General features: G+C 40.1%; 2 protein-coding genes across 3 annotated transcripts; one reads left to right on the top strand and one right to left on the bottom strand.

Moving 5' to 3' along the window:
- The first annotated feature begins 4,711 nt into the window (after positions 1–4,711).
- On the top strand, positions 4,712–23,620 carry SRSF12 (serine and arginine rich splicing factor 12). 2 transcript variants are annotated; one of them, XM_047760968.1, is made up of 6 exons: positions 4,994–5,079; positions 14,380–14,726; positions 15,146–15,214; positions 15,560–15,671; positions 15,837–15,978; positions 21,920–23,620. In XM_047760968.1, exons 5-6 carry the CDS (start codon positions 15,848–15,850, stop codon positions 22,287–22,289), a joined length of 501 nt encoding a protein of 166 aa, XP_047616924.1. In that variant the 5' UTR covers positions 4,994–5,079; positions 14,380–14,726; positions 15,146–15,214; positions 15,560–15,671; positions 15,837–15,847; the 3' UTR covers positions 22,290–23,620. The 2 variants fall into 2 exon arrangements, with proteins under 2 accessions (XP_047616916.1, XP_047616924.1); XM_047760960.1 differs by lacking the exons at positions 14,380–14,726; positions 15,146–15,214 and adding an exon at positions 14,149–14,253 and having other exon boundaries at positions 4,712–5,079; positions 15,568–15,671.
- Positions 23,621–39,049: 15,429 nt separating this feature from the next.
- PNRC1 (proline rich nuclear receptor coactivator 1) lies at positions 39,050–42,831 on the bottom strand. The gene is made up of 2 exons (XM_047760950.1): positions 42,146–42,831; positions 39,050–40,136 (listed from the first exon to the last, which is right to left on the bottom strand). Exons 1-2 carry the CDS (start codon positions 42,683–42,685, stop codon positions 39,693–39,695), a joined length of 984 nt encoding a protein of 327 aa, XP_047616906.1. The 5' UTR covers positions 42,686–42,831; the 3' UTR covers positions 39,050–39,692.
- Positions 42,832–65,040: the final 22,209 nt, after the last annotated feature.

Genomic DNA, 65,040 nt, shown 5'->3' with positions numbered 1-65,040 from the left:
AGAATAGGAAGCATAACTTCTATTTTCACCCCCAGTTCCTAGTATTATATTTAATATACATAGATCATCACTAAACATTTGTCAAATTAGGAAGAAACACCTCCAACATTTTCAAGACTCAGTGTCATTTTTGGGGATACGTAGTTAAAGAGGCCTTCTCTAAGCTGGCTTTTCTGAAAAAGTTAAATAATATTCATTATTATCATATAAATGACCTTTAAAATTATTTTCTATAGCTACCATGGAAGAAATCAAATTCATAAGAGAATAAGATCATTGATTCTCCAACTGGATTGTGTGGAATGATGTATTATAAACCAAAGTTCAGGTGCAGTAGAAGTATGTTTACAATACATTCTATTCAAATCACTGAATCACTTTTCACCCTCAAGGTCATGGGTACATTCTAAAGAGGGTAGACCAGAACAGCTCTCACCAGAAGAGAGCTAGCACCATCTGTTGGGGAGTGAGTTCGCAGCATAAGATGATATTCACTATCCGCTGACATCACTGCTCCAGAATTTATTTCTCCAAAGTACTTTTCATTATATAAATTTCAAGACACTCATACATACCAAAGTACAATTTAATTTTTAGTCAGGTCTATTTCTCCATTATGCAACCAAAACCAAAACTAGTTAATTAATCTGATTACAATATACTAGCTTTTCATGATTTGACTCTTCAATTACAGTCCTGATAATTAGACTATTTCGACTCATTTAAGAAATGGAAAAAAGGTGAGTAATATTATACAGCCATAGGCATTATAGGTTTTCTACAGAATAACAAATTCATGTTGCACAAAACAAAGGAGACTCACAGATACAGAGAACAAGTGGATGGTTGCCAGAAAGGAGGGTGGTGGAGGGGAGGGCAAAATAGGTGAAGGAGGTTAAGAGGTACAAACCTCCAGCAGTAAAATAGATAAGCCATGGGGATATAATATACAGCATAAGGATGGATAGTTACTAGACTTATTGTGTTGATCATTTCATAATGTATGTAAATGTCAAATCACTATGTAGTACACCTGAAGCTAATATTGTATGTGAACTATATTGCAATTAAAACACATTCATATTTATTCACAGTAAGAAACAAAAACATGTAACATTGTTTGCTCTTATAAACCAGCCTTGGTATCTCGATTATCCACAGTAATTAGGAATAAGGGTAGCCTGAGAGTTCCTGTTGTGGCGCAGCGGAAACGAATCTGACTAGTATCCAAGAGAATGAAGGTTTGATCCCTGGCCTCATGCGGTGGGTCGGGCATCTGATGTTGCCGTGAGCTGTGGTGTAGGTCACAGATGGGCTTGGATCCCATGTTGCTGTGGCTGTGGTGTAGGCTGGCGGCTGTAGCTCCGACTTGATCCCTAGCCTAGGAACTTCCATATGCCTTAGGTGCAGCCCTAGGAAAAAAAAGAAAAAAGAAAAAAAAAAAAAAGAGAGAGAGAGAGAGAAAAGAAAAAAGAAAAGAAATAGGGGTAGCTTTAAGTTTTAAACTTTACTGATAACCTAGAAATAGTAATTTTCTACTTTCAAACTCCTTTTCCCAAAAATCTACTGATGAACTGGAGAGGATTGTATTTTTCTTGTTTAGCATTTGGAATAGGTGCTCCAGAGTGACAGAAAGAGAAGAAACAGCCAGTTGAGTGTGTGCAGGTAGGTGGAAAATGAGGGGGAAGATCTTAAGCGTGTAGATTCTAAATGACAGCAAGTTAGTTACCAGCAATTTCCCCCAAGGCAGGGCTTAGGAGTAAAGTCTCAAACATTAAAAACAAATTCATATGTGCCTTTGTTTCAAACATAACTTAACAGACAGCTAATTTTAAAAACTTGTCCCTTAAGACAAGTTTTAACAAGTTGGATAAAGATTCTGAATTTTTCCTGCTATATTCTTTATGGAACTGTGCTTTTAATGAAAAAGTTTACAATCTGTTTCCTTTTGAAAAGTGAGCTGAGTTCCCTTCGTGGCCCAGCGGTTAATGAACTGACTAGGATCCATGAGGATGAGGGTTTGATCCCTGGCCTCGGTTGGTGGGTTAAAGATCCAGCGTTGCTGTGAACTGTGGTGTAGGGAGGCAGCTGTAGCTCCGATTTGACCCCTAGCCTGGGAACTTCCATATGCCGAGGGTGCGCTCCCCTCAAAAAGATGAAAAGTGAGCTAAAGTAATGATATTATCTAAATGAGAAATAGCCTTATCTATTTGGCTAAAATATTTTCTAAGTCTCTCTCTTGTAGGGAAAAAAAGAATTGGATTGTAACTTTTGTTTGTTTTTATGGAGATATAACTGACATATAACATTGTGTACATTTAAGTTATGTAACATGTTGATTTGATGCATTTATATATTGCAACATGATTGGTATTTACTAACACTTCCATCACATCACGTAATTATTTCTTTTTTGTGGTCAGGATAGAGTGTAATTTAAAAACTGCATAAGGAAGTGGAATGGACTGGGAGTTTGGGGTTAGTAGATGCAAACTATTACATTTAGAGTGGATAAGCAATGAGGTCCTACCGTACAGCACAGGGAACTATATCCAATCTCTTGAGATAAAACATGATGGAATATGAGAAAAATATGTATATATACATATGTATATGACTGGGTCGCTTTGCTGTACAGCAGAAATTGACACAACATTGTAAATCAACTATACTTAATAAAAAATTTAAAAACTATTAAATGAAAAGGAAGCAGTAGTTGCTTTAAAGAACAATAATACATTCAACTCTGTGGTACAACAAGTACTATAGTTATTAAACAATTGTCAGACTTTGCCAGTTGTATACTCCTTGGGAATTCTCTGACAATTTAGAGTGAACATTAATTCTCCCAACCCTGTAGGGTTCCATTTAATGCCTTACAGCAATGATTCATTAAAGCGATAGTTTTATTAAATGTACCTAGCTAATTTCTAGGACTTAGGGTAAATATATCACGAGCCTGGTGACAGGCAGGGTATTTAGTCTTGACCTAGCCTTTTCCCTGCTTCTTTAAGAATATCCAGAATGCCAAAGAAAAGGTAAAAGCGCATTGGTTACTCAACTGGTTTAAGGATCTGGTCCAGATGCTGGCCCAGCCTAGCCATGTGTAACTACTGTCTGTGCCTGATGATGGAGGAAGCAAGGAAGATCCTCCCTTAGTGCCTTCACAGGGACTGTGGCTGTGCCAATACCTTGGTTTCAGACTTTTGGCTTCCAGAACTGTGAGAGAATACATTTCTGTCATATTCAACCACTGAATTATGGTAATTTCTTTCAACAGCCCTACCAAACCACTATAGTTAGCCTTCTAAACTCTCCTACTATACACACAGCCTGCTCTCCAGCCACATTTTCCTGTTCGTCTCCAGCTTCATGCTCCTGTTTGCCTCTTTTCCTTTCCTGTATTGCCTCAAAGCCTTTGCACATGCTGTTCCAGTGTGTGAATTGCTCTTCCTTCTTCAAATAGCTCTCCAAGATTTCTTCAGGGAAAAGTTCAAGGACCCTCTAGCCCTGCTTGCCAGCCCCCATTAGGTCCCCTCTTGGCAGCATACAACTCATTTCATAGCCCTTAGCATAATTTGTACCTTTATTAGTGTGATAATCAGATTCTGCTTCTCTACCAAATTGTAAGCTTCATGAGAACAAGAACATCCCTCTCCCCTCTTACAGCCCCAGTCTAGTCCTGAGCTTGCTATGCCATAGCAATCACTTTTTGGATGAATGGCCACTGTTCCAGAGGCATCTCCAGACCCTGGCAGACTCTCACAGTCTTTGAGACAGCTGCGGGCTAGGTAGGATGATCATATTATTTACCCTCCAAAATCCACCACTTCTGAGAATGAAAAGGGGGCGATTAATGATTACAAGTCACCTGGTTACAGTCCTACAGGTAAGGAGTTGTCCAGATCAAAAGAACAAATGTGAAGGCAGGAGGATAACTAGAAAGGGATGCAACTAGAAAGGGACGTGCTACATTTTGGAAAGAGAGGGAGAGGATCATTTAAATTTGCTTAATTGCCTCTGCAATTTTCTTTGCTTTCTTCTACACCATTATTGTCTGGCCTTCTCTCAAGAATGTAAACCCTTATAGCACAAGTGGATTAAGGATCCAGCATTGTCCCTGCACCATCTTGGGTCGCTGCTGTGGCTTGGGTTTGATTCCTGGTCTGGGAATTTCCAGACGCCAGGAAGAGCTAAAAAAAAAAAAAAAAAGCCCTATGAGGTCTGGGACTTGACCTCTTGTTTGTTGCTCTGTCTCACACTTAGAAAATTCCCTGTTGCATAGCAGGTGCTCAATAAACATCTAAATGAACGTACCCACAGCTGAATGCTGTATCCTAAACGAATAATGGATGAAGAATCAAAACAAACCGAAAACCAAAAAAAAAAAAAAAAAAAAAATCCTTACAGTTAGAAAGCCTATGAGTTTCAACACTAATACGGGGCAAGAGGCGGAACTGCCAAGGTCTTGGGCTAAGGTTGCAAGAATGAAGGCCCCAGTGGCCCCTAGGCTGTTGCGCAGTTGAACCGAGCCTTCACTTCACAATCCACCCACTCTCGACACCCTCTCTCTGGATGATAGCCCCGGGCCCTCCGCCTCAGCCCCTAGGACCCCTGTAGTCTCTGCCCAGCTCGGACGCTCTGACCCCAGCCTCCCGCTTCCGAGAATCCCATTCGAACTGGGACCTCCGTCCCACCCCTTCCGCAATCTCCTCCGCCAGGCATCCCCAGCCGCCCCCATCTCAGGTTGCCGAGAATCCCAGGACCCCGCGTTTCCCCTTCCCCGGATCTCCTCGGCCCCGCCCCCGGCCCCGCCCCCTCCCTCGCGTGGTCCACGGACGACTCGCGCGGCACCGCGCTCCCCCTGCGCCCGCCTCTGCGGCTGCGCGCTGGTGGGGCCGAAGCTGAGGGGAGGGGGTCGTGCTGGGGGCGGGCGGAGCTGCTGTGGCGGCGGCGGGAGACGGAGTGAGCCCGGTGGCTGCGGGCAGACCCGGAGGGAACGGAGGTAGTGGTCATGTCTCGCTACACGAGGCCTCCCAACACGTCCCTGTTCGTCAGGAACGTCGCGGACGCCACCAGGTGAGCAGCGGAGGGGCCGCAGGTTGGGCGCGGGGGAGGGGCGGGTACCGGCCGCGGCGCGGAGCCTGGCAGCGGCTTGGCAAATCTGCCCCGCAGCTCTCCGCCGGCCAGGCCGAGGCTCCCGGCGGAAGAGCTCTTCCTGGGGCCAGTGGAAGCGCTCGCGCTACTCGGGGCCTGGGCGGGACTGGCGCCTCCGCCCTCCAGGCTGGCGTTCCGCCCCGGCGCAGCACCGCGTCCCGGCCCCTCGGGCCGGCCGGTGCCCATCCCCTCTGCGAGGACCGCCGGGGTGCTGGCTGCCCCTTGCCTGGGAACCCGGCTTCCTCCCCGCCTCGGGCTCCGCGTGTTTTCCTCAGGCGGGTGCCTGCATCTCAGTCCCTTTGTCGCCGTACCGGGATAAAGCCGCGGGTCTTACCGCCTAGATGGGAAGGAATTGGGGATGGTGAGGACGTGTTACAGAATAATGCGCACCTTGGGCCTTGCGATTCCCTTTCCCAGTAGTAAGTGGTCTTGTCTACTTACAGGTGGTGCTGGTTAAATTTTATATGTTGCACAATTTTATAGTATGTACAAAAGGATACTATATAACTTCAGTGATTGAGGTTTATATGGTTTTCTTTAAAGTTCTGAGTGCAATATAAACATCCATCATAATGGTTTGGATAGACTTCTCTGGTCAATTCTGATGCTCTCAGCACCACCCCCCCGCCCTTGGAGAATTCATTCGATGTGGTACCTAAATGTAGATCTTAAGAAATGACTTCATATAGCAGTGTCTTCCTCCCTCACTAGGAGCCAGAAGGAATGCGGGGGGCATTGGGGTAAGGGGCATTAATAGACATTTTCATATCACTGGGTTTATACTTAATTTACTCCCCAGGCCCCCCTGACCCCAGTCATTATATATATGCAAGATTATTTTATTATACACAAGGGAAAGCTAAAACTCAGTTTTAGTGATTTAACCCGGGGTTTCACGGCTAGAAATATATTGGAGCCCTTGAATCCAGAGCTATCAGGAGTAATCATCATGATTTACCTTTGAGAAGTGAATGTTAACGGTTTAAAAATTTGAGCCCTGCTATTACATGTGTCACAACTATAGACTGTGAGTTAATATACCTTAATTAACCTCCAAAAGATGCCTCTGCTTATATTTCTTCTCTCAACCTGTTTATCAATACATTACATTACAAAACAGGCAAAATTTATAACTTGGGTAAAGTTAAAAAAAAAAATTCCCACCGTTAAAAAGACTACTAGAGGAGTTCCCGTCGTGGCTCAGTGGTTAACTAATCCGACTAGGAACCATGAGGTTGCGGGTTCGATCCCTGGCCTTGCTCAGTGGGTTAAGGATCCGGCGTTGCCATGAGCTATGGTGTAGGTTGCAGCTGCGGCTCCGATCCCGCTTTGCTGTGGCTGTGGCTACAGTTCTGATTGGACCACTAGCCTGGGAACCTTCATATGCTGCAGGAGCGCCCTAGAAAAGGCAAAAAGACAAAAAAAAAAGATACTACTAGAATATTGAATAAACTCAAGCCTCTCCAATGTGTCTACAACAAAGAATGAAAGGTTTCCAATTCTAATGTGCCACGGGGGCCAGCCAGGTAATATGAATAAATTGTCAAGTTATGGCATGATAGGATGGTGTGGACTGTGGCAAATAGAAAAGAACCGGTGCCATCTCAAGGGGACAAGGGCTGCTACCAAGTTTCAGCTGGTAACTACTAGGTAGGCACTTGAACTTGTTGCCACATCTTAATTTTCAAAAGAAGTCAGAAGTCTATATTTTGTCTGTGTAAACGCTGTTTAAAAATGTTGGCATATATTAAGTTGAATCATATGAAATTCCCACTTTTGTAGATTTAAACGCTGTAAAATATTGACAGTTTCATATTTTAACATTTTAAACATCATGCTGGCCACATAAAACATATGTGCAGGTGATACATGGCCTCTGATCTAGATAATCAAGACTGGCGATTGAGATTTATTGATTTATTTTTCATTTTTTTTCCACCACTTTCTAGCAGTGCCATTGGGGGACAGTCAAAATCTAGGAGGTTTGTATTAATGAAATTATAATAATTGCTAATGTTTGTTGAGTACTCATTGTGTGTCAGACACTGTACTAAAAACTTTGCATGTATTATCTTATTAAATTTTCAGTAACCTTACATAACGGATAAGAATCTGAGGTTTAGAGAGATTAAGGATCTTGCCTAAAACTGCACAGCTGTTGAGTAGTGTTATGAGAGGAGTCATGACATGTAACCTCAGTTAATAGCTTTTTTGTAGAAGGTGGCATATAGTGTAAGTTATCTAGCAACATGACACCTAGGCATGTTTATAATTAACTTTAGCATTTGGTATGCTCATAAAATTACTGGGAGAAATGTTTAAAAAACAGTATAAAATTATATGTGCAGTATGATTTCAATTACGTAAAAAATGAAGAAAGAAAAAAAAAAACTATGTATGGAAAATGAGCCTGGAAAGAAATCCATTTGAGTGGGTTTTGTTTGTTTTGTTTTGTTTTGCTTTTTAGGGCCATACCCATGGCATATGGAAGTTCCCAGGCTAGGGGTGTAATCGGAGCTGTAGCTACTGGCCTACGCCACAGCCACAGCAATGCCAGATCTGAGCTGCATCTGTGACCTTCACCACAGCTCAGCAACGCCAGGTCCTTAACCCACTGACAAAGGCCAAGGATCAAACTTGCAACCTCATGGTTCCTAGTCAGATACATTTCCGCTGTGCCACGATGGGAACTTCATTGAGTGGTTTTTTTTTTTTTTAAATCCTGTTTCCAGGTTTTATTTAATGTTAGTTTTATAACAGACCCAAATTTTATTTAAAGTGGACATCTTAATATATATGATAAAGCATAAGAAATTCAAACACATTATAGGTTAACATAAAATTTGTTAGGAATGAAATTGAACCCAAGAACTAAAGAAAGATTTGAAAATGCATTTTATGGAGTTCCCTAGTGGCACAGTGGGTTAAGGATCTGGCATTGTCACTGCTGTGGCTTGGGTTGCTGCAGTGGCAGGGTTCTAACCCTGACCCTGGAATTTCCACATGCCATGGGCACAACCAAAAAAAAGGAAAAAAGAAGGATTTTACAGTTTTATAATTTGTGTTACATTTCTTTTCACTGGTGAAGCAAGATGTGGATCAGGAAGAATATTCGTTTTAAGTCTTTGCTTTTTTACTGTATAGAGTAATTTCATTTTGATGCTTAAAATCATGGTAGGTTGGGGAGCACCGATCAAGTACTTCTCTGATATGTGCTTAGTAGCATTCTTTGGTTACATGTATATGAAGCTACATTTATATTGATATCAGTGGTGATGTAGAAAAAGCATTAAACAAAATCCAGCAAGATTCATGATAAGTCTCAACAAACTAGGAATAGAAGGGAATTTCCTCAACTTCATAAAGGACATCTATAAAAAACATATAGCTAATAACATACTTAATGATGAAACTGAATACTTTCCCCTTAAGAGCAGAACACAACAAGAATGTCCAGTCTCAAAATCTCCATTCAGCATTTTATTGCAGATCCTTTCTGTTCTTTCTTTCTTTCTTTTCTTTTTTTTTTTTTTTGATCTTTTTAGGGCCACACCTAAAGCATATGGAGGTTCCTAGGCGAGGGGTCGAATAGGAGCTGTAGCTGCTGGCCTACTCCACAGCTCACAGCAAAGCTGGATCCTTAACCCACTGAGCAAGGCCAGGGATGGAACCTGCATCCTCACAGATACTGGTCAGATTTATTTCCGCTGAACCACAACAGGAATTTCTATTGCAGATCCTAACCAGTGCAACAAAGCAAGAAAAATAAAGACATAAAAATTATAGTGGTTCGAATGTGGCTCCGCGGGTTAAGGATCCAGTGTTGTCAGTGCAGCAGCTTGGATCGCTTCTGTGGCAAGGGTTCAATCCCTGGCCCAGCAAATTATGCATGCCGCAAACATGGCCAAAAAAAAAAAAAAATGATAAAGGTAACCTGTCCCTATTCTTAGGTGACATTTTTGTTTACATAAGGCTACAGTAATTGATGTTTTAGTGAGTTATCAGGATACAAAGTAAACTTCTGTTTCTCTATACTAACAGCAAACAAATAATGAAATATTTTTAAAATTCCACTTACCTTAGTATCAAAAAATATACTTAGGAACAAGTTTCACAAAAATGTAAAAACTTGTACTGAAAATTACAACATACATTGTAAATCAACTATAATTTTAAAAATCTTGAAAATTACAACATGTTGCCAAGAGAAATCAAAGACCAACGTAAATTGATAGTTATACTATGTTCTTAGGTTGGAAGACAAAATATTGTAGGTTATCAGTTGTCCTCCAATTGATTATATTATAGATTCAAGACATTCCTGATCAGAGGCTTTTAAAAAAGTAGAAACTAATAAATTCTAAAATTTATTAATATGCAGAGGATCTGGAATAGCCAAAAGATTTTTAATTAATTTTCCTTTTTTTTAAGGCCAAATTGCAGCATATGGAAGTTCCCAGGGCTAGAGGTTGAATTGGAGCTATAGCTACAGTCTACACCACAGCCAGTGCAACACCGGATCCAAGCCACATCTGTGACCTACTCCACAACTTTCAGCAGTGCCAGATGCTTAATCCACTGAGTGAGGTCAGGGATTGAACTCACATTCTCATGAACCCCATGTCAGGTCCTTAGCCTGCTGACCCACAATGGGAATTCCACCAGAATAATTTTGAAAAAGGTTATTGAAACTGGAAGATGTATACCCACTGACTTAAAAATGTACTAAAAAGTTACAGTGGTCAAGACAGTTTGATATTGGTCTAAGGGCAGATAAATAGATTAATAGAACAGAGAGTCCATAAATAATCCACATTTATAAAATCAACTGCTTTTTTTTTTTTTTTGTCTTTTTGCCATTTCTTGGGCCGTTCCTGCGGCATATGGAGGTTCCCAGGCTAGGGGTCTAATCGGAGCTGTAGCCGCCAGCCTACGCCAGAGCCACAGCAACGCCATATCCCAGCTGCATCTGCAACCTACACCACAGCTCACGGCAATGCCAGATCCTTAACCCACTGAGCAAGGCCAGGGATGGAACCCAAAACCTCATGGTTCCTAGTCGGATTAACCACTGAGCCACTACGGGAACTCCGTGAGTCAACTGATTTTTGACAGAGACACTAAAGCCATCAGAGAAGGGAAAGTCTTCTCAACAAATGGTGCTGTAACAACTGGATAACCATATAGAAAAAAAATATACTGCAGCCTCTGCTTCACATAATTCGAAGTGCATCATCAATTGAAATGTAAAAGATGAAATTGTAAAGCTTTTAGAAAGAAAGCATTGGAGAATATTTTCATGACTTGGGAATAGGCAGACATTTCTTATAGGACAAAGAAAGTAACATAAAAAAAAGAATATTAATAAATTAGATTTCACCAAAATTAAAATTTTTATTCATTAAAAAATACCACTAAGAGGAGTTCCCGTCATGGCACAGTGGAAATGAATCTGACTAGGAACCATGAGGTTGTGGGTTCGATCCCTGGCCTCGCTCAGTAGGTCAAGGACCTGGTGTTGGCTGTGAGCTGTGGTGTAGGTTGCAGATGTGGCTCGGATCCCGCATTGCTGTGGCTGTGGTGTAGGCCGGAAGCTGTAGCTCTGATTAGACCCCTGGCCTGGGGACCTCCACATGCCACAGGTGCAGCCCTAAAAAGCAAAAAAAAAAAAAAAAAAAAAAAAAAAACAAACCGCTAAGAGAGTAAATAAGCAAGCCAAAGACTGGAAGAAAATATTCACAAAACATATATCTCACAAAGGACTTTTTCTCAAAATGATAATGAACTTTTACTGAATAAAAAGACAAACATTATTATTAAAAATGGGCCAAAAGGGAGTTCCCATCGTGGCGCAGTGGTTAACGAATCCGACGAGGAAGAGGTTGCGGGTTCGATCCCTGACCTTGCTCAGTGGGTTAACGATCCGGCGTTGCCGTGAGCTGTGGTGTAGGTTGCAGACGCGGCTCGGATCCCGCGTTGCTGTGGCTCTGGCATAGGCCAGCGGCTACAGCTCCGATTCAACCCCTAGCCTGGGAATCTCCATATGCCGCGGGAGCGGCCCAAGAAATAGCAAAAAAAAAAAAAAAAGGGCCAAAAGCTCAGAAATTTCACAAAAAAATGTATGAATGTCCAATTAGCATATTTGTCACTGGGGAAATGCACATTCAAACCACGGTGAGATTCCACTTAACACCCACTTAAATGTCTAAAATTAAAAATACTCATTCAGTTTATATGCTTCAGAATGGCAAGGATTAAAAGATGTTAATGAGGAGTTGGATCTTCAGGAATTCTGATATGTGTTTTAAGGAGTGTAAGTCGATTTGGCCACTTTGGAGAACATGTAATGAAGCTGAAGAGAGGTATACTCTCCAGTCCGGCAATTTCATTGTTAGTGGTACATCTCGGAGAACTCTGCAAGAGCTCTAGGAAGCACATGCATCATAATGTGCACCACAACCCAGAAAAGGGAGCATCTTAAATATTCATCCCCATAAAGCTGTGTGAATAACTTGTGGTTTATTCACAACAATAGCAATACAAGGTTAGAATGCATGAACTAGAGCTATGTGGAGAAATCTCAAGAGAGGAAAAGGCAAGGTGCAGAATCTCACAAATACCGTTTATATGCATTTACAGTAGAAATAAAAAGTTATGCAGAGGAATGAGAAACACCAATGATTGTTTCTAAGGTAGAAGAATATATCTTTATTTCTTAAAATCTACTAAAAATTACAGAAATATGGCAAGTATTTAGATATGATAAATATTGATGGTGGATATATGGGTGTTTGTTTTATTATCTCTATACATTTATGCATGTCAAAATAGATCACACCAAAAATAAAAAAGTAAATGAAACAAAACTACAGCTGACAGGTGAGGGAGTGGAGACAGTGAATGGGAGCCAGCTATTTTGAGAAGCTTTGTTTCTTCAGACTTCTGGGACTCCAAGCCTGTGTGACACACATTGTTCCAGCCTCCTTCTTTGTATTACCCAGGATCCTTTAACTGTCAGCCACTCACACTTAATAGAGGGGATTGGTTGCCTCTGCAGACTTTCGTTCAATTTTAGCTTTGCTACTGGCTGGGTGCACTTCTGGGCAAGGGAACTGCTCTCACTCATAGTTTCCTTGACTGTTAAATGGTAACGATAATGTGTTCTGCCCTCATTAATACAGCAAATGTATGTCGAGCACCTACTGTGTACCATGCACCTGTGCTATGTACTGAGATATACTGGTGAAGTCCCTGCTGTAGAAGTGATTCTCAACCACTGAGCCTCACACTTGCCTGTGAAACCCTTAAAAAATTAAACATAACTGGGGCTCACTGTGGGAAGTACTAATTAAGTCAAGGATTAATGTTTCAGGCTGGAAGGCCTGTTTCTATAACGTCTCCGCAGATAATTTGAATATTCAGGTGTGGCTGAGAATCTTTACCCTATAGTCTGTGTTTTATGGGAACAGGAATTGTATTTTACTTGTTCTCCACCATATTCCTAGAGCCTGGCCCATATTATGGACTCAGTAAGCATTTGTTGAATGAATAAATGGAAAAAAAAAAAAAAAAGACATTGTCACTGTCCTCTAACTAAAGTTAATAGTCTTTCAGGGAAGGCATACAGTTAAATGTTATAGTGAGTATTAAATGAAATGATAATAATAAAAGTGTAATAAACTTGGTCATGGTGTCTACTGCACTGCCTTGTATATAGTGGCCACTTAGTCAATGTTAGTTGAATCTTTACGTAATAACTCCTAAATCCATATCTCTAGCTTTAATCACTGACTTCCAGTCTTAAGAAGAAAATAAAATTAGTATAATTGGTATAATCACAATTTTCATTTGCTTACGGAATTCTTCGGGATGTTCCACCATCACCTGAAATTTGGCATTTCTAAAACAGAAAGTTTCTTTTTTTGCCTCTGTCTTCTCTCTTCAATCTAATTCTCTTTTCCAGCTGTCTCATTTTTGTCATGGACACCATCTTCCACTTGCTCAAGTTAAAAGCTTAGCAGCCATCTTTGGGTCTTTTTTTCTGCACAGTATGTTTTAAAATACTCATCATCTAAGTCATGTTTTGTGCTCATAGCTTGATCTTGAACCTCTAAAATCTCCAAAAGGTGGTAGGGTATAGTCGTTAAGAACCCAGACTAGTGTCAGACTGTGGGAGTTTGATTCCAGCTCTGTCATTTGCTGGCTTGGTGACCTTAGGTGCATTTATCTGTTGTGCCCTCATCTGTAAATAACCATAGGGTTGTTCTGGGAGCTAAGTGGTCTTAAGGTGAACAGTGGCTGTATGTACGGTAATTGTCAGCTATTAATGCTAAGTAGCTTGTCTCTTCAGTTAAATTGTAGCTCCATAAAGACAAATGTCATGCTACGTATTTCTTTGGTATCCCCTCTTTAGTACCTATCACAGTAGAAGGCATGTAAGTCAAAAATACTTGTCACATTCGAGAATATGGAGTTATTTCTGCTTGATGTTTATTAGTAAAACATCCATTTTTCTCTAAAGCATGAGGAATAATTTTAGAACTTCTTTAGAATCTAGTTCTTGCTGTCTGAAAACAACTTTATGTGAAATTATAGCGAGGCAAACAAATGCATTCTTAATTAAGTAATTAATAGATAGAACTCTATATATTGACAATTAAAAAGTCTTGTAATAGGAAAAACTTTCAAAAGTGGATGTGCTGGGTCACCGGTTTCCCCAGACTGTCTCAGCGTATCAGCCACCCGGAGTGCTTGTAAAAATACAAATTTCCAGGCCTCCTGAATCAGAATCTCTAAAAAGGAGACCTGAGAATTTGTTGTTTTCTTTCTGTTTTCCTTCTTTTCTTAAACCCTGGGTGATCCTGTGAGAGAGAATTTTAGATAATGCTAGTTTAGATAATTTTCTTTTGAAGGTTTCAACTGGATTTCTGTAGGCAAATTATTTTAATCCAGCTATTCATATTTCTTTGCCTTATTTCTAAAACACTTCAGGCCTGAGGACTTGCGCCGTGAGTTTGGTCGATACGGCCCTATAGTAGATGTTTACATTCCACTTGACTTCTACACCCGCCGCCCAAGAGGATTTGCTTATGTTCAATATCCTTTATTTTACTGAGTCCATGTGAATAGACTGCATACATGTGCATAGACATATATGTATTCAGGAGCGTATGTTATGAGACTAATATTGCCTAATTAAATGTGTTTATTTCTTTATCTCAGAAAATCTAAAGCAGTCCACAGTAGCTGGCAAGAGCCCCTCAGTTTGAACCAACCTGTTAGCTAGAATCCAAGCATAAGCCGAGCAGGCGAGACAAAAGGCACCTAAAGTTCAAGCATCAAGGAATAAAAAGGGAGGGTGGACACAGATATAAAGACCTGGAAGAGGGGAAGTCTTTATCAAGCAAAAGACAAAGCCAACACCAGGTTGAGACTTCGGCTTTCCTACATTTACTCAGAGTTCCAGAGTCAAAGCCAAGTCTGATTTTGTTGGTACTGCGTCTCTTATAAAGTCCATCTTGCAAGCCCTAAAGAATAAAGGTCAAGGTTCAAGATCAAGTGACATTGAGGTAATTGCCAAAGTCTCATTTCGTATTGCATTACTTGAGCTTTTTCTGTTTTCTATTAAAAAAAAATTAAACCAGTGAACAACTTTGGAAATACAGCTATTTAGTAGTTTTATATAGTTTATTTCCATTTTAGTGAGGTTTAATATATAATTTATACAGATATGGGAGTTTAGTGGGGTATTCTGAACCAATATATGTAATTCCAGGTTTTCACAGATTACTTTTGTGTTTCTTTTATAATTATATCCCAAGTAATAAAAACATAAAGGTATTTTAAAGCAGTAGGTTCAGAGTTAAGTATGATCATTTTTAAAGGTTCAGATTAGTTTTGAATATATGTTTTAGCTCACTTATGTTTGTGCACTTTTGTTTATAAGAATTCCCCCTAATTTTAAAAGGCCTTTTAATTTTAATTTCAGACTAAAGGCTTCTGCATGCTGATTTTTTTCAGTGAAAGACCGGATAAATCTTTTACCTAAAAGAATGGAGTGAGTCCTAAACAGTTTATTTGATAATGCTAGCCAATGTTGGACATGTATTTTCTCATAATGTATTTCAAATTATACATGCATATTACAGCTGCGCTAACGTGTACATTAAAAATACAGTTACACATTTGTTTCTGTTCTTATTTTTATATTCCCTCTTCTAAATCATAATGGGGAATTTGTTTTGATAACAAAAGTAACATTTTTTCTGATTATTCATATTATATTGGATATGTGTGCTTAATAGCTTGAACTTATTTTTCCTAATAACTCATGTCACATGTAAATAATTCTTTAAAAGTAATATTTTTACTTGATATCTGATGTTCAAAGTGTCCTTAACAGCTAGTCATATTTGAAGATGTTCGTGATGCTGAAGATGCTCTATATAACCTCAATAGAAAGTGGGTATGTGGCCGTCAGATTGAAATACAGTTTGCGCAAGGTGATCGCAAAAGTAAGTGTGACTGAATAGTAGATCTTGTTTACTCAGCAGAATCAGTTTCAGCAATGACAGATTTTTTTTTAATTTAAAATTCTTTCAGAATGTAAAACTATTTGAGTGGTTTACTTATCGAGGTTTTCGGGTAATGAGTTATAAATCTTGAACTTCGTATTCTAGCACCAGGCCAAATGAAATCAAAAGAACGTCACCCTTGTTCTCCAAGTGATCATAGGAGGTCAAGAAGCCCTAGCCAAAGGAGAACTCGAAGTAGAAGTTCTTCTTGGGGAAGAAATAGGCGGCGGTCTGATAGCCTTAAAGAGTGAGTACAGAATACAAGAGGGTTGAAAACTTCATTTTCTCATATTTCTGGAAAGCATTTTAAAGAGTTTTCAAAACCAGGCCACCAGAATCATTTTGTTTAATACACATAAAGAATCAACTTTTGTAGAAAGATATGGTCTTCTCTGTTTATCATGTGTTATTATTTTAACTTGAGTTTGTTAGCTACTTTTCACGGTTTTCATGACAGACTTTAACCTTCTTAATAGAAAGATAATATATACTGAGTAAAAAGCAAAAAATTTTAAAAACGTATCCTTGACAAATGAGGATTTTAAAAAATAAAATTATCCTAAGTGAACCCCAAAATTAAGAATTTTGAGGTCTGATGATTAGAAACTCATAAGAAATATAGTATAATCTCTTGGGAAAGGAAGTTGACTAAAATTAATATAACTCAATATATTTATAAAAGGCAAATAATTTTCAAGAATAAATTCCAAATATGGTGGTATTGTAGAAAGAAGACATAAAAGTAGTATTTTGGAGGGAAAGAGATATTTGCAACTCAACTATTTTGCCTGCTAGGAGTTTGTTTCTGTTGGAGTAATAGTAAATCACAATGGAAATTAATTACTTGGTAAAGCTATTTGAATAATAATTGAAATTGTATAAGCATGTGCAAATGCTTAAACACTCTATTTATCTAGTCTTAATGCTGTAATTTTTTCATAGGCATGTAGAATTTTAAGGTGAATTCTGTTTTTAAAGAGTGATCAGCGTTTACACTAGTATCCTCTCCGTGAGTAACAATAGTTGGCTCTCCTGGACCACGTGTAGTACACTTAAGCTGCGTAGGACAACATAGCCTCAAATCAGAGCTGATCACACCAGAGCTGCTTTCTTTCACACCAGTCCCTCCATTCCTAAACTCCAAGAGCCTAAACAGGAAAAAGCCCGACATAGGATGTGTGTACCAGAGCCAGACAGAGAGTTTTTGCCCCAAGTCCCTTGTTCTGGAAATAAAACTGTGAAGTGGGCTGGCTTCAATCCCTCCAGCCAAGTGGAAAGAAAAGATAGGAAAGAGAACCACACCCACATTCTATGATTTTTTAACATCCTGATTGCTAGAAAGTGTGGCCTATTCAGAGCCCTAGAATCTTACATGTCAGATTAGTCCCTCTCCTTGGGTGTGAACCAGATGCTTTAATTTTGGCTCATTCTTAAGGAGGCATGAAGGTAGGAAGAAGCCTTAAGCTCCCTTTATAAGCAGAGAAAACCCAGGTCAGGATTGAGCCATCATCAAGATTTGTGAAGAAATGTTTAGGAACAGTCATATTGTGTTCTAGAACTTAATTTTCTTTTCTTTTCCTATCTTTTTAGGGCCGCACCCATGGCATATGGAGGTTCCCAGGCTAGGGGTTAAATCAGAGCTATAGTTGCAGGCCTAGGCCACAGCCACAGCAACGCCAGATCCAAGCCCACATCTGCGAATATATCATAGCTCAAGGCAATGCCAGATCCTTTAACCCACTGAGCGAGGCCAGGGATCGAACCCGTGTCTTTGTGGATACTAGTTGGGTTCGTTACCACTGAGCCATGGACAGTTCGAACTCCGTTAATTTGTTTATTATATTTTGATAGTGTAAGAATATAAACCTCCCTCATATCTATGGAGAATAATCCATTTTGTCCCATGACTAAGAGAAAGCCATTTTCCTATTGATAGATTATTTGGGATTTTGATACTGATACATTCAAATTGTATTTCTAGGACCTAAAATATGGTGAGAAAAATTAAGAAATTTTACCTACCATAAGTATAGGAAAGCCACACCAATACCAGTGCAAAGGACATGAACATTGTGAGAGTGATGTTCAGCAGCTCACATTACTATAAATGAATAAATGGTTTATATACCAAAAATCAAAGTTGATGTAATGTTGTACCTAAAGCAGCACTGTCCTAACAAACTGGCCTTGGTGAAAAAGACTTATTTTGTAAAAGAAGAGGAAAAAATTGCCCATCTGATTCATTAAGAATATAAGCTGTTTACAGAAGCATTAGAGCCTTAGTTCAGTTTTTTCTCCTCATTAATCTAAAAAAGTGGATATTCACAGCATTTTCTGCCTTCTAGTGGTGTAAAGTATACTGCTTGCCTAGAGAAAAACGAAAAAGTTTCTGTCAGTTGTCCCAATCATCATAGAGTATAAGGAATAGAAAGAACCACATTTTCTTGCATGACCATTCTGCTTTTTATTAGTTATAAGACCATTGCTTAACCTCTCTGACCTCAGGGTTTTTCATTTGCAAAGTTGTATTATTATAGAGAATGCAAATCTTACCTAGCTCTTAAGGTTCATAAGGATCAGATTGTGTGTGCGTGTACAGATCAAAATATGTATGTCTAACATATGTAAGTGTATTCAGTATATGTAGTGTATTATCTTGGACTGAAAAGAGGTCTCTTCTTTTGCCTTTAGTGGGTATGGGAAATATCTTGTTGAGTGCTATCACTAGACTGAACTCTTGGAAGAGCAAGAACTTTTGTCTTATTTATGCTTATATCCTCAGCACAGTCATTAGTCCCTCACTCATATTAGGTATTCCATAAATCTTTATTGAAGTTGTGTCAGTGAATGTGTACATATTCCTAAATATTCCTGAAAAATAGTAAAATTGCCCCTCAGTCTTTAGTCCAAATATAGCATACTTTTTTTTTTTCTGTGTTAGATTTTTCCCCCCAAGGAAATTTTTCCATTTTGTTTTCTACAGCTGTCTACAACAGGAATGAAATTTAATAAATTCTTTAAAAAACTGTACTTTTTGAAAAATAAAAAGACTGTGCTTTTATTCTAAAATGTATTCTAGATCAGTGTATTTATGCTTTCTATTGCTCTATATTCCTTCCTGTAGTTCCACGCTTCTACCTGGGATTATTATCCTTCATCTTAAAGCATTTTTACTATTTCTTAGAGTACAAGTCTAAAGACAGTGGATTCTTTCAGTTTTTGCTTATCTGAAAACATCTTTATTTTACATTGATTTTTGAAGGATACTTTGTGGGAAATAGGAGTTAAGTTGGCAGGAACTTTTTCCCTTTCTTTAATGTCATTGCATTGTTCTGATATCCATAGTCTTTTTTTTTTTTTTTTGTCTTTTTGCTATTTCTTTGGGCTGCTCCCGCGGCATATGGAGGTTCCCAGGCTAGGGGTCCAATTGGAGCTATAGCCACCGGCCTACGCCAGAGCCACAGCAACACCAGATCCGAGCCGTGTCTGCAACCTACACCACAGCTCACAGCAACGCCAGATCGTTAACCCACTGAGCAAGGGCAGGGACCGAACCCGCAACCTCATGGTTCCTAGTCAGATTTGTTAACCACTGTGCCACGACGCGAACTCCCATAGTCATTCTTAATGTTGCTCCTTGGAAGGTAATGAGTCTTTTGTTCTCTGGCAGGTTTTCAGATTTTTCTCTGACTTTGATTTTCAGCAATTTGACTGTGATATGTCTAGCATAGTTTTCTTTGCATCTCTTCTACCTGAGGTTTACCGAGTTCCTTGTGAGTTATTATGCTTTTCATTGGTTTTTGGGAAAATTCTAGGTTGTTGTTTCTTCAAATATTGCTTCTGTCTTACTCAATTTTTCCTTCAGGCGTGTGACTGAGTACAACATAACTTATACTCTGTTCTGGATTTTTTTTTGTTTTTTGTTTTTTTTTTTTTTGCTTTTTAGGGCTGCGCCTGTGGCATGTGGAAGTTCCCAGGCTAGGGGTCGAATCAGAGCTACACTTGCTGGCCTACAGCACAGCTCATGGCATTGCTGGATCCCTTACCCACTGAGCTAGGCCAGGGATTGAACCAGCATCCTCATCAGTACTAGCGGGATTCGTTTCCGCTGACCACAACAGGAACCCCCTGTTCTGGATTTCTTAAAAAATTTTTTCTCAGAGTTCCTGTTGTCGCTCAATGGTTAGCGAATCCGACTAGCGTCCACGAGGATGTGGATTCAATCCCTGGCCTTGCTCTGTGGGATAAGGATCCGGCATTGCCGTGAGCTGTGGTGTAGGTCGAAGACAAGGCTCAGATCCTGCATTGCTGTAGCCGTGGTGTAGGCTGGTGGCTACAGCTCCGATTAGACCCCTAACCTGGGAACCTCCGTATGCCTCAGGTGCAGCCCTAGAAAAGACCCCCCCAAAAAATTTTTTTTTCTCGTTGTGTTTCACTATAATGTTTTTCTAATAAGGTTTTTTTGTTTGTTTGTTTGTTTGTTTGTTTTTTTTTTTTTGGTGGCCACATTTGTGGCATATGGAAGATCTCAGAGTAGGGAATGAATCAGAGCTGCAGCTGCCAGTCTACGCCACATCCATGACAATACCAGATCCAAGCTGCATCTGTGACGTACACTGCAGTTTGGGGCAACATTGGGTCCTTAACCCCCTGAGCAAGACCAGGGATCAAACCCACATCCCCACAGAGACAATGATGGGTCCTTAATCCACTGAGTCACAGCAGGAACTCCTAGATTGCTATTGAATCCATCTGATGACTTTTTAAGTTCAGATATCATATAGTTTTGATATTCTAAAATGTCCATTTGTTTCTTTTTGTAGATTCCAGTATTCTCTTGAAATCCTCTGTTTTTCATGTTTTGTCTGTATTTTCCTCTTATTTTCTTGAATATGCTAATCGTAGTAAGAGTTTTAAAACTCTTCTGAATAATGCCTGTATCTAAAGCGCTTTGAGTCTGTTTATTTTGTCTTTTATTTTCCGTAGCTTCTAGTCATTTTTATCTGTTTTTCACAGACCTCATAATTTTTTTTGAATGTTGGACATTATTGATGAACAATTAGAGAGGTTTTGGATGCTATCATTCTCCAAATAGAGGTGTTTCTTTCTAGCAGGCAGAGGATGGCAGATCATCTTCATCCTCTCACGGCTTGGATTGAGGCGTTGTTAGGGCTGATCCAGTTCAGCTGTGCACTTACTCCTAGGGCATGATCCTCACCTGTGGGATAATGCCCTTCTGTGTTCTTAACTGAAAGCCTGAGTCATTACTCACAGCTCCTTGACCTTTGGGGGGCTTGAATTCTAGCCTCTCTCACCAGCACTGTGTATCTAAGAAAATTTCAGCTCGTTTCTTGAATCTTCCAGATACTGTTTTTTTGCTGATCTCTTGGAGTTTGATCCTGTCCTGCAAATTAGAAGATGGCCAGTGGCTTGAGAATTTGTAGGCAGATTTCAGCAGGGGAATGGGGGTGGTTGTCTACAATTTCCTCATCTCTGGGATTTTGTCTCTCAAGTCCTAGCCATTTTGGTGGCCCTGAATTCTAACCACTGTCTCTTCAGCTTAGTATAATAGCCATTTTCTAGTTGGGCTCAATTCCCCCTTCCTGGCGTTTAGAAAATGGTCTTAGGAGAGGAGCCGTGGTTTGTAACCCCTCAAAATCTGCTTGTGTTGGTTATTCTCCAGTGCCCCTAAATGGTTGTTTTTATAAATGGTGTCTAGCTTTTTTATATAGCTCTTTTCTAAGGGAAGGCTAGTCTAGAACAAGCTGCTCAATCATGGCAAGACTCAGAAGTCCTGCATACATCTAGGTTTTTGTTTCGATAAACATCATTTGATAAATATAAAATAATTTTCTTTGTCTCTTATCTCTTTTCCCTTCTGATTTTCATACCTTTTAGGAATTGTGTGGCCCAGACTAAATATGCAAAATAAGTATATTTTTCAGAACTGACTCACTCACATTTTAAGGTATATCTAGCAAAGTAAAAATCTTTTGGTCAAATATTACAAACTTGTACTTAGTTTGAACCAAAAGCATATATAATAAAATTAGAAATGTTTCTTTTCGCTTTTCCAGTAAAAACATATTTGATATATAAACTATGTAAGTTCCTAGAAATGTTGTTTCCTAACCCGTTAACTTTTTTTGTGTGTGAAATATATACTCTGACATTATGGATGTTTGCAGGTCTCGACACAGGCGATGTTCTTACAGCCAGTCTAAGTCTCGTTCCAAATCACTCCCAAGGCGGTCTACCTCAGCAAGGCAGTCAAGAACTCCAAAAAGGAATTCTGGTTCTAGAGGACGGTCAAGGTCCAAGTCCTTACAAAAAAGGTCCAAGTCTATAGGAAAATCACAGTCCAGCTCACCTCAAAAGCAGACAAGCTCAGGAACAAAATCAAGATCACATGGAAGACATTCTGACTCCATAGCAAGATCCCCATGTAAATCTCCCAAAGGCTATACCAATTCTGAAACTAAAGCACAAACGGCAAAACACTCTCACTTTCGATCACATTCCAGATCTCGGAGTTATCGTCATAAAAACAGTTGGTGAACAGCAACAGAACAGTGCTACGTAGTCTTTCATATAAGTTATTAAACCTCTCATTATGTTAAATAAAAATTCTTTAAGGCCTACAGAAAATGTGAGTTGGCATTAGTTACTTTGGGCATGTGCAAGAAATAAAATCTCTCTAGCTTGGGTTAATGAAGATTTGCTTTCGATTTGTCCACACCACAAATTATGATGTGAGTCATGTCCCATTTTATGGACCGTTTTTGTTTACATTGTAGCAGAAGAGTACTTTTTAAAGGAAATGGATAAAATGGAGCTAATTCAACTTGGATATTAAGTATTAGTAATAATAACGAAAGTATTTTTTACTTTAAAGCACTTTACTTTCATGTAAAAAGTAATTAAGACTGTATAATTGCATAGGGCAAACTTAAAACTATTTGACACCTTATATCTCCTTTGTCTTTTCTCTTTAAACTTGGACCAATTCCTGATGCAAATTAGTTCATATTAGAAAAATCTGACATTTCTAAAAATAACACTTAGTTATATAGAGATCAAGCATTCAAAAGATAATTCTTTCCTGAGCTCAAAAATGTTTTTATTTTTACTGGGTGAAACAGTATAGATAAGTTAACATTAAATTGCACCCTGTACCACGTTCACTTACTTCAGAAATATCAAAACATTTTAAAAATACTGAATTTTGAATGGTTGGAGACTACTCTAAACATTGTGTGCAACACTCCAAAAATATTATATTAAGCCTTATACATTTGAAGAGTGGTACATTTTGTATAAAAACCATATTTTATACCATTAATTCTACATATGTACTTTTCATCTACTGCTTATTAACATTTTCTTTTTAGAGCTCTAGCTCAAGGCTTTAAATTGTATAGAGTAAGTCTTATTTATTTTTGAAAGTGTTTAGTACCTTGTATTAAGAAACTCAAGACTGCATCCTCAAAAGAACAACTTTGCAGTATTGGGATTTACATTACACTGCCCTTCATTTTTTTAAGCCAAATAACTGAATTGATATTCATTGCTTTTGTAGTGGTTAAAACCGAGAATTTCTTTAAAAAATGTGTTTGTAGTTTCTGTTTTTCAGAGGGTTTTGGTAGTATTTGTGATAAAATGGTTTTGCATATTATTACAGGGGGTATATTTATAGAGTTCTGCTTGTGTACCTTGTTGAATTATACTGAAAATTAAAAATTCTCAGCCCATACAGTTAATATTTGTATCTAGAGTGCTTCAGGAAAAAATGTCTTCTATTTTTAGCATATAGGAGCCAATGTTGCTTCTATTTGTTTTGAATACAAATTCCACTTTTTTTTGCATTTTACATCCTATGTTTAAGAAACAACTTTACAAAATAATTTATATGATGGTAATATTTAGACAAGTACTGTAAATTCGTGTATACTGTACTTTCTGAATATAGGTTTTCTCTAATCATAGCAAAATTTATTTCAAAACTATAGCTCTTTGAAGTGTTTGAATGTAATAAAATTTAGTTATAAAATTATGTGGCACCATTGAAAATTGAAAGGATAGTCTGAAGAAAGCAAGACAAATATTAATAGTAATTTTTTGTATTTCCTAAATAAATATTTGGGTTTACACACACATATATGTAGTTATTCCAAATACTCACTAGGAATTGATTATGTTGTCTCTACTCTGCATTCAATCATTCTATCTTAGTAGAAAGTTAATAAGGCAGTGTTTCTGAACATACTTATCCTTTGATTTACCTCTGATTTGGTTTTCCATTGTAATTCCTAGGCTGCTTTGGAGGATACTGTTTGGTTCGATGGAAAACTGGAATGATAATAGTCCAGACTTTTTTGAGCATTTACTTGTGCTTAGCATTGCTCTCTGTTTTACATTTTTCACTCATCACAACAGCTTTATGAGGTCAGTACCATTGCAGATAAGGTAAGTGAGATGCAGAGAGGTTAAATGACATGCAAGGTCACACAGCCATTAGGCTTTGGAGCTGGGTGGTGACTGGGCTCCATCCTGCCCTCCCTGATCACCAGCTTGTCTTTTTGGAAAAGTCTTTGACAGATACATGCTAAACTAAGATAATGTTTAGAGGGAAAGGAAAGAATAGATTAGGAAAAGAAATTATTATAGGCTTCAGTGAAAAAGGGCTCTGTGACAGAGTGGAAATTGATTGGCAACTCTGCTGATATCCTAGAAAATTTGTCTTCTGGGTATATGTACCCTAGTGTTCACTTTTGCTATAGAATTGTTTCCTGGACCATTTAGGAGAGGGTGGGTACTTAGGGTAAGATTGTTAAATGTTTGGCACATTTGTGCTCATTTCCTTTAAAGATAACCTGTTTACTCAGGTACATTCCAAGTTTAGTGTAGGGGCACCACCTACCTCCCTTGTTCAGGGTTCACAGAGGATAAGTTAATGCAAGATGGCCACTACGACTGCTTGTTTTCTTTTTCACCATGAATAATACACAGATAACTTATAGTAGCTGATATTTTGTAGCTGTAAACAGATAATAGGGTAATATGCTAATTTTTTAATCTGCAGTCTGGGATTTAACCTTGTGCCACTGGGCTGTTTTTAAATATAAAATATTAGCTAATTTCAGGACTTTATATGTTATCTGGGATGCATTTATATATATCTTGAGATATAGCTATTCTAAGACCTACTGTTGTATTACAAATATGAATTTTTGCCTTTTCTGATTTCACTGCATAAGGTAAAATTAGTCAAAGTTTAAAGGAAGAAGTATTGGAGTTCCCATTGTAGGGCAGTAGGTTAAGAATCCAACTGCAGTGGCTGGGGCCATTGTGGAGGCACAGGTTCAAGCCCTGGCCTGACACAGTATGTTAAAGCATCAGGCATTGCCATAGCTGCCATGTAGGTCACAGCTGTGGTTTGGATTCAATCCATGGCCTGGGCACTTTTCATATTCTTCATATCTAGGCCCTATAGATTTTCAAACAAGTCCGTGCTGCCAGTAGTTTAAGGACCAGTGGTTCAGGGAGACATAAGGGTTTTAGTCTCATAGATTTGATTAGAAAACATTTAAGTATTAAAATGAGGATTATGATCCTGAGTATCTAAATCACTCCCTTGATAAAAACAGGGTATTTAGGATCATAGCATTACCTCTGGCATTGGTCTACCAGGTCAGTTTAGGCCCTCCAGAAAATTTGTATTTTGTGCTTTTAAAAAGATGCTCTTAAAGTTAAGCAAATTAACTGCAGCCTTATGCATCCCAGGCCAGACCCATTGCCCCACATAGCCTTGGGGGAGTTAGGACTTTATTCCTGATTGGTCCCCACTGCTTAGAGAGTGCCCCTAATGCATTGATCCCATCTCAGGAACACACTAGAGCTTAGGACAGCCCACAGGGAAGGTGGTCAGGCTACAATTGATGGGTTGATTATGATTACGGAATTAAATTGGACATCTTTTTAAAAAGAATTAAGCAAATTAAGCATAAAGACATTGGAGTCAAAACCTTTTTAGAAATAAAGCATTCCCCGAAAGAAGTGTTAGATATTCCAGGTTGATTAAACTTGCTTTCAAGTTAAAACAATACTTTACAATGATGACTAATACTTAAAAAAAAAAAAAAGGAATCATGTAAACAAAGATTGAATTTTAAAATATATATAGATTTAATGCAAGAAAAAAGAATGTATGCATGCATGTGTGACTGGGTCACCTTGCTGTGCAGTAGAAAATTGACAGAACACTGTAAATCAGGTGTAATGGGAAAAATAAAAATCATTATAAATGTAAAAAAAAAAAAAACACTTTAAAACACACACACACACAGATTGCTATATCCAATCAGTGGTGTTTTCCTCAAAAGGTATAATGTTTTTATTTTATTTGGGGGAAAGTGTTCTATGATTAGTCTTTCTTGACTCATTCTGGGCATATACCACAATTCTGAATATATGAAAAGAAATAGTATCAACTTGTGGAGGTAGACTGGTACTCAGTGGCTGATGGTTACCACCTTTTAAATGTATTATGTGATTTTAAGCATGGGTATGGTTCATATAATTCAAAACACCATATACAGTCCACCTCTTCATTTATTAAGTAGTAGTTTACAAATTAAAATCAAGGATATCTTGCTGTATTTCAGGTTTTAGGCTCTTTCAGAATGCAGATAGAAAGTTTGAAGGGTCAGTCTCCAGATGAGGGAATCCCTAGCCAGTAATCAGTGCTTCATGCTAAAAAATGAATTTGATTGCATGTTCATTGTTTTTTGAGGTTATGTATTATAGCTTGTGTAGGATGAGTAGTTCCTCAGAAAAAGTGTAATTGAAAAAGAAGCAAAATTACCACTTCTCTAATTTAGGAGTATAATCCTGCGAACCAAATGCCCAAGAACTATACTTTGCAGAAATGGGCCCATAGAGGTAGATTGAGAAAAACCAGGATTCTATGCTACAACCAGCAGTTTTCTAAAGAAATATCTACGTTCTAATTTTCTTAGCTTACTCCTAATAGTATAGACTTAAAATGCTATTGACTAATTTTAACAAAAATAATACTTTGCACCTTGAGAAAAAGTACTCTTGAAGATCTTTTTTCAAAATTGCCATAAGCTATGTAAGTGGTCAGATTACTCCAGGCAATTTTAAGTTTTAAAAATGAGGAGGAAGGTTACTGTGAAATATTTGTATAATTTAATAAGAACCTTAAGAAAAAAGCATTAACATTCAGCATTGTCAATAAACCAAAATTTTGGCCTCAAAATGTTAAATGTAGTTGAATTACAAATCCTACTCTCTTTTTGTTAGGATATTAATTATAATTTTTAATTTATATATAAAGTCAAGTATTTTTTAAAATTATTTTTGGGGGGTCTCTTTTTGTCTTTTTAGGGCCACACCTGAGGCATATGGAGGTTCCCAGGCTAGGAGTCGAACCGGAGCTGTAGCCAATGGCCTACGCCACAGCTCACTGCAACGCTGGATCCTTAACCTACTGAGCAAGGCCAGGGATCAAACTCTGTCCTCACAGATGCTAGTCGGGTTCGTTAACTGCTGAGTCACACCAGAAGCTCCCAAAGTCTTAACTGATTTTTGGTATTGTTTCATACAATTCCTTATTCTTGTTGTAATCTACTAAATGGGACCTTAAAAAACACTACTTAAAAACATGATGGATGAAAATATTTTATTCTAGAATATCTCATCAAATAGTCAAATGTAACTGATACTTTTTTTTTTTTTTTTTTGCTTTTCGCTTTTTAGGGCTGCACCTGCAGCATATGGAGGTTCCTATGCTAGGGGTCAAATCGGAGCTACAGCTGCCTGCCCACGCCATAGCCACAGCAACACAGGATCTGAGCCAAGTTTGTGACCTACACCACAGCTCACAGTAACACCAGATCCTTAACCCACAACAAGGCCAGGGATCAAACCTGCAATCTCATGTTTACCAGTTGGATTCATTTCCGCTGTACCACAGGAAATAGGAACTCCTATAACTGCTACTCTAAAGAGGTTTTGGTGACCACACTTTTGTCCACTCTATCTATTTTGACTAAAATGTGGTTTTATATGAATATATGTCATGGAATGTGGAACTACACTTAAGGAATAATTTTAAGTGCTTTCAGCTTTCCATTAGCTCCACTGATATTAATTCAGTGCTAAGAGCTTTAAAGAGTAGGAACCAACCAAGAGTTGCACACTGCCTTGTCCTTCTCCTGGTCACCTCAGTGCTAACTAGCCCTTCAGCCGTCCCCTTCTCTTTTTGGAATCTGATGTATACTCTTATTTCTGTATGATGCTTGAATTTCAAGTTATTCCAGTAAAAATCATTTCTTTAGCTTTCCTCTCAAACCATGGGCGGTTATTATAAATTCCCTTTGGAATCATTATAGTCTCCTCTTACCTCTTTATCCTCTCCAAACTAAAGTTTCTTCAAGCGTTAGCATTTATATCAACATTAACATTAAACGTCAGCTGTCACATTTCCCCAATAAACCAATGCTTAAATACATTACCCTTTTTCTAATCTTTCAGTTGTTATTTACTACGGCTTTGGTGTTTGTCATTGACTAGAGATGTTCTGTTTTAGAAGTGTTGTAAACAACTAACAAGCCTAGTTGAAAGTGCAAAGAAAAAACATTCAGGAGATTCAAAGTTTACAACCTCAAAAGATTAACTTATTTGTGCTTTATGCTACATGTAAATGAGCTTTTGGAATTATTGGCAAATGTTTCAACTTATGTGTAATGTTGGAATGAACTAGTAAAGCAGTCTTAATTTTCTGTAATTCTGTTAATATTTTGTTATAATAAGAAAGTGATTTTAGGGAGTTCCCTGGTGGTCTGGTGGTAAGGACTCAGCACTTTCACCGCTGTGGTTCGGATTCAATCCCTGGTCTGGGAACTAAGATATCAATAGCGCTACATGCACTAAATTACCCCCAAAAAGTGGAGTAATTTTTACAGCGAACACCTGTGTACCCACTATGTAGATTTTAAAATTAACAGTAAATTATGCTTGCTTTATCATATATACTTCCACCCTTTCCCCCAATTAGTTTGAATTTAACATATAGTAAATTTTTGAAAGTTTTAATGTTCATAAATGGGCTAGTCCATTTGCTAAAGAGTGATTAAAAATTTTTGGTTGAATATCTTTCATAAACATGATTGTTTTCTTAGTTTTGAAATTTAGGACCTGCTTTCAAACATCACTTGATGTATAGGAACTTAACAGACACCAAATGGTTAAGTAGACTGGACTGAACGCACAATGATTAGGACCCTTGGAAGGCTGATGGAAAGGGGCAATCCAGTCCTTTTGTTCTAAAAATTGAGAGCCCTTAATGTCTGATCACTTGAAGTGTAAGGGCAATTTCAACAATGGAAGGGACCACCGAGAGCCTTTATTTTATAGCAAGATCTGCAAAATTGTTGATTTCTCCAAGGTTTTTTTGTTTTGGTTTTTGGGTTTTTTTGTTTGTTTGTTTGTTTGTTTTTTTGGCTGCTCCCATGGCAAATGGAAGTTCTCAGGCCAGGGATCAAATCCCAGCTGCAGTGTGACCTATGCTGCAGGCTGTAGCAATGCTGTATCCTTCACCTGCTGAGCTGAGCCAGGGATGGAACCAGAGCCTCCAAAGCGACAAGCTGGATCCTTACCCACTGCACCACAGTGGGAACTCCTCTCCCAAGTTTTGACAAGAAGAATCAAAGCTCTCTGATTCCAAGTTGCCAAGGAAAGTGAAATAATAAAGATCTTGTTAGACGGCAATTTTGAGTTCAATTAAATCAAACATTCGCATGTCTTCTACCTGCCATCCCCTCAAGAGTCTAGAGTCTAAGAACACATTTGTAATTTGGTTTTGACAATCAGGTAAATTTCTAATCTTAGAACAAAAGAACTATCTGTAATGATTTAGGAGTAGCTATATATATATGACCAGCTTTGGAGGAATTTGATTAGTACTTATTATTTTTACAATTGTATATAAACTACCACATTTTCCTGCCACTTTATGCAATAGATTGGGAAAAATTAGCTTTCTTGAATCCTTTCTTACACATGCATAAAAGTTACCATGTGAATTACTAGAAGAACGAAATATTTTCAACATCATTGGAGGATGTCATTTGTCAACATATATGATCTCTTTAATTAAATGGAGCTTGAATAGAACCTGTAGCCTCCTTTGACAAATGTGCATCTGATTTTCCATGATTATCTGTGTCGGTTGCTTTCTGTCAATTCTCCCATTCCCCCCCCCCCCTTTCTGCCATTGCTTAATTCAGACACTATAATTAAGGTCATCATCTATGATAAACTGTTTCTTTAACAGAGGAAACTTCATTTATTTATATATTTTTGGCCCACCTATGGCATTCAGAAGTTCCCTGGCCAGGGACTGAACTGGCACTGCAGCCGTAACCCAAGCCACAGCAATAATAAGGCCAGATCCTTAACTCAAGAGAGAACTTTAAATTTGTGTTACCAGTTCTCCACCAAGGAAACTCTACTTTAAACTCTGCTTTAGTAAATGAATTCTAAGGATCTAAACAATGAACCCTCAGTAAATGCAACACCTTTTATAAATCTTAAATTGTAATTCACAAGTTTAAGCTAGCCAAGTACAATTCCTGGGTGTTAAGAATATTACTCATACATTTTAGCATATTTAATTTAGAACTCCAAGGGAATTGCAAAGGATATGAAGAGTAACAATCTGAAAACTCTCAGATTAATTCAAGACAATCCAACCAACAGATTTAAAGAAAAAGGGTTTAAAATTCAAGCATAAAATAGATTATCCCTAACTCTTAAAACTTCATCTACCCTACACCTTCAAGAAAATTTCAAAGATTTTTATATGAGTGTATGTAAATAGCATTCTTTAAAATGTACTCAAATTTCCTTTCAGATACAAAACAAGTAGTTCCTGAATTACACATGATTTATGCTTACACAATTCTACCTCCTACACCATTTCATCTCATAATACATACTCTTTTCCCATTTGGAAACTGTGTATTTGGGAGTTTTTGAAAGATTTATAGATTCAAGAGAGGAGTTCCCTGGTGGCCTAGGATTCAGCATTGTCACTCCTGTGATGTGGATTCAATCTTTGATCAGAGAACTTTCTCGTGCTGCTGGTGCAGGACGTAACTTGGGGCTAAAAAAAACAGGTCTAAGATTTTTTTTTCTTTGGCCGCACCCAAAGCATCTGGAAGTTCTGGGGCCAGGGATCGACTCTGAGCCACAGCTGTGGCAACACAAGATCTTTAACCCACTGCACTGGGCAAGGGATCAAACCCATGCCTCAGCAGTGACCCTAGCCAAGCAGGCCTATGATTTAAAAATTTTTTCAGTCATCAATGTACTCCAAAATTTTATATATATATATATAGGATGATGACATGATCAGCCTTTCATACCCAAGTATTAAGCCCATATGTTTGATTTACTCAACCTGAAGCAGACATCAACTGTAGAGAGATCATGGGAGCCTTATTTGGAGGATGGGGCTTTCCACCCTCTAAGTTAAGGACAGTGTATTTAGCAGTATGATGGGGTAGAAGGGGGAAGATTTAAAAAAGAAACAGTGATAAAATATCAGTTTTATCCAGTTTCAAATCTTAGACTAAGAAAAGGGAAGGAAGCTTTGTTCCTCCTTTTCAGCAACTGGGTCCCTGCTGTCTGAATCCACAACTTAGTATTAGAACAATCCCCTAACATAGACTTTTACAGGTCAGTAGACAACCTAACCGGTTTCAGAGGAAATACTTTCTAATTCAGCTATTTTACTATCATAGATGAAGTTGAGAGTCCAACTCATAGGAGGCAGAAAGGATGAGGTCAAGAGTACTGGTAAAGATGTTAAACTTTAAGAGAATATAGGGAGACAGTATTTCAGTTCCATATTCATGTTGCACTCAGTGATTCTGTGCACTGTTACCAGAGCTGCACCTCCCCACCTGACCTCTTCTACTTGCTGTGTAATTCCACGTGGATATCCTACATGCATCTCCAAGTTCAACATGCAAATCAAAATTATCTTCCTCTATAATTCCATTTCCCTCCAGAGTTCACTAATTGCTGGCTTTATCTTCCTAGTTGCTTAGTTTAAAAATTCTTTCCTTGAGAGGATTAAGATGGAATAGGACTGGAACTCAACTTCTCTCCTAAAAAAAACAAAACTCACAACTAAAGACTGAGCAATCTCCACCCAAATGGACTGGAAACCTTAAAAAAGATACCCTACTCCAGAAGAAAAAGAGGAGGCCATATCAAGAGGTAGGAGGGGCAATTTTGCGCTATAAACAACCCCATACCTCCCGGTGGGAGGCTCCACAGACTGAAAACTAACTGGTTCACAGAGACTCACCTACAGGAGTGGGAGTTCTGAGCCCAACATCAAACCCTCATGTGCAGGGATCCAGCAATGGGAGAAAGAGCCTCTGGAGCATCTGGCATTGAAGGCCAGTGGGGCTTGTGCACAGGAGCTCCACGGGACTGGGGGAAAGAGACCCCATTCTTAAAAGGCACACACATGTTGCAACAGAAGAAAGGCTGGGGGAAAAATGTAATTGTAATGTATACACATAAGGATAACCTGACCCCCTTGCTGTACAGTGGGAAAAAAATAATAATAAATAATTAAAAAAAAAAAAAAAGGCACACACAGACTTTCATGTGCACTGGGTCGCAGGGCAGAGCAAGGTCTCCATAGGAATCTGGGTCAAACCTAACTGCAGTTCTTGGAGGACATCCTGGGAAAACAGGGGTGAATGTGGCTTGCTGTGAGGGATCGACATTGAAGGCAAAGCTCTTGGGAATATTCAGCAGCTGCCTTTCTCTGGAGGTGGCCATTTTGGGAAAATCTGGCCCCACCTGTCAGTCAGCTGAGAAGCCCCAGGGCAAACAACAACCCAGCTGGGATCACAGCCCCGCCCCGCAGTAAACAAGCTACCTAAAGACCCCTCAGGCCACAGCTGCCTCTAATCCCATCCAGAGACAAAACCCCACCCATCAGAGGAATTAGAATCAGCTCCACTTACAAGAGGGCAGGCATCAGCCCCTCCCATCAGGAAGCCTACAGCAAGCCCCCATACTGACTTCAGCCACAAGGGGGGCAGACACCAGAAGTAAGAGGCCACAACCCTATTATCTGTAAAAAGATCACCACACCAAAAACCTATAAAAATGAAAAGACAAAGAACTATAACTCAGATGAGGGAGAAAGGAAAACCCCCAGAAAAACAGCTAAGTGATGAGGAGATTCTCAGCCTCCAGGAAAAAGACTTTAGACTGTTGGTGCTGAGGATGATGCAAGACATTGGAAATAAACTGGAGGCAAAGATGGATAACTTACAGGAAACACTGACCAAAGAGATACTAGATATAAAACTTAAACAAGAAGAGATGCAAAATACAATCACTGAAATAAAAAATTCACTAGAGGCAGCTAACAGCAGAATACAGGAGGCAGAAGAACGAATAAGCGGGGTGGAGGACAGACTAGTGGAAATTACGGATGCAGAACAGAAAAGAGAAAGAAGATTGAAAACAAATGAAGAGAGTCTCAGAGAACTCTGGGACAACGTGAAACGCACCAACATCCATATTATTGAGGTGCCAGGAGAAGAGAGAGAGAAGGGGACAGAAAAAGTATTCCAAGAGAGAATAGCTGAAAACGTCCCTAACATGGGAAAGGAACCACTCACTCAAATCCAGGAAGCACAACAAGAGTACCATATAAAATAAACCCAAGGAGGAGTACACCGAGACGCATATTAATCAAACTGACCAAAATTAAAGACAAAGAGAAAACCTCGAAAGCAGCCAGGGGAAAAGAAACAAATAACATACAAGGGAACCCCAATAAGGTTATGGGCAGATTTTTCAGCAGAAACTCTGCAGGCCAGAAGGGAGTGCCATGATATACTTAACGTGATGCAAGGAAAAAAACCTCCAACCAAGATTACTTTACCCAGCAAGGGTCTCATTCAGATTTGAAGGAGAAATCAAAACCTTCACACATAAGCAAAAGCTGAGAGAATTCAGCAACACTAAACCGGCCTTACAACAAATACTAAAGGAACTTCTCTAGGCAGAAAAGAAAAGCCTGCAACAGGAAACAAAAATAGCACAAATGACAAGGCTCACCAGTAAAGTTATATATACAGTAAAGATACAAAATCATCCATGCACAATTACGCCACCAAAATCAGAAATTATGAGAAGAGGTGAGTACAAATGCAGGACACTGGAGATGCACTTGCAATTAAGAGAACAACTTAAAACAATCTCATATACATATAGATTCATATTGAAACTTCAGAATAACTGCAAACCAAAAATCTACAATTGATACACAAACAAGGAATCTCTGGAGAAGAAATACATCTCATAGTAAATAAGTGCATAATCCACCATGAAGGGGGTCATTTGACATCATTCTTGGAATGATGAAGTCTTCTTACATCTGATTCTGATTTCCTCCCCATCAAAGAATTTGTGATAATTATAATAATGCAACTGTACAATTAAATAATACGGTTCTACAATTGTATTATTAATAACCATTTCTCTCCACGATACAATGTATGGTTTATAATGTCTTGTTTATCACATCACCTAGAATGGTGTAATGCCTATATTGAAGAATCAATAAGATGTAACAAATTGTGAGGACATTTATATAGTTACACTGTTTTTTAACCAATTTATGCATTTTATATTTTACTTATTTTCAGAGGGTGTATTATTTTTGTTATTCTTCCCAGTTAAGTTATTCTTTTTATTATGCTATCTAAAATATTTAATGGTATATAAGGCTTTCTTCTTTATAAATTTTAGTTGCATAATATACACAATTTTAATATAATGCTGATTTTTAAAGAAAAATTGAAATGCAATAGATAATACTAAATAGTAAAGATGTAAGCCATACAAAATGGGATAAAGTATAGAATAGATTTCCTATTTGTCTCAGCATATTTTCCATTCCACTTCTCCAGAAGGAGTCACTTAATCTATTTCTTAAGATCCATAATATAATAATCTGTAGGAATATAATTGTGTTTAAATATATGTATTTTCTTCTGTAAAAAAATTAGAAGTAAAATTTCAAAAAAAAAAAAATTCTTTCCTTACCCTTCAATTCAGTTGCTCAAATCTTTTTTTTGTCTTTTTGTCTTTTAGGGCCGCACTGGCAGCATATGGAGGTTCCCAGGCTAGGGCTCCAACCACAGCCATAGCAACACAGGATCCAAGCCGCCTCCGAAACCTACACCACAGCTATGGCAATGCCAGATCTTTAACCCACTGATCAAGGCCAGGGATCAAACCTGCGTCCTCATGGATGTTAGTCAGGTTGGTTAACCACTGAGCCACAATGGGAACTCCACTTGTTCAGTTCTTAATTCAACCTCTAAAACATCTCCCAAATAAGTCCATGACTCTGTATTTCTTCTGATAATGTCCTTTAAGGTCTTTTCTCTTTTAAACTACAGAAGGGGCTTTCATGTCTCAAGCTTTCCCTTTTCCAAATTATTCTCCATATTTTCATTTGTTTTCTTTTTGAAGCCAAGGGAATCTCATTACCTTGCTCATAATCCTTTGATGAATCGGCTATGCTTATAGAATAAAGTTGAAACTCTTCAGCAGGACATTCAAAGCCCTTCATTTTAATTATCCCAATACTGTTCAATAAAGCCCTTCATTTTAATTACCCCAATACTGTTCAATAAAGCCCTTCATTTTAATTACCCCAATACTGTTCAATACCTTCAATCTTCCTTCTTTGTACTTCTCTTGAACTACTAGGACAGCCTTAACTCCTACCTTTTCATAATACTGCTAAAATTTTTTACCTCTGACAATTATTCAACTCTTCTTTGCATTCGAATACTACTCAGTATTTTAAGGCCCCACTCCGTACTACTTCTAACGTGTCCCATTACCAACTAGACTATCCCTGCTCACCAGAATTTGTCACCACCTGCTGGGAGAGACAATGACTTGACTTTCGTTTTTTACCTCCTCTAAAGACATTGTGGGGAAAGGGAAATGCAGCTTGTACTTTTACCTGTGACACTTTAACTTTCAGCTCTGCCAATTATCCTTGTACAGCTGACCCTTGAATAGCTTAGGGGTTGGGGGTACCAACCCCTTACAGTTGAAAATACACATATAAATTATAGTTGCTGTCCATATTGGTGATTCTCCACATCCAAGTTTCCACATCCTAGGATTCAATTGTGGATCTGTAGTATTTACTGTTTTTAAAAAATCCATGTAAAAATAGACCTGCACAGTTGTTGAAGAGTCAACTACTCCCGAATATACTTCACACTTAAGCCCCTGCACATTAAATTGTAGACATGCTGCTTAAAAATCACACAAAAGAACAGATATTGCAAACAGGGAGAGGTGACTGAGGCAAATTTATCCAAGATATGGACTCTGTATTAGTTAGGGTTTTTATAATCATATGCAGAAATATATCAAACTTGTGCAGACTTGTGCATAAATGAGCCATTTCCTGGAATCAAAGACTGTTGAGTTTGGTAGAAATGTCAGAACTCATCTGAGCCAACCCATTAGTAGTAATATTTACAACACATTGTTTTAAAAGGCTAAAATTGGTGACCTTAACAATTGGGGGAATTTACAAGCAATGGCCTTAACTCCTAAAATGAGATTTCCCAATTATTTGTAAGAAAGTTATTTGCATTTATGTGAGCAGGAGTGGAGACTAGTACAAAATGCCAGTATCAAACAGAAGTTCCTTTACATCTTCAAACTGCTTCCCTTCCTTTCCAGAACTGATTGCTTAACGTCCCCATTCAAAATTTATCTGCCTTTATACTGTCTACTGAAGTCCTCTTTAATCACAAAACCAGGCTCCCCTCTCCATACACATCCTCTGCTTTTTTTGGGTAATCTCAAACCATTTAATAAGCATGGTTCTTTCCTCAGCACTGCTTCTGGAAGAACCAGGAGTAGGGCAGAGGTCTGAGACTGAATTAGGACAGCCTTAACCTTCCCTGAGATAGCCAAATGCTTTTATTTGATTGGGAGTTCCCCTTGTGGTTCAGTGGTAACAAACCTGACTAGTATCCATGAGGAAGTGGGTTTGATCCCTGGCCTGGCTCAGTAGGTTAAAGGATCCGGTGTTGCCATAAGCTGTGGTGTAGGTCGAAGACTTGGCTTGTATCTGGTATGGGCCAGCAGCCATAGCCGATTCAATCCCTAGCCTGGGATCCTCTATATGCCACCGGTGCAGCCCTAGAAAGACAAAAATAAATGCTTTCATTTGAGAACATGCTGGGAACTGAAGGACAGGGTATCAGAGACAAGCTTATCCACCACAGCCACAGCTCCTCCCAGTCTAATTTCCTTGTCTTGGGTGGGTGTCCATTCTGGACCCTAGTCCTGAGGGGCAGAAGCACTAGGATGAGCTCGGGTTTTGTTCCTTCTCAACACCGGAAGTTGATTCTAGGCTTTTAAAGAGGGGAGGTAAGGAAAGCAAATACCGTGGGCTTTTTTAAATAGTTTAAGATCATGGACTAGGCAAAAGAAATACAAGTGGTTTTCCCCAAGCATAGCATTAATGGATCCCATTCAAGTCCCTCATTTGTCCTAGCTTTATATTACAGTTTGTGAAGGAAAGGGGGTAATTACATAGAATTATGCCTAAAGACCTGAATATGCTGGTCCTGATAAAATGTAGGTTATTTGCCTAATACATTCTCGTCTTTAAATTTATAAACCAACCTCAAATTTCTATTTTAACTTACAAACTACTTTTAAGTTTGAAAATAATGGCTCCTGTCAAACTTTTAATAGTGTAATTTGGTCTTTTATTACCTTTTCTCCTTTCTACAAGGAGGACCCTGTTTACTTAGCATCAAGATTAATGCAAATAAAGGCAGCTTTCAATACTGTCACTACATCAGTGGTATGAGTTGAATAAACTCAGTATCAAATTGTACAGACTTCAATAGGAGAAAAATAATGACTGAATAACTGAGCTGCACTATGGTCTGATCGCCTGTGTTTGAAATCCAACCCCCCAGGTGACAGAAGAGAGACTCTGTGAAGTCATTAGCACATGAGAGCAGCAACCCTCATGAATTGATTAGTGCCCTTATAAACGAGGCTCCAGAAAGCTCCCTCACCCCTTTTTCCGTGTGAATACACAGCAAGAAGACACCACTTATGAACTTCTAAGTAGGCTCTCACTAGACATCAAATCCCTGATGCATTGATCTTGGAGTTCCCAGCCTACAGAACTGAGAAATTGTTTATAAGCTATTCAGTTTCTAGTATTTTGTTATAGCAATCTGAAGGAAGTAAGACAGCTTTAACACCAAAAGTATTCTTTAAATTTGCTAATACCTTCTCACTAAATATATCATTTTAAAGTCTAATTCAACTACTCTTCAAACTATAAAACCTATTATATAGCATGTTTATAGTATAACATATATTATTATAGTATATAGTATATAGTTTGGTTACTTCATACCATCCAGGCATGCTTATCAAGTCAATAGTGATTCTAAGTATAAGGTCAGTTAACTGTCATTCTCCCATCTTGTCAGACAAATGATACAAGAGGCTGAGACCTAAGACTTTCCTTATTTTTTCCCTAGGATGGTAGCACCTTTCTATCTACATTACCTTACAGAATCAAAAATATGGCCCCTTTTCACATGTTTACATACTGACCCATTACTCATTACCAATTACTTTTTTCCTTTGTATTACTTGGAATAAACTTTGGCTTTGCATACCATAACTAAAAACTATATAGGGCAAATTGTGTTCTAGAATTTCTTATTGGGATCGATCTGAACAGAAGTTTATATTTTAAAAGTAAAAATACATATGCTGCCCTAACTTCAAGCAAGCTTCAGAATCCAAAATCTCCATCTATTTTAACACCAAATATATTTGCCTTGATTCAGTTATCCCATTCAGTATTAATATGAATTTTGCAAGCCAAACAAGTGCCATTTTCTTCATGGCAAGTCAAATGATAAGGTACTTTGCGAAACAGCTGATATATAAAAACATATTCTAAGCTAATCAGCTTTACTTTTCACAACTATTACCATTCGTAAGATGGATATTTCCTCCCCTTAGAGGTAGTGTTAAATTACTGGAAGCCCTAAATTTTAGAGGGAGATTGTACAAATTAGTATAGACATTTAGCTAGTAAAGTGGAATGTTAAAATCTCCTAGTCACACATTCAGACATGAAAAAAATCACACACACAAAGAGTCAAGACTAGTTGAGGGGGGGGCCAAATTATTATTATTTTAGAATTTGATCACAACCGATTTTGTTGGCATTAAAATTTGAAATTTAAGTGGATACAAACCAAAAACCAGAAATTAAGTTTGGTAAAAATGGGAATAGGAGTTTTCCAGTAATTACAGATTAGAAGGCAGAAATCAATTTAGAGAAACACAGATAAACCCATGTTTACAATGATTGTGCCACGGATTTAAAATTCAGTAGTGCATTAGTAAACTGTTCACATTTAGATCTTCACCTTGAGATTCAACAGCTGTTTCTTGAAAAAAAATCTCTCAGTATCTTGTGCAAATAAATTGGTCTTCCATGTGCCTTAGCACACTAAAAATTTCTCCATTGTATATATACAAAACACCTGCCATTTGGGCAGAGCAAAATACATACTTCCATAACAAAACTATAATGTACCTCTCAAGTATGAACAATATACAGATAATACATGGTATACAGTATTTACAAAATATAAAATATAATACAAGCTGTTTGTAATTTTTAAAACTCATCTTTTGCCCTTTTATGTTGCCAACAAGGCAACCTTCCATTTCTGTACCACTTTTCAAGAGTCCAGGGATTTTAGAAAAACTATGTTTTACATACATACTGAAATGTGAGATCTAAGTTTGAACTTTTAGGAGAGTTTTTAAGTGCACTGCCATCAGCTCCCTATTTTGGTTGGAATTTTCAATGGTGCTTCCCATCCAGTGACTAGGAGGCTTTGGAAGAACACTAGGAGAAGGTGGATCACTAAATTTTGCCCCAGCATAATTTTCCTTTTGACTCATTTCAGTTAGAAATGCTGATTTCTTCAAATGCTTATGTTTAATGTTCTCAGAATTTTTTAAAGGCTTTTTTTCCTGCTTCTGAATTATATCAGATGAAACAGAATCCTGCCAAAAGTTATTTTCATTTCTTTTTGCAGAGGTGATCTTGGTTAGTGGTAAGTTATATTTGCTTTTCTGTCTGTTTATCTTTGGTTGTTCACACAAGTGTATACCATGAACAAGCTGGCCGTGGGGAATGGCAATTTTCTCCGATTTTCCCATCTTTGATTTTAAAACCTACAAAGACAAGGAATATAAAAGTGAATATAGTCTCATGATAAAATCAGACATGAACCTCACCATTTATCTAATATATTTTCTTTAAAAAAATCCCCCTGGACTTTAGTTCAATGTCTTGATTAAATGTGCTTGTGGCACTTATCATTGGATGTCCAAATATGCACGTATCTAATTTTACCACTAAAAATAGTTCATCATCAATGTTACCAGTATGCAGTGTAAGAGCTGATTCTAAAATGTTAAAGACAAAAAAACCCCAAAGTAACCAAGTCCACCTTTCTATACAGAGAAGTAATCTTTCAAACATGTATGCTGACCTCTTCCTAAACAAATATCAGCATTTTTACAGTAGGATATTGCCAAGGGAAAAATTTTCAAATGCTTTGGTTGATGAAAAACTATAATAGAGACACAATTCACCTTTTAAGATCGGTACTAAAGATTATTTCAGAATAAAAATTTGATTAGCAAGAGCTAGTGAGGAAGTATTTTGATAATGGTTACTAAGTACATACACAAAAATTATCTCCCAGTTTCTGAAAAAAATTTTTTCGGAAATATAAATACTAAAATACCACCTTTTATCATCTTGTCCAGTTATACACATAATACATAGAAGAAAACAGTTTCTGCTTGCCCCCTCCTTTCTAATTTAATAACTGCTTCAACAACTTTACTGCATTAATTCCAACGACTTTTCTAACTCAAGTGATCCTTACGGGAAGCTATGAGGGGATGGGATGGAAAAATAAGGTAATCTATTAGATCACTGCCCTTTCAACACATATTGCGGTAGGGAAGCAGGACACAACTACAGAAAGCGAAGCACAAGGTAACATCCACGTTAACAAGGGTAAGTGCTGACAGAACTCCCTGGTTTTAACACTGTTCTGAAAAAGAAATCTTAACTAGTAAACAAGTACAAAAACTCCCTTTTAGATTATCACAAATATTTCAGAAAAACCCTGGAACTGAAAGGAACCTATAATAATTTAAGGAGTCACCGTGGATAAATTTAATTTTTTCTAAGATCGCAACTAGATAAGCTGCAAATCTCAGAACGACAGTCCTTCAACCACTGTCAGTAACTTATTTTCACTATTATGAAAGTTTTAATTTAAAAGTTACTTCAAGTCATTTCAGCGATTTCTTACCGTAAATTATAATCAATTTTATTCTAGTCCAATAGCAAGTGGGCAGTACAACGTCCGTTCAACTGTTAACTTTTTTTTCGAAAAGTTCATCGTTCTGGGCACAGGTAATAAAACTACCTTCCACTGAAAAAATCCCAGTACAGTACACAGTGGAATGGTTAAACAATAAATTCCGCTCATCTGATAGGCTAGCACACAGAACTGATCGCTTCAAAGAGGGAACAACTCTGCCGTCGCACCTGCCAACTTTCAAAGTTGAAAAGTACAGCCAAGTAGGTCGGCCCGACGAGGAGCAGCGCCACCCATAGGGCACCTCACAACTCTGCATAAGACCAACCGGGGGCGGGCGGCCCCCAACGAGCCCCACGCCGAGAGGGTCTACGCGCGTTCCCCCTCGCCTCGGCACTACCATCTGTCGGGAAGCCGCTGGCAGGCCCACACCCCTCACCCGCTAGCCTCCTTCATGAGCGCCGGAGCGCTCCGCACGTAGCGCGCGCTGACGTCAGCCTCCCGCGGGCCGTCTCGCTCCCCCTCGCGCCCCGAACGCCGAAACCCCCTGGAACGCCGCCAGCTTTCTAAATCCGGGCTGTTGCCGGGGCGCAGCGGCTCCTCTCATTGGCCGGCTCCTCGCAGCCAATCAGCAGGGCCAGCGCAGGCCTCCCCCTCCCCCTTCTCCCCCCAGCAAGAACAGAGCGGGCGTCACGGAAACTTCCCTCCCGAGTAAACAGCCGCCCCTCACCCCGGCCCCTCCTTCCCGGCCACTCAGCGCAGGGCCCCAAGCCTCCGGTCCCGGGTCCGGCCGTCTTGGGGCCGGAGTGCCAACGGTCCCCACGTTCCCCTCGCGGCCCTCACCTCTCTTCTGAACGAGGGCTGGCCGGGCGCCGCGGGCGGCCGCGGGCCAAGGAAAGGGCTCGCTTCTTCAGTTCGGGTTGCGGTTGCAGGAGCCGAGGCCCAGGCGGCGGCCTGGTCCGGGACTTGCTGCTCTCCGCTGTGGCCCGTCGCGGGGCTCCGCACGCCTTCCAGGCTCGGCCGGTGCTGCTGGTACTGGTGGAAGCGGCTGGGAAGCTGCCCCGACGGGCTGGCCCGCACCTTCTTCTTTCGCCGCTTCTTTGGTGCTGCGCGAGGGGTGCCCCCCGTTGAAGCGAGGCTGCAGTTGGGCAGAGGCGCTGGGGCGCGAGGCTGAGGGGTCAGACAGGGACCGTCTCCCCCTAAAAAGTGAGGGAGAAAGAGGGTGGGGGGCAGCGCCCTGGGGTCCGGGATCCGGGGTAAAGGCGGCGGAGCCGTGCTCACCATCGGGAGGGCCCCGAAGTAACCGCGGGCGGAAAAGCCCATGGGCGCCAGGCGGCTGCCCAGAACAAGCGGCTCCCGCTGGGGGACAGAAACGACGGTCATAGCGGATCAGCAGGAGTAGAAGAAGGAAGTGCGACCAGAGATCACAGGGCGGCGAAGGCTGCTGCTAGGTAAGCCCGTGAGAAGCGCGGACCATGGTTCGGGCGGTGGCGGCGCAGCAACAAATACCCTCAGCCTCCGCTCGGAGTGTTGTTATCAGAAACTCCGCCCTGTGCCCGCCCACCTCCCTGTGAGAGCCCAATAAGAATGCGACCTGGGAGGCCACGCCCCTCCGGCTCCTCCTCCACCGCCTCCGAGAGACACACACAAACAACCCCCTTGCTGCAGCCGGGCACAAAGAGCGAGCACTGCGCAGGCGCTGCCAACGGGCTCTTTCGGGAAGAGTCGGTCCCGCGAACAATGAAGTTCCGTTTCAGCCGCACCTGCCCCACCTCCCCCGCTCTTCTTGTTTCTCACCCCTGCGCCTCTCCCTGAAGGCTTTGGTCAGACAGCTAGAGCTCGGCTAAATCTAGGGGTGGGGTTGGGATAAGGGCGGGAGGCAGGGAGTGAAAAAATCCGGTAGCGTCAGGCCAGTGGGTGCCTCCTCGGCCACTGACCTTGGGGAAGTAGTATTTTCAAGCCGAATGTAATAGCATTATTACCATTGGCTTTTTTTTTTTTTTTAACATTTCAAAGTACATTGCAGGAGTTCATTCTTTGTAGTCGGAAAGAAAAGCAGTCCACGTTTAAATTACATTTGATGAAGTGTGGCTCACTTTTTTTTTTTTAAATCGGGTGAGAAACGCTGCTCAATAGCTGTGGTAGTTGGAGTAAGAAGGGAGTGACTTACTCATTGAAATTGGACGCTTAATGTATAGTAAGTTCTGTATAAATCCATGGGACTTTGGGACAGCAAAAAAGTGCCTAATACTGAGGAGGAGGAAGAGGAAGAGGCTTGTGTCTCAAAGGAAGAAAGTGAAACAGCTCTGCAACATTGCAGTATGCTTTGCTAGCTCTTGTGTTGATAAGAATCCCACTCTCATCATCTCCCCGCACTGTGCTCAGACACAAAAAGAACTGTGGCTATTTATCAAGCACTTATGTGCTACCAACTGTTCTTTACTTAAATTACCTCATTTTAATCTCAAAACTAACTCTAAGGAATAGGTACTGTATATTTTATCACCAGTTTACAGGAGAGAAAACAGGTTTAGAGAAGCAAAAGTTACTTGCCAGAAGTCGTACAGTAAGCTAATAGCGGAGTCAACTCCAATCCAGGTCTGGCAACACTAACGTGGTTTTGTTTGCTTGTTTTTGCTTCTTAGGGCCCCACCTGTGGCATACAAGAAGTTCCCAGGTTAGTGGTAGTCAGAGCTGCAGCTGCAGGCCCACACCACAGCCACAGCAATATTGGATCTCAGCGGCATCTGTGACCTACACCACAGATAATGGGCAGAGCTGGATCCTTAACCCATTGTGCGAGGTCAGGGATCAAACATGCATCCTCATGGATACTAGTTGGGTTTGTAACCCACTGAACCACAGCGGAAACTCCCTGGAAAGACTAGCTTTCACATCATCTGTACTACCTACCACACTAGATTGTGGGTTTTTAGAACACTAGGATACTATTAAACTTCTCTGTATCCTACCAGCCTTTTACCAATATTTTTCAGCTTTATAGTGCTTGGTAAATGTTTTATGATTGATAATAGAGTTGGATAGAGGGACTGTCCAGAACAACACTTCCCAATGACTTTATATAAACTTTTTTTTTTTGTCTTTTTGCCATTTCTAGGGCCGCTCCCTCGGCATATGGAGGTTCCCAGGCTAGGGGTCTAATCCGAGCTGTAGCTGCTGGCCTACACCAGAGCCACAGCAACGCCAGATCTGAGCCGAATCTGCGACCTACACCATAGCTCACAGCAACACTGGATCCTTAACCCACTGAGCAAGCAGGAATCGAACCCTCAACCTCATGGTTCCTAGTCGGATTTGTTAACCACTGAGCCACAACAGGAACTCCTTTTTTATTTTATTTTTTATATAAACTTTTAATACTACATTCCATCATTATTGATTGCTGGACTTGATCATTTTGCTGGATTTTACTTTTTTTTGGTTTGTTTCCAACACTTAATAATACATAGTAAATGCTTGTGATTGGTGGATTAACGGGAATCATATACTTTCGGTGCTGTTAAAGATCTTAGAGAGACTTTAACTGAAAATCGTCAGGTCTGTAAATTGATGCTGTGAGGAGAATGGCCTGGCAAGAGGTGGTGGAGAAGGGCAGGCAAAAATTATGGAACCTCTGGAATGAGGTCATTTGTTCTTTTGTTTTTGTAAGAGTTACTGCTTTCTCAAAAAATGTTTTCATCTGTTATTTTATTCTTACTCCAATCCTTTAAAATAAGATAGAGATATGTAAATGATATAAAAAAAAGCCTCTAAAATAAAGTAATCTGCCTAAGGGTCACACAATGAGTTAGGGACTAAATCACAAACACCTAATGCAGTGCTTTTTTAAAACCATATCCCAAGCCCTAAGATCTGACTTTACTTGGGGGCACTAACAACTGTCCTGAAGAATAATTTACCCATCGGGGGACTGCTAATTTGTAGTCAGTTCAGGGGGGCCCTTGATCAAGGACATCTATTATTATCTGTATGTGTTTTTTAAGTGAGTGTTGGAGTTATTGTGCAGTATGTAGTTTATCCTTTTGAGACCTGAAGTGTAGGTCTCGGGTTAGACGCTGGATTCTGTACTTTAAAAAAGGTACCCTTGCAGCTGTGGCCACCTGGGTGGTAGGTGCTAAGATGGTGCACCACTGGAAGAGAGCAGTCCAGGGTTGTTGTTTTTTTTAACCAATTGGAAGAGAGTAATCATGGTTTGTTGCTGGGTTTTTGTTTTTGTTTTCTTTTTTCTGCCACCATGAGCCACATAGAAGTTCCCCAGCTAGGGATCAAATCCAAGCCAGAGCTGCGGCCTATGCCACTGTTCCAGCAATGCGGGTCCTTAACCCATAGTGCCACACTAGGGAAAAAACTGGTACCTCTAGAGAGACAAGCTAGATCATTAACCCACTGCACCTCAATGGGAACTACCTCCCTGATGTTTAAGCATCGATCTCAAACCTTATTTTATCAACATACCCAGAAGTTTTTTTTTTTTTTAATCATTTTTAATTTCTTTTTTGGCTGTTTCTGAAGCATGCATACAGAAAGTCTGGGCCAAGTTATCGAACCTGTGCCACAGCAGTGACCTGAGCCACAGCAGTGACGATGCCTTATTCTTACCCACTAGGCCACCGGGGAACTCTTGAAAAGTTCATTTTAAATATAAGGTTTATATTTAAAAGCAAACAAGGAGTTTCTGTCGTGGCACAGGGGAAACGAATCCAACTAGCATCCATGAGGATGTGGGTTCCATCCCTGGCCTTGCTCGGTTGGGGATCTGGCATTGCTGTGAGCTGTGGTGTAGGTCGAAGACGTGGCTTGGATCCAAGTTTCTGTGGCTGTGGTGTAAGCCGGCAGCTGTAGCTCTGATTTGACCCCTAGCCTGGGGACCTCCATATGCCTTGGGTGTGGCCCTAAAAAGAAAAAATAAAATAAAAAGCAAACAAAATATGCACAAAATGTCACAGTAATGACAAAATTTATACTGCCCTTAAATTGCTTATAAAGTATTATTACTGCAGGTCAAAATTAATGTCTTCATCATTCCTACACTTATATGTTTCTGGGGTTGTGGTAATTTTACCACATGTTTATTTCTTAAACCTTCCTAAGAAGGACAGGAAGCCACAGCAGGCTCTGCTTTGCACAAGGGTGCCTGGCTAAAGGGGCGAGGAGGAGCTGAAATACAGTTCTTCTGCTCTGAAAGGCCATCAACCTAGAAGGAAGGGATCTCTTTTTTTCATTGGTACGAAGGTTCCAAAAGAACTAGTGGCAGCCCTGGGGTTGAATAATATTATGAATACTTAATACTGCTTCATTCTAGATATGAAACCAAAGGAAAAAGCACTTTATTTAGACCAGCTCAGGTTTCAGCCAATTAAATCTTAGTTGGGTCATAGGCCTGGTTGTGCCTTCTGGCTGTCTCTCTATTTTTATTTATTTTTGGCTGCATTGGCAATATGTGGATGTTCCCAGGCCAGGGATTGAATCTGAGCCACAGCAGTGACTATGCCAAGTCCCCAACCATTAGGCTACAGGGAACTTCCAGCTCTCCTTTCATATGTTGATGAAACTTTAAGAGTCCTTGCTACTCATAGAATGCGACCTAATACCTCTTCTGAAATAGTTTTTGTTTCACTTGGCCACCTTGAAGAACCCAGTTTCTTCTTCTTATATACTCATTGACCTAGACTGTTCATTTTTGCAAACTTATTTTGTCTCATTAATTATAATGAATAAGACCATTAAAAGGTTTCATCTTTCATGAGACGGGGATGGAGAGCTATTCAATTAACTGTCTTCTGTCTTCCTCAGGACATTTAGCAAATCATCATCTTGAAATACTCCATTGAATTCTCTATTTGGTCATTTTGCAACTAAAATGTTGGATCTCGTTTCTACCTGGTTGTTATGTGTGACAAATGATGTGAAGCAGGGCTTTCTGTTCTTTGTATGGTTAATATTTTTTTCCAAGATTGCTTGGCTAATTCCCAGTTCCTCCATTCATCCCTCTTAATTTCTCAACTAGGGAAAAAGTGTGTTTGTGCTTTATGAACTAATATATAGTTTAGATTTTTGTAAAACCAATAGTATTAGCTGTATTTATTCAACTTTAAAATAATTAACATATGTATATTATCACGTTCACGTTATATGGCCAAACTACCTATTGCTAAATTGCAAACATTTTCCTTTGGAGAATCATTACAGACTTTCATAGATTAACATAGTTTCAATGATCTATAATCATTTTCCCATTTTTACTCAAATCTTTAGATCTTGGCTGGTAAAAGACCTTTTAAGATGGTTCTATTGTCTCTTCAGCACTTCTCCAAAATTTTGGGGTTTTTTTGGCTTTTTAGGGCCGCACTCGCACCATTTGGAATTCCCAGAATAGGGGTCGAATTGGAGCTACAGCTGCTGGCCTACACCACAGCCATAGCAACTTGGGATCCAAGCTATGTCTGCAACCTACACCACAGCTCACGACAACGCTGGATCCCTGACCCACTGAGCGAGGCCAGGGATGGAAACCGAATCCTCATGGATACAAGTCAGATTTGTTTCTGCTGTGCCACGATGGGAACTCCCACTCACAAGCATTTTTGAAAACATTCTTGGGAGTTCCCGTTGTGGTGCAGTGGAAATGAATCCAACCAGGAACCTTGAGGTTGCGGGTTCGATCCCTGGCCTTGCTCAGATTGTTAAGGATCTGGCATTGCCGTGAGCTGTGGGGTAGGTCGTGGATGCGACTGGGATCTGGCATTGCTGTGGCTGTGGTGTAGGCCAGAGGCCATAGCTCCAGTTAGACCCCTAGCCTGGGAACTGCCACATGCCGTGGATGCGGCCCTAAAAACACACACAAAAAAGAAAACGTTTTTGCTTTATATATACAAGAAGATGTTCTAGATTATAACCTTTCTCTGACCCAAAACATAGAATGAGCTATTTTATAAGGAATCTTAGTTCCTTTAAATGAAGAAAAATATTAATGGCAAAAAAAATTTTTTTGTACATTTTTCTTTTAGATTTTTTTTGGGGGGTGTTTAAATTTGAAAGATCTTTCTTTCTTTTTCTTTTTTGGCCACCCCCAAATCATATGGCGTTCCCAGGCCAGGGATCAGATCCGAGCCACAACTGCAGCAATGCAGGATCCTTAACCTGTGGTGCCTGGGTCAGGGATCAAACCTGTGTCCCAGCACTCCAGAGATGCAGCCCATCCCATTGTGCTACAGTGGGAACTCCAAAAGACATTTTTCTCCCCCCCTCCCTTTTTTTTTTTTTCCCTTAGGTCTACACCTGTGGCATATAGAAGTTCCTAGGCTAGGGGTCAAATCAGAGATGCAGCTGCTGGCCTACACCATAGGCACAGCCACAGCCACAGCCACAGCCACAGCAATGCCAGATCCAAGCTGAAGTTTAGACCTATACCACAGCTTGCAGCAATTCAGGATCCTTAACCTACTGAGCGAGGCTAGGAATCGAACCCACATTCTCATGGATACTAGTTGGATTCTTAATCCGCTGCGCCACAACGGGAACTCCCAGACATTTCTTTTTAAAGTCAGGAGTCTACATTGATTTTTTTAATTCTAATTTAAAACACTATGAAATCATTTAAAACATCTATTCAATTGTTTAAAAAAAATTAGTTTTCTACCCAACATACTCTTCAGTTTTTAACCCCTCATCCACACTGCAATTGTACTCAGGTATAATCCTTATGTGTCTCATCAGTCATCCATCGTTTCTGTAATCAGTAGTCCGATCATTTCTTTGATGTCTTTGTCTTTTTCCCCTTTTTATCTCTTCATTTTTTTCTACTGTTCTCATCATTCTTATTTCATCTCTCTTCCCTTAAATACTCAAAGCATGGAAGTAAAGCATAATTCCTGCTCTGGGATGTTTTGTAACTCTGGAGACTTATTGCACTCTCATGATTTAAGCTCTTTGTAAAACTTGGGACATCCAGGCCCAGCCGTACTTGCAGCTACTCTAGATCAAATCATTGAAAACTTCATGCTATTTGTGTGTGTGAGAGAATGCAGTCTATAAAACATTGGCACATTTTTATTGATTTATTGATGTACTTTTACTTCAGTAACTGGTGTCCTTAATAAATACTACAGAACAGTTGTATACATCAAAACAAATAGATGAGAAAAGCAGAAGGCCACAGAAAAGAAACGGGACAAGCATTTTTCAATTTATCAAAGTTGAGAAAGTTACCTCTTTAGAAAAAAAAAAAGCATTGTTGTTAGGTTTTTTTCATAGTGAGATTTTACTCAGAAAGATATGCACACACAGACATAAAGAAGATGATTGACCATATAGCAGGCCTCATAGGATCCTAGGAAAACTTTATGCCCAGAACTCATGGGAAGAACAAGAATTACCATGTAGTGCCTGACAGACATGCAATGAAGAAACTCAAAATTTCTTCAGGATCCAGTGTGTCCCTAGTTACTAGGTTATTTTGTCACTTCTTGAAGATGTTAGCTTACTCTAAGGTTCTGTCATTCCCATGACTCAACACACTTTCTGTTTGTGTTTTTTGTTTATTTCTACCTCTACCATCACTACCAATTCATTCAGTGTTTATCTGAAGTTCAAATTCCAGGGAGTTCCCATCATGGCTCAGGGGGTTAAGAATCCAACTAGCATCCATGAGAATGAGGGTTCTATCCCTGGTTTGCTCAGTGGGTTAAGGATCTGGCATTTCCATGAGCTGTGGTGTAGGTTGCAGATGCATCTCGGATCTGGCATTGCTGTAGTTATGGTGTAGGCTGGCAGGTGTAGCTCCGATTCAACCCCTAGCCTGGGAACTTCCATATGCTGCACACACTGCCCTTAAAAAAATAAATAAAAGATAAGATAAAGTTCAAATTCCAGAGACGGGGACTGATTGGTCCAGTTTGAATTGTTCCTCCTTAGATGACTGGGTGATTCATTACCATCATGCTGGTTCAACAGAAGTTTCTTACTAGATCAGATCTCTGAGCAGCTCCTGGTGAGGATGATGAGCCAGGATGGTGAAGCACTTCTCTGTAAGGAACCATGTAAGACCAGTTCAGGAACTGTGGCCATGACAAGCCTTGAGAGGCATGGCCAGCCCAGTGCATCACATGACCTATGTTCCAGGCCCCCCCAAACATCCCTCTTCTTGGACATACAATTCCCAGAAATCCAAGGGAACCGAGAGAACTTATGGAAACTCTGGAGCTCTCTGATTTTTTCTTGTAAAGTAGGATTTCTGGCCACACTGTCTCATTATTCTTGGTAAAGACACAATTGGCTAGAGCTGCATAGAAGCTGTCCTTCTAAAATAGGGCCTGTGCTCATCCAGTTCATTTCACTCCTTTACTTATATGACCCTTTAGGCAAAAAAAGCTTGGAACTCCTCTGAAAATAGATTGGAAGCAGTGAGGCAAATGGCAAGGACTTATCTGTGAGGCACCTGAGGACTCAGATGGTTCAAAGGATAAGAAGGTGGAGATAGGAATGAAAGCCTGAGAGGGGAGACTGAGTGAGGAGTGAGCTAATTGGAATATGTGGGGAGACCAGACGGTGGGGAGCATGAGGGTGAGGAGAGGTGAGGAGAAGGGAAAGCAAAAGAGATGGCTCCTAGACTTTCCAATCTGGTTCATTTGGAGAGGAATAGCCTTGACAGGAATGTGAAAATCCAGAGGGGGCAATCTGGGAAGAAAAATACCATCCTTGGTATTTTATTTATTTATTTATTTATTTATTTATTTTTATTTTATTTTATTTTATTTTATTTTATTTACTAAGGTCTTGTTTTTGATGTTCTTCACTTTAAAGCCAAATGAATTAAAATTTCTGTTTCATCTCTCAAAAACAAAAGAACCCCCAAACAATTAAGTTGTTTCTACTTGCCTGTGATCCCCTAGTATAAAAAATGTTCTTACTCTTATTTGGTAAAAAACATGAAAACCCATTTGTTAAATCAATCTGGTTATCTTTGACTATTTCATTTGACATTTCCAGAAAAGAGTAATTAAACTACTTCCAAGAAACTTAAAGAAAATGAATTGAAACATATCCTGTCAAATCTCCTTTATTTTCCAGGTTCCAGAACAGTCAATTCAATCCTGCTCCTGGTCAGCTAAAATTCTATGAAGAAAATGGTATATTCCATTTCTGCAGAATATGCAATGCCCCCATTTTTATAGTATTTGAACTTAGGGTGACATGATAAGATAGAATTTCATACTCTAGGGCTCTTTCAAATACATGATGGTAAAAGGTTTGAAAATGAATCCTTATTTTAGAGAAATGCTTATGATTTTCGGGTCTTAGTGGGACTATGTAGAGGGTTTTTTTTTTCCCCCCTATAGTTTGTAATCCAAACAAAAAGAAAAATGAGATTTGGTCCATGATTTTTCTACTAATTTTTCTTAAGAAAGAAGATTTTTCCATGTCCTTATAATATACAGAAAGATTTAGGATTTGTCCAGAAAAAATCAGCATTGCCTGAGTTATCTTTACTGTGTCCTTATTTTAATCCTTTGAAATTTAAGATTTAGCCAAGAAGAAAAACTGACATTCCCTGAGTTCTATCATTTTTTTCATATTCCTAAACATACAAAAAAGACCAAAAGAATGTTTAGCTCGCAGCTAAAGAAAAGCACAGGGAAGCTCAGAATGAAGCTGTGATGTTGATATTTTGCCAAGTTTTCTCTGGGATATTGATTATGCCTTGCAGCCAAATATGACTCATTGCTATAATCTAAAATGATGTCATTAGCTTTTCGAGATTCAGGAGAGAGATGAGGGTGGCATTTTGGCCTAATTTGTAAGTTACAGTCATTCTGCACATGTATGACAAGTGCGTATAGTGTGATTAGTTTAAATACTGACATCAGGGGTTCCTTAAGGTATAGCCCAGCCAAATCATCCCATAGTGATGCCCACTAGCCTTGCACACAGAGTTTACTGTCGGCTTTTTGTTGTTGAGCCATAAAGTATAAGCAGTCAGGCAAGGATCTCCAAACAAACAAATAGGAATAAAAGGAACTTGCAGGACACAGAGTAGAAGAAAGTTTTAAAAAGCCTATCTAGGAGTTCCTGTTGTGGCTCAGCAGTCAAGGAACCCAACTAGCATCCTTGAGGATTCTGACTCGATCCCTGGCCTCGCTTAGTGGGTTAAGGATCTGGCATTGCCGTTAGCTGTGGTGTTCGTTGCAGGCGCAGCTCATATCCCGAGTTGCTGCGGCTGTGGCGTAGGCCAGCGGCTGCAGCTCCGATTGGACCCCTAGCCTGGGAACCTCCATGGGTGTGGCCCTAAGAAGACAAAAATAAAATAAAAAGCTCATCAAATTAATAGCCTCGGGATGTTGGGCCTATAGTACCATGAAACAAAAACAAGACGCTATAAAAAAGAAATAGAATTTTAAAAAAACTATTGAATTTTTTTTTTTTCTTTTTAGGGCCACAGCCACAGCTTATGGAGGTTCCCAGGCTGGGGGTCAAATCAGAGCTGTAGCTGCCAGCCTACATCACAGCCACAGCAATTCAGGATCTGGGCCGAGTCTTCAGACCTACACCACAGCTCACGGCAATGCTGGATCCTTAACCCACTGAGCAAGGCCAGCAATTGAACTGTGTCCTCATGGATACTAATCAGATTCCCTAACCGCTGAGCCAGGACGGGCACTCCCAAACTATTGAAAATTTAAAATAGCATGGCAAGGAGTTCCTGCTGTGGCTCAGTGGGTTAAGAATAGGACAGCAGAGGAGTTCGCGTCGTGGCGCAGTGGTTAACGAATCCGACTAAGAACCATGAGGTTGCGGGTTCGGTCCCTGCCCTTGCTCAGTGGGTTAAGGATCTGGTGTTGCCGTGAGCTGTGGTATAGGTTGCAGACGCGGCTGGGATCCTTCTTTGCTGTGGCTCTGGTGTAGGCTGGCAGCCACAGCTCTGATTAGACCCCTAGCCTGGGAACCTCCATATGCCTCGGGAGCGGCCCCAGAAAAGGAAAAAAGACAGGAAAAAAAAAAAAAAAAGAGAGAGAGAGGAAACCAAAAAAGAATAAGACGTGGGACCTGCATGAGAGCCCACACAGGCAGGAGTGGAAGGAATTTCTAGTATAAAGATGAGAGGTAAGCTTAGGATGATAGCTATACTATGGCTTAGAGAGCAAGCCAGTGCAGCCTGCAGCAGGAAGATGGGTGACCTTGGGGGGATTTCCAAGGAAAAGATGACATTGATAGAATCCTCAGTATTTGAAGGAATTGAGAAGAGATGTACACTTTTGGCAGAAGCTTGGGGACAAATAAAGCTGGGTAAATGGAAAATGATGTGAGAAAAAGAAAGCCAAGGAAAGAGCAAGGCAATTACCAATTCCAAAGAAAGAGAAAAAGCCCAAGAAGGAGAATACACTCATAGCAACACTGATTACGTGTAAATACTTGTTAAAAAGAAACAAGGGGCCCCAGATGGAGTCACTATGCTAAGTCATACCAAGACTTACTACCTAAACTAATTGCAATTTTGGCCTCTCCCAGGAGATTTTAAACCAATAAGTCTGAAGTTTCCTGGTCAGCACTAGTAAGGCAATCTGCCTAAGACCCCTTGCCTGTCCCTAAGGGAAGCTGATCTTCTTGAAATAATCCATTCTCCCCACTTCCTTGTCCCACCCTTTTTTTTTTCTGCCTATAGAAACCTTCCATTTTGCGCAACTCTTGGGAGTAGTTCTGTTTGCCAGATGAGATGCCGCCAGTTTCATGAGTCATTTAATAAAGTTAATTAGATCCTCAGATTTACTCAGTTGACTTTTGCTTTTTACCACACCAAGTATCAATAGACTCCAAACTGACAATGTAATAATTATTTTAGGAGGATGGGGGAAGAGAATATATGCATGTATGTATACATGTAAGTATATGTTTATAGATGGAGTCTGGGTGATAGCAGAGCTAAAACCTCATCTTCATAGTAGAAAGTAATTAGCTTAGATTGAGCCAAAAAACCCCAAATATATTATTGTCAGCATTTTATTTAAAAATATGAAATTTAATATTAAAGGAACTGATAGGAGGATTAGAAGGTTGCCTGAGGGGAGGAGATGTGGACAAGAAGCAAAGGTGGGCAGAGAGAGTTTGGTTTCATTTTTAGGCTTTATACTTATTTTACTTTTTATTTTATTTTAATTTTTTTGGCCTTGTGCACAGTATTCAGAAGTTCCTGGGCTGGGGATCCAACCCAAGCCGCAGCAGCAGCTAGAGCCACAGTGGTTACAATGTGCTGGATCCTTAACCTGCATGAGGGAACTCTTTATTTTACTTTTAAAGAAATAGCAGGGTTTTTGGAGTTCCCGTCATGGCTCAGTGGTTAACGAATCCGACTAGGAACCATGAGGTTGTGGGTTCGATCCCTAGCCTTGTTCAATGGGTTAAGGATCCGGCGTTGCCGTGAGCTGTGGTGTAGGTTGCAGACAAGGCTCAGATCCGACAATGCTGTGGCTGTGGCATAGGCCAGAGGCTACAGTTCCAATTAGACCCCTAGCTTGGGAACCTCCATGGGCCGCTCAAGGCAAAAAGACAAAAAACAAAACAAAACAGGGTTTTTAATCTTAGATAGGATTTCACAGTTAAAGCAAAGGCACAGAGGTATGAGAGTGTAGGGCTGCCCTAAAAAGAAACTACAAAGTAAGAAAGACAGAAAGACAGAAAGAAAGAGAGTGAGGAAAGAAGGAAAACAAGGCACTAGCTTTAGCCTGAAGAAAAGGAAATGCTTCAACCAGTTGGACCTACCTACATTTTTTTCAGGGTCGTTTTGAGGCCCCAAGTATGTGAAAGTTACACTGTACAGATATTGGTGATTCTATCAAGGCCATCATTATTTTCTAAAAAATGTGAGTTAATTTTTAAGGGCAGTACCAAATGAAAAGTTCAAAAAAACCATTTTCAGCAGTGTCAGGAACACTAAACACTGAAACATGTTGCCAGCATGGATCAGCAGGCCTCTAAATGGGTGTAGCTTTCACTGTGATATCATTTTATTATGTATTACATTATATACAGATGGAGGAGGATGAATGATGCCTCCCCAAAGATGTGTCCATATGCTATTCCCTAGAACCTGTAAGTGTTACATTATTTGGAATGAGGACCTTTGCAGATGTTATTAAGTTATAGATTTGAGATGAGGACATCATTCTGGATTATTTAGGTGGGTCCTAAATCCAATGACAGTTGCCCTACAAGAGCTTTGAAGGGAATATGACTCTGTCTTTGAGACTTCTAGTCTCCAGAATTGTGAGAGACTACATTTCTGTTGTCTTAAGGTACTTAATTTGTGGTAAATCTTTTAAATCTTTTTTTTTTTTTTTTTTTTTTTTGCCATGCCCATGGCATGCAGAAGTTCCTGGGCCAGGGACTGAACCTGCACCACAACAGTGACCCAAGCCACAGTAGTGACAACACTGGCTCCTCCACCCACTGAACCACCAGAGAACTCCAAATTTGTGGTAATTTTTTAGGGCAGAATTAGGAAGCTAATATAATTGGTAGTATTACATTACCTAAATGTCTTAAAATACCTAGTAAGTTAAAAGTCTTAAATATGGTATTAGATGATTGGTTTCAAGGAAAAGAAGTTATCCTTATGCTAACTCAAGCAAAATTGGATTTATTTATTTATTTATTAGCTACTCCCTTAACATGGGGAAGTTTTTGAGCCAGGGATTAACCTACACTACAGTTGCAGCCTAAGCCTCAGCTGCAGCAACACCAGATCCTTAACCCACTTTGCCACAAGGAAACTCCCCAAAGTTGGATTTATTGTAAGAATGCCAAGCTCAAGGAATCCATGGACAATTAACCAAGCCTGAGTAGGGGCTCTGGTGCATCACTACAACCTAGTAACTCTCAGGGTGCTGCTGTTTTCCTGTCCCCTGGCCAATCAGCCATGGGAGACCCTCTTCTAAATTCCCAAGACAGGGTTCTGAGTGATGGGCGGAAAGGGTCTCAAGCAATTTGTGTTTTGCTTGTTTGTCCTTTCTTTTTATTTTTTTATTTTATTTTGCTTTTTAGTGCCACACCCATGGCATATGGAGGTTCCCAGGCCAGGGGTCAAATCGGAGCTATAGCTGCCGGCCTATACCACAGCCAGCAATGCCAGATCCTTAACCCACTGAGCAAGGCCAGGGATCGAATCCGAAACCTCATGGTTCCTAGTCGGATTCATTTCTGCTGTGCCACGATGGGAACTCCTTGTTTGTCCTTTCTACTGATGGCTTTCTGCTATGGCTTTAAAAATTTCAAGAAATTAATATGCTCTTCCTTGAGATTTTGTGTTGTTCTTAAAATTGTAGTAAAATATGTATAGCATAAAATTTACCATTTCAGCCATTTTAATGTGTACCTTCAGTGAACTAAATACAATCTAGTGGATAAAATAAAAGTAAATTTTAGGGATTTCCTGTTGTGGCTCAGTGGAACTATGAGGTTGCGGGTTTGATCCCTGGCCTCACTCAGTGGGCTAAGGATTTGGCATTGCCATAAGCTGTGGTGCAGGTCACAGACGTGGCTCAGATCCCGCCTTGCTATGGCTGTGGTGTAGGCTGGCGGCCTCAGCTCTGATCGGACCCCTAGCCTGGGAACCTCCATATGTCGTGGGAGCGGCCCTAGAAAAGGCAAAACAAAAAAAAAAAAAGTAAATTTTTAAAAATGAAATGATGGCAGGAAGATGACCTGATTTGTGTGAGTTAATGATTTTTAAGTGATCGAAAGTTAGAAGTCATAGGAGTTCTGGTCGTGGTGCAGCGAAATGAATCTGACTAGTATCCATGAGGACGTGGTTTTGATCCCTCGCCTCACTTGGTGGGTTAAGGATCTGGCTTTGCCATGAGCTGTGGTGTAGGTCGCAGATTGGGCTTGGATCTGGCGTTGTTATGGCTGTGGAGTAGGTCAGTGCCTACAGCTCTGATTTGACCTCTAGCCTGGGAACCTCCCTATGCCGTGGATGTGGCCTCAAAAATAGACCAAAAATAAATTAAAAAAAAAAAAGTGGAAGTCATAAAATAAGTTTTTTTTCCAAAAAAAAAAAAAAACCCCAGCCTTTGAAGGCTCAGCTCATCCTAATGGTCAGGTATAATTACCTTTCTAAAGTCCACCACCCTGATTCCTTTGACACAGTTGTAGCACCGTTGCCACCAGGTTCTCAAAAACGTCAAAATTTCCTTCTCCTTGGCACACACAGTTTTTCTCCTCTCCAGACTTTCATATGTGGAAAAGCAAGATTCTGCTTACCCCATCCCTTGATGTCTTAGACTCCTCGGGCTCTGGCACCTGGTGTATATGCACCCTGGAGTCTTTTGAACCCACTTTCGAGATGAGGAAAGTGAAATGATTTTCCTGAGGTCTAGAGTTAAGGATGACTAGAACTCAATACACAGAATGGGAGAAAGAAATTGTTTGCTAATCATGCTTCTGATAAGAGACTTGTATCCAGAATATATGAAGAACTCTTACAACTCAATAATAAAAAGACAAAAAGCCCAACTTTAAAATGGGCACAGAAATGAGGAACATGGAAAAAAACAAAGAGAACATAATTATCAAAAAATGAAATGGGCAGAGAGGATTTGAATAGACATTTATCCAAAGAAGAGATACAAATGGGCAAGAAGCATAGAAGCCTATGACAAAAAGCTCGATATCATTAGTTATTAGTGAAATGAAAATAAAAAGCCATAAGAGAAATCACTTCAAATCCATCAGGCTTAGTAGAATAAGAGGGAATTAAAGATGTTGGTGAGTACATGGAGAAATTAGAACTCCCATACATTGCTGGTGGGATTGCAAAATGGTGCAGCTGCTTTGGCAAACAGTTTGTCAGTTTCTCAAAATGTTAAACATAGTTATTTGTGACCCATCAATTCTTATTAAGTGTATACCCACAAAATCTGAAAATGAATATAATATATACACACAAAACTTTGTGCATAAATATGCATAGTAGCATTATTTATAATAGTTACAAAGTAGGAAAAACCCAAATATCTGTCACTTAATGAGTGTATGTCAATAATAAATGGACCACCACGATGTGGTATAGTCATACAGTGGAATAGTATTTTGCCATTAAAAAGGAAAGAAATACTAGCACATGCTATATAACGTGGATGAATCTTGAAAACACATTCAGTGAGATAAGTCAGACACAAAAGACTTTGTACTGTATGGTTCCATTTATATGAAATATCCAGAAAGGCAAGTCCATAGAGATAGAAATAGGTTAATGTGTAAGTGTGTGCATCTTTTTAAGCCTGCACCTGCAGCATGTGGAAGTTCCCAATCTAGGGGTTGAATAGGAGCTGGAGCTGTCAGCCTATACCACAGCCGCAGCAATGCCAGATCCAAGCCACATCTGCAACCTATGCCACAGCTTGAGGCAATGCCAGGTCCTTAACCCACTGAGAGACACCAGAGAACTAACCTGCATCCTCATGGATACTAGTCGGGTTCTTTACCCACTGAGCCATGGCAGGAGTTCCAAAGTAGGTTAATTTAACAGGGGCTTGGGGATGAGGGAATGGGGAGGGACTGCTAATGAGTATGGGGCTTCTTTTTTGGAAAAAAAAAGTTTTTGTTTTGATAAAAATGTTTTAAAATTAGGAGTTCCCTGTGGCCTAGTGGTTAAGGATCCAGCATCGTCATTACTGTGGCTCAGGTTTGATTCCTGGCCCAAACTCCTGCATGCCTTGGGCACAGCCAAAAAAAGTTTTAAATTTAGACAATGGTGATGGTTGTCTAATTCTATAAACACACTAAAATTCATTGAATCATAAACTTTAATAAAAGTGTGAATTTTATGGCCTGCAAATTTATGTTGATAAAGCTGTTATATTAAAAAACAAAAAACTCAATCCTGGTTTATACTTATTCATTGACCTAATATGTTAGAGAGTTCTTGGAGAGACAGAAACCTTCTGTTTCCATATGGGAAACTTCTCTCTCTGGCTTCTCTTAATTTATTCACTATAAAATTTTGAGTTACCATGTTGTACATCTGAAACTAATATAATACTGTAAATCAACTATACTTCGATAAAATAATTTTTAATTTTTAAAATTTATTCATCTTGTTATTTTAATATCTGTCAAGTTTTTTCATCAAGATAACACATCTTCCTTCCCAGGTGCTGCTGTCCTGCTTTAGGTTAAGATCTGTGAAACCTTTTCAGTTTTAAACAGGTAGAAGTAGAGCTTCTCTGGTGGAAGACAGGTAGGGACCTGGTGTATTAAACACACGCTTTCATATGTAGTCTGATTTTGTTACATGAGAGATAGTAAGACAAACATTTTAGCTAGGACTTTTTCTGAATAATAGGGGGTATTATTAGACCATAAGCTAATAACTATCTCTACCTAAAATCATTAGTGGGACTTAAAATGATTAGTGGTTCCTACCCTGTAACAAAGTTAATATTACTTTTAATATAACTTTTAATATAACTTTTCACACCATAAAAGTCAGTGGGTCTTTTAGATGGGAGGCTATAGGATGCTGTGTAGAACATCAAAAGACCTCACAAATAGACATTTCCTACTTTCAGAGAGCTTATACCTTCTTGGGAAGGCAAGCTTTACATGAACAGTTTAATTAAAGGGCATAATATCTGAAAAGCATATGCTTTTGGTACACATTAAGTAAGACCACCAGCATTCATTCACTTAACTTTCACTTAAAATTTTTTCTAAGTGTTTTCAGCATATCCAGTACTCTAGGAGACTTGGACATAACTGTGCTAAACAAGGTAGTCAAGATCCCAGACCACCTGGACCCAATCTAGAACAATAAGCCCAAACATGTTGCAATCAAGTAGAGGACCAAGTGCAGTAGAGATGGTGAGTTGTTTCCCAGGTACAAAGTTTGGGCTTGTTATCTGTTTGTTAAAATTCTCTTGGGTGTGGCTCTTGGTTCTAGTTACAGCAGCACACAGCCACCCACACGCACACACCCATCCTTCGGGGAAGAGCTGGACCACTTGTGATGGAAGGTGGGTGGTATCGAGGACCACTGACAGCTGCCGTTTGTGCCTTCCCCCCATGAAGCAGGTAAGCAAGATACACAGAGACGGTGCAGGTGCTGGTGCTGGCCCACAGGGAAAGGTTTATCCACAGGTGTTGCCTGAAGCCCTCCCACTCCTGGTAGCAAGGCTGCTCCAACATGCTGAGAATTCACTCATCTCAGAGCGCCATGTGGTAGTTGGCTGTCTTTCTATCAGTTCCTCCAACAAATAGGAACAGGGCTGTGGCCCTGCCAGCTAGGCCCAAGAAGATACTAGAGCGGCAGAAACATATAACAATGTACACCAGCTCCTCCCCCTTGAAGAACCAGCTCCTTCCGCCCACGCACAGCCTTTTGGGCTGGTTGTTTATTTCCTTCTTTCCACCCAGGCACTGAGTCATCTTTGTTCATATGTGTGCCTGAACTTCCTCACCTCTACACCTTCTCACTGATGATGGATGGTGTGTTTTCTTTCCCTCATTCCCTTTTCTAGATTATCTAGACCACTCCCTTCTTCCAAGACCAGCACCATCCCTCGGGAATTTATGTCTTATTTAATAACATCCCTGCTCCAGGCTGTCAGCTGTCCTATACATCATTAAAGAATTGTGCAATCCTAAGCAAAGAAATGGGAGGCTGGGAAGGCGAGAAAGGAGGATTCTGTTCTTCCAGCAGAGTCCAGAGTTTCTGGAGGGCTGGAGCTCTGAGACAGAAAAGGTCCTTACTGGCCCCACAGCAACTGTCACTCTAGGACAGCACTTTTCAGAATGAGGTCAGAAATGCCTGGAGTCCCCAAGAGCCTCCCTTTTCCAACTACACTGGATGTGCGAGGCCAGATTTCAATCAAAACATATCACAGCAGATTGACCCGAGAAGCAGATGTGAGAATCCAGCCGCCTTCTATTAAGTCAGACGCGGGAGGCTTGCCAACAAAAGGAAGTGCCACCCTTCTCGGTAAATTTTGTTTCAGAAAATACAGCTGTGTTTTGAATAAAAGTAGTATCTATGCTATCGCATAATCTTTTCGGTTCATTTAAAATCAAATATTTTTAAATGTTTTAATTCTAACAAGAAATATTGACATTAACCCATGTCAAGAGAGCTCCTTGGAGTCCTTAGCAATTTGTACAAGTGTAAAGGTCTCTGAGATTTAAACATTTGAGAACTGATGCTCTAGGGTCACTCTTGGCCCCCATCTGTGCTCTTTCTTGCTCTTCCCAAGGGACCTTGCCAAGAACCCCTGATTCAACCAATACCTCCAGGCTGGTGTTGGCTGCAGGCAGCACTCAACCTTCTGGAGGCTGCTCTGCAAGAACCTGGAGAGAAGGGAAATAGGATTCTGCCAAGAGGTGAACTGAATACATTCAGACAAGAAGATGTGATCAACCATTCACTCATTCAACAAATATTTATTGAACACCCACTCTGTGCCTTGTGCTATTTAAGATGCTGGTTTACAACAGCAAGCAAAAGAGAAAATCCTATATCTGAAATCTAAGATATGGAACAAATGAACCTTTCTACAGAAAAAATCATGGACATGGAGAACAGACTCGTGGTTGCCGAGGGGGAGGGAGTGGGAGGGTCTGGGAATTTGGGGTTAATAGATGCAAACTATTATCTTTGGAATGGTTAAGCAATGAGATCCTGCTGTGTAGCAGTGGGAACTATATCTAGTCACTTATGATGAAGCATGATAATGTGAGAAAAAAGAATATATACATGTATGTGTAACTGAGTCACCTTGCTGTAGAAAATTGACAGAACACAATAAATAAGCTATAAGGAAAAAATAAAAATCATATATATAATGATTTTTATTTTTTCCTTATGTATAAAACCCAGCAAATCCCTGAATGTTCTCCTGGGGTGTATAGTGGGAGAGTATAAAAGAGCATAATGGGAAATCAAGCCATATGTAGAAACAATGCTAGAAATTATAAGAGCTTGACTTTATGCAGTTTGGGGGATTACCTCAAATTCCAGGGTCTTTTCCCCACATGTTTCCCAAAGGTGATATTCAGACAAGAGCCAATAATAAAGGAAAGCCATGTGACAGAGATTATGTGTATAGGGAGTCTGTGTGTGTTTTCCTCCATTTCATAAATTACATTCCCTGGGAGCCATTCTGCTAGTACGTTTCTGGGAGGTAGGTATTTACAGATTTCATCATGGTGAGGAGACAGATATGATGCAAGAAAATTTCCTGCCAGTCACAGGTATGGGAGAAAGGGGAGCCAGAAGAGCAGATCTTAGGACTGGCAGCACAAAGACAAGACCAGACTAGCATCTTGCAACACAGGTTGGTAACAATTCAGAGAAAAGCCACCATGAGGTCACCTAAGCACCACCCTCCAGACACTGTCTCAAGGAGGAACAGAAAAAAAGGAGAAAAACAGCTCTAATAGGGAGTTGTTACCTGGGATAATACTATATTATCTTTAATTAGAAGAGTAGGATACTTTTTTTTTTTTGGTCTTTTTTTAGAGCTGAACCTGTGGCATATGGACATTCCCAGGCTAGGGGTCAAATTGGAACTGCAGCTGCAGGCCTACACAACAGACATAGCAATGTGGGATCCAAGCAGCATCTGTGACCTGCACAGCAGCTTTTGGCAACACCAGATCCTTAACCCACTGAGCAGGGCCAGGGAACATGGGTACTAGCCAGATTCTTAACCCACTGAGCCTCAACAAAAACTCATGGAAGAGGGAGATACTTTAATTGGTAATTTTAAGCTCCATCTCCAACATTTTCTTTGCAGGTCTGAGCTACGTGTGATCAAATTTCAGTCTGGCTGCATTATTATTATTATTATTTGTTGCTGGACTTGTATGTGAAACCCTGTAGCTGGGAACTCCGGCAATAATGATGCAATTAGATTCTTCCTTCCCTTTCAGCCTAAACTCAGAGGCTATAACCAGTCGGTCACATTGAAGATGGGAGGTTGATGAGATGCCAGAAGGAAAAGAGAACAGGATGGACAGGTCTTTTCTCCAGAAGGAAATGGGTCCTGTTTTCTCCACCACTTAGGCCATCTGGAAAGAGAAAGCCGAGGGAAAAAGAAGAAAGGGCTAGAAAAAAAACTCGTGTGTGTGTGTGTGTGTGTGTGTGTGTGTGTGTGTGTGTGTGCGCACGCTGTGGGGTGGGGGGATCTCCTTCCATGCTAGGAACGTTCTGGACTTGAGACAAGACAAAGAAGAGAGGAAGAGAGCCCCTCTCTCTCGTGGACCCGTCCCTAACTCATCAGATTAGGTTCTCTTCTTGAGAGTGGGAGTGAAACAAGGACCAAGGAAGAACCTGAGTAGACGCCCTTCTCAGGCCCAAGCAACAGCATCCCTGAAGGTCACGCCTTTTAAATAGGCCTGTTGACTGAGACTCAAGAAAAGAAATTGAAATCCTACACTAAGGAAGATACAAGGCCAGGTTTTGAACCCACATTTGTCTGTTTGCCAGGTATAACCAGTTTCTAATGAACCCTGCTGCTGCTCCCACCTCGGAAGACCCCATCTTACACAATCAGAACCTGATTGGCCGGTGTCAGTAATCTTTCTTGCATTTTACTGTCCGGTGTCCTTCGTTCCCTGCCATCCTCTCACCACCCCGCCCCCCTCCCCCCTCCTCCCTCCTCCCTCCCCCCTCCCACGCATCCTCCCTTGCACCCTCTCCCCCCATCCCGCGCACCCTCCCCCCCCCCCGCCGCCCCCCCACCTGGCCCTGGGATACTAGGTAAATTTATTTGTCCAGAAGCACCATGCCTATAGTCATTATTCATTAATCCAGCTAATGTCTATTGAGCTGCAGGCCTTTCCTCAGTTCTGAGTCCTGAAATCACTTCTGTGATCCAGTTTCCTGAAATGTGATAGGCAGTGAAATGGAAGGATCAAGCCACAGGAGGGGAGCCAATTGAAAAGTCGGGAGGTGGCAGATGAGAGGAGGAAAAAAACCCCAACATTCAACAGCCCTAAAGGAGCTACTGTGCCTGGCTGTGAGTAGGACAGGGACTGCATTGTTAACACGAAATGAGATGGTGCTGATAAGGCCCCCTTGGCAGTGTAGTTTCTCTTGACTGCTGTGTTGATAGAATCTTGTCCCATTGATAGATTGTGCCTTTCTAAAATATATATATATATATATAATTTTATTTTATTTTTGTCTTTTTAGGGCCCCACCCACAGCATATGGAAGCTCCCAGGCTAGGGATTGAATGGGAGCTGGAAGCTGCTGGCCTATACCACAGCCACAGCAATGCGGGATCTGAATCACATCTGCGACATACACCACAGCCCATGTCAATGCTGGATACTTAACCCACTGATTGGGGCCAGGGATCAAAGCCCTCCCTCATGAATACTAGTCAGGTTCATTTCTGCTGAGCCACAATGGGAAATCCCCTAAAAAATTTTTTTTAAGCTAACTGGCAGCTCCTAATGTTCCCCAACTTTCCCCAAGCCCTTTGAATCACCTCCTATCGACTTTGAGGTGCCTACACAAAACCTGAATGTCGGCTGTTAAAAGACAAACTGCAGCCCATTAAACATTTTAATAGTTTATTTAAGAAAAATCACTTGGGGAGTTCCTGGAGTGGTGCAGCGGAAATGAATCCGATTAGGAATCATGAGGTTTTGGGTTCAAACCCTGGCCGCACTCAGTGGGTTAAGGATCTGGCATTGCCGTGAGCTGTGGTGTAGGTCGCAGACAC

The sequence above is a fragment of the Phacochoerus africanus genome, chromosome 2, assembly GCF_016906955.1.
Source record: "Phacochoerus africanus isolate WHEZ1 chromosome 2, ROS_Pafr_v1, whole genome shotgun sequence".
NCBI classification, from domain to species: Eukaryota; Metazoa; Chordata; class Mammalia; order Artiodactyla; family Suidae; genus Phacochoerus; species Phacochoerus africanus.
The sequence above is the reverse complement of the archived record's forward strand: the minus strand, read 5'-3'. Positions and strand labels throughout refer to the sequence as shown.

Coding starts and splice junctions, on each gene's coding strand:
- PNRC1 (XM_047760950.1), bottom strand. CDS start 42,685: ATGACCGTCGTTTCTGTCCCCCAGCGGGAGCCGCTTGTTCTGGGCAGC. Junction 40,137..42,145: donor AGCCCTCGTTCAGAAGAGAG/GTGAGGGCCGCG, acceptor TTGTCTTTGTAG/GTTTTAAAATCAAAGATGGG.
- SRSF12 (XM_047760960.1), top strand. CDS start 5,015: ATGTCTCGCTACACGAGGCCTCCCAACACGTCCCTGTTCGTCAGGAAC. Junction 15,672..15,836: donor TGCGCAAGGTGATCGCAAAA/GTAAGTGTGACT, acceptor TTCGTATTCTAG/CACCAGGCCAAATGAAATCA. Junction 15,979..21,919: donor CGGTCTGATAGCCTTAAAGA/GTGAGTACAGAA, acceptor GGATGTTTGCAG/GTCTCGACACAGGCGATGTT.